This window comes from Apus apus, chromosome 20, assembly GCF_020740795.1.
Source record: "Apus apus isolate bApuApu2 chromosome 20, bApuApu2.pri.cur, whole genome shotgun sequence".
Lineage (NCBI taxonomy): Eukaryota > Metazoa > Chordata > Aves > Apodiformes > Apodidae > Apus > Apus apus.
Genome location: NC_067301.1, coordinates 2,247,662 through 2,300,516, shown reverse-complemented (window position 1 = coordinate 2,300,516; position 52,855 = coordinate 2,247,662). Strand labels below are relative to the sequence as shown.

The following is a 52,855-nucleotide window of genomic DNA, read 5'->3' as shown; positions in this document are numbered from 1 at the left end:
TTTTGTATTGGAGAGCAAATCCAAGAGCAGATGGATTAGCCAGCAAATCCATCACTGCCTGTCCCTGTCCCTGCCAGCTCCCAGGCCTGCTCTGTGCTCCAGCAGTGCAGCTGGGAGATGGATTTACAACCTGGTCATCTCCCTCTTCCCACTTGCCATCCCTTGAAGTTTTGGCTCTTGATTGTGCTGCACGTGGAGGGAGGTTCTGCTGTGCAAGCCCCTGGGGGTGGGCACCTCAGCCTTGCTCCCCAGTGAGTGTCCCACACTGGGGGATTCACAGAAGAGTCCCCAGGAAGGATTTCTCTGCCAACCTGTGTTTGTGCTTTGAATGGAGAAGAAGCACTCAGGCTCTCTTAGGAACAGAAACAGCCTGTGGCTGTTTCCATTTTATTGCAACATTATTCTTCTCTATATATGTTGTGGGGTTTGTGGTGGTGTGTTGGTTTTTATAAAAAGTGGCAAATCTGATGAATTTGTCCAGCTGGCCTGGGAAGCCTTGAGGCTCCAGGAGGGTCTTTGGTTATGGAAGGCAGCCTGTCTGCTGCAGGCAGTGCCTGGGTGCTGGTGGGTGTAGGTGATGGGGATCTGGTGCAGGGAGCCTGACAAAAACACACCAGAGTTTCCTGCTTCTGTGGGTGGTTTGTCCCTGTGTCCTGGAGTGCAACCTGCCAGCTCTGTGTGGGTTTCCCTGCCCAGGGAGGGCTCCTCTCTTGGCTCTGACAGTCACACACAGCCCAGTGCAGCTCCAAGGCCTGGACACACCTTGCTAGGGTCCAGTTTGAGAGCCTACAAGAACAGAAGAGCCTCTCTGCCATGGTCACCTCTCCACCCTGCTTCTCCCCAGGCTGTTCAGGATGTGCACCCCTGAGCTGGTGCTTTCACAGGCTCCTGGTGCTCTGCTGGACCCTGGGACTCAGCCAGCAGCTCTCCCACAGACATCAGCCCCTCAGGCACTGGGATAAGGCCCAGTTTGCCCATCTGAGCTGCAGAGGAAGAGGACCCAAAGGATTGCAACCAACTGGATGCTCAGTAAGTGCCACCAGGCTGCTTCACTTGTCATCTCTTCCTACCAAGCACTGACAGCAACTGGGTGCCCAGTGAAGGGCAGGTCAGCTCTTGCTTTGAGTGGCCTGGGACAAGTGTCTCTTTGCTGGCTGCTTTTTCCCTTCTCTTTCCCCTGCTTCCTTGAGGTAGCAGAGCTTTGCCAAACCTTGGTGACACCTTCTGATCTGTGGCATCTCCTGGGCTGAAGCTCCAGCAGCACCATCAGGCTACATGACACTATTATTTTCTAGGATGTGCCACAAGGAGCAGGTGGGAAGCTCAGAGAGGTCCCCAGCCAGTCCTCCACCTCTTGCCTTACCTTTCATTGCTCTCACCTCAGCAGAAGCCAGAGCCTTTGTCTCTGGGGTTGCCCATCTTTCACCCCCAGCCTTAATTAGAGCTGCCAGTGCCTCCAGCTCTCAGTCAGTTCCATGACAACAGCTCCCTGCCTTGCTGCCTGGGTGGATTTTTCTTCTCTCTCCTGCTGCTGAGGGTTTTATTCTTGTCATGGGGGTTTTTTTGCTTGGGTGGTGGGGGTTTTTAGCCACTGCTGCTTTCATGTAGCAGCTCCATTCACCCTGAGGAAGATGTGCCTGGATTTGCCCAGAACACCTCGTGCAGCAGCATCTTGGTGCTCAGGGACACTCAAGGTCAGCCTGGCCCTGCTCGTGCACTTGTGGGCCTGTTCCAGGAGAGGGAAGAGCAGAAGGGAAATGCTAAAAGCTTCAGGGTGGCAGATTTTTGGTCCTGCTGGAGTAGGAAGTGAGGTCACCTCTGCCTGGTTGAGGCAGGAGGTTCTTGCCCCTCTCTGGAGGGAGCTTGTACCCACAGCTTGAGCAGCAAAATATTTACCTTCTTTTTAAATCAGTTTTTGGACCTTAGAGCTTCCCTGTGTTCCCAGGGAGCAGGAGAGAGGCAGGCTTCAAATCTGGGACAGTGGCCCATGATGTCACCCGACCTGGGGGAGGTTTCACAGCCCTTCCCCAGCAGGGAGGTCGGGCACAGCTTTTTCCCACCCTGGTCCAGCCCTGTTTGTGCCTCCCACACCCCAATCCAGCCTCTGCCCCAGGATTATCCTTCACTTCCAAGGGTTGGAAAAAAAACCCAAACCAACAAATACAGAAAAAAAAACCCCACTCAGAAGCAAAAGGTGCAAAAAAAACCTATTTTACTGACAAACAGCAAAGGACGGGCTGAGGTTCAGGAGCTGAACTGGTTGTCTATGATACAAACATGGTCTGGAAAGGGAAGGAATGGCTGAAATACACTCACTCGTTGACCCAAAGATAATCACAGTGTGCTTTTTCTATTGCCTCTCCCACCCCCAGGCCCTCTGCTGCCTTCAGCTGCTCCCCGGAGCCTCAGCACAGCCTTGTCACCACTTCCCAGCACAGCCTGTAGGTGACATTAGCTCGTGCAAGTGTATTTAAGAAAGAAGGAAATAAAAGTAGCCATTATTGCTTTTCAACCACAGTAGAGGTGATGCCATTGTTAGAGCAGAGTGTCCTCCCTCCCTCTCTGTCAGTACCAACCTGTGTTGTACCTCGTCCTGCCTGGTGCATGCAAAACTGGTTTGAGTGCAGGGGGGGGGAAAGAAAGAAAAGGAGGAGTAAGAAGCAGGGAAAGCAGCAGTGCAGGGTGGGGTGGTGGGTTCCCACTGCAGAGCCCTGCTGGGAACAAAACATCTCCATGGAAATCCCAGGGCTCAGCTTGGGGAGGGGAGTAAAAGTAGAGACCCCCCTGGGAAAGACATGAGTGCAAATGAAGAGGAGGAGAGAGGCTTAGAGAGTGCACTGGGGACAGAAACACAGGCACAGGGACAGACAGACACACACACACACAACTGGCCCTGTGTCCCCAGAGCCTCCCCAGGCCACAGAGCAGCCCAGCCCCCTGCAGCTCCTCACACCTGCCCACCTCTTCCCACCCCACTGCTGCCTTCTCTTCTGCCCCAGCAGCCCCCGTGCCTGGAGGGGTGCAGCCTGGCTTGGCTGCTGGGTTTCGGTGGTTGGTTGGTTTGGTTGTTTGTTTTTAATTCATTTCTCTCTTCTTCAGTAATTTCACCTGCTGCCTCGTGCTCCCCTGAGCAGGGCAGGGAGCTGGGCTGGGAGGACATCTCAGCTTCCCTCCATCCCCAGGTAGACCCAGCAGCCCTGTGTCCTGTCTGTCCCTTACTAACTACCTGTCTGTCCCCTACTAACTACCCCTCTGTCCCCTACTCCCCACCCTGTCCCTGAACCAGGCATCTGCCCCCCCAGCATCTCCAGGTTGCAAAGCACTTCATCCAAACAACCTCTCCCTGCCTGTGCTGTTTGCTCTACTCATAGAAGTGCTTCTACTCTTTTACACCAGAGGTGCCCTGGGAAGTTCCTGTGGGATATTCCTACCTCCAGCCCCCCCTGATGCTGCAGACAGCTCCCTCAAAGCAGCAGGTGGAGGATTGCTAAGCCATGGGACACATTTCCCACTCTTGGTCCCCCTGGAGCTGCTGCCAGTTGGGATGGTTTGCAGCCCCGTGTTTCCTCTCCCACAGGCTCTTCACAGCATCTTGCCCAGCCCTGACCTGGTTGTGCCAATTCCCTGATGCCAAAGTTCTCCCAGCTGAACCCTTTTTTGGCCCGGGGTTGTTGCTGGGTTTTGGTTTTGTTGACGTTTCCATCCGTGGTTTGGTTTTGTCGGGTGGTTTTTGTGTGCAGATCAGAGGCAAGAGAACAGCAGGGAAGTCAACACCAGCACATCTCAGACAATGAAACGAGGAGCAAACACCCCCCCACAACCAGACAAAAGCAACACAAACACATGCACAGGAGAAGAAGACAGTGCAAGGGCAGCCTGCAGAGCTGCCAGCCCCAGAGGGACAGAGGAACAAGACACCACGAAGCCAGAGCTGGTGGTGGGACCTCCAGCTGAGGGGACAGGGGTGCAGGTGTCACACAGAGGGCAGGGGGGCACAGGCTGCTCTCCTGGGGCTCTGCAGTCCTCAGGCACAGCCAGCCCCTCTGCTGCTCTGGGGGGGCTCCTCAGTGTCCCCAGAGAGGAGCCACAGCAGCCCTGGCTGCTGGGAACAACTTCTGCACAACAGCCTGGGCAGGTGGGGCTGCTCCTGCCGAGGGGGGGTGATCCAGCCCTGAGCTCTGTCCCAGAGGATCAAACCCCCAGGAGCTCCTGGGTGGGAGGAGAAGGCAGCTCACAGCAGGACTCAGACCCCATGTCCCAGGTTTAAACCTGATGATGGAACCTCCCACCAGCCTCCTGGGGCTGGGAGCAGGACCCGGGTGGCTGCAGGGAAGAACTTTGCCCCTTATTCATTCAGGATGAGAAACAAAAGTCTGGTTGGCTCCCCAGGATCAAGCCTGTTGGGTCAGTGTCTGCTGGGACAAGCCCTGCTCTGTGAGGCTGCTTCTTGTTGGATCTAAGACCAATTAATGACTCCCAGTAAATTGAATTGCCCAGAGAGTATTTTCTGGTTCATTTTCTTGACTAAGTGCAAACAAGAGAGGGGCTGAGGGGGAACAGCTGCAGCCTCAGGAGGTTTAAAAAATAATGGATCTGTTCTTAAAGAATGGGCACATGCACCATGTTGGGGGTTAATTTTTGTCCCTCATCCAGAGCCTCATGTTCTTCTGCAGTTCTGCTGAGGATCAGCCTCAATCCCTGTGAGCCACCACATCACCCTTCCAGCTCTGAGTCTGGTGTCTACTGGTATTTCAGCTCAGGTGCTGGAAGGGGGGGTAGGACCAGTGGTTCAGGCTGAGCTGAGGGCACAGCCTTGAGTCTCTCTTGTGAGAGGCACCAAGAGGACAGAATAGATAAAGTGCTTTTCCCCACCACACTCCATAACTAAGTCCCAAGACTCAGTATTTTGTCCTTGTGGTGGAATTTCCTCCCTTGCAAAACACTGTCCCACCTGAAGCCACAGCTGTGACAGGTCCCTGGTTCATGACACCTGCACTGTGGGTCCATGTGCCATGGCCCCAGGGCCTGGAGAAGAGCTGCTTGGGCAGGTCCCAAGGAACCTTCTCCTGGAAGGAGCAGCTGGAGCCCCCTGAGGAGGAGCCCACCTGGCCAAGGGTCCCCAGCTGCTCCAGCCAAGGAGGGGACAAGCCCGGGGGCTTGGGCAGGGGCTGCTGAAGGAAAAGTTGTTCTGTAGCTACTGGCAGGGGGGGTTGCAGAAGTGACACCAGAGGGACACCCTGACAGACAGACAGACAGACAGACAGACAGACAGACACGTGCAGACCAGGCCAGGATTTAAGTCCAGACAGAACCTGGGGCTCCAAGGCAAGAGGCACTAGGGAACAGCAAAGGGAGGGATGGCAGAGAACAGGAATGTTGGGCTCAGCCCCCCCAGCCTGGGGGCTTTGCAAGGAACTGAACTGACCCCGGGCAGAGGAAGGAATGAAAAAACCAAACAAGACAGAGGAGCTGGAGCAGGGAGGGAAGAGCAGGGAGTCCTGGTGTCCTCCCCTCACTGCCAGTGGGATCAGACATTGGGAGAGCACAGGGATCCACAGAAAAACTCAGCAGAGCCTGATAATATTCATCAGCCTTTTGTTCTGGATGTTTCCCCCCCTTGTAAGCACAAGCCCCGTCAATACCAAATGAGGAATGAAGGAGAAATGTCTGGGATTCAGGGCTAGCACCTTCAGTTCTTGGGGGTCAGCATCTCCCAGCCTTGTTCCTCTCCATGGCAATCCCTCTGCTCCTGCTGCCAGCAGGGCTGCTGGAGAAACCAGCACCAGGCTCTCAAGGTGCCTACAGACCTTGGCAATCAATTCTCCTCCAGGCAGCTCTCCTGGAAGGGAAGGATGTTCCCTGGATGTGGGGGTTGGTTTCAGCTACATCCAAAACCCTTCCCACAGGGGGAGGCAAAGGCAAAAACCCACCTTACAACATCCATGTACCTTCTTTCAGCCCATGGCTGGGACATCCAGTGCTGCAGATGGGTTTGGTTTCAGGGCCACATCTTCCTGTGTCCCTCAAGCCAAGCCCAACCTGCTGCTGAGGGGCAATTCCAGCTCGGAGCAGTTCCCAGAGAAGTGAGGGTGCAGGTAGAGTGAGACCATTGACAGGACCCTCTCAGGGCATTGTTGGTGTTTCCAGGGGGTATGAACCAGGCTCTGAGGAGAGGGGGGAGCAGCTCCTCTCCCCCAGGCAGGGGCTGGGGGGGCTGTTGTGCAGCAGAGGGGCCTCTCAGGGTGCAAACCAGATCCAACACCTTCCAACCCACCACACCCGGATCTCAGGAGCAGCTCCTCTCCAGCCTTGGGGAGAAACACCAGCACTGACCTCAGCAAGGTCCCACCAGCAGAAAGGTGGTAACAAACCAGGCAGCACCAGCCCCCCCCCCCCCTTCACCAGGCTGACACCTCCTGGTTCCTCAGGTTCTTGGATTGCTTAAGGCAGGTTTCAGAGAACAGCAACGACAGGAACAACTCGGGCATCCATGCCCAGGGCTTCCTCCCCCCCCACAGCAGCTCCCAAAACCAGGAAGAAAAGGGACACTGTGCCTTCCCACCCTGCTGGCAGCAGTGCCCCTCCAACCCTGCCACCAGCCAAGCCATTCTAGCAACAGAAGGGACAGAGCAGAGCAGAAACAAGCCAAAGGACCAAAGAAAAGGGGGACTGGAGCTCCTGGATGAGAAACTGCAACTTCTTCATGTTGTCCCACCTCCATACCCTTAGTCCATCGTTCCCTGGAGGGCAGCTGGGTGAGGAGGACAGCCGTGAGTGCCAGGAGAAGGGGGCTGAAAGGATAATGCAAATCTCTTCTCTGTGTTCTTTGCTTTTTACATATTTACAGCAGTCTGACACCAGAAGGTGGAACACAGTGCAACGTCCGGGCTGCGCAGCGCCCGGGACTGGCTTAGTTGTGCATCAGGCTGTGCCACGGGGACACACGGGATGGAGCAGTCAAATTGTGTCCTGGTCTGGCTTCCATAGAGGAGCAAACTGGCAGCTGTTCCCCTGGAGGAAGAGCGAGGTCCTTGCTTAAAAGCTCCCTGCAGTCCCTGGGGGGGGGTGTCCCTCAGAGGTGCCGGGGGCTGGGGTGCCCGTTGTGGTACAGCTTCTGCTTGATGTGCACCATGTTCCCAGTGGCCTCCTCGTACTGCCTGTGGTGACGTTTCCTGAACTCCTTCAAGTTACAAAATTTTGGAATCCAAGACCAGGAATTGTCTGGAAGGCAGAAAGGAGAAGGGAGGTATGAAGCATTACTGGAATGAGGAGACCCACGTTCTCCAGCCCTGCCCCTGCTGCTCCTGGCCCGTCCCCCAGGATCCAGGCACTAGTTATGGCCTTGGCAAGGCCACCCTGAGGCTTCAGACCACACTTGTTTCCCAGCCAGCCTCCATGCCCTAGAGAGCTCTGAGCCATTCCACCCACAAACACACACAACCCAACCCCAGGAGGGTGAATCTCAAGTCCCAGAGAACAAAAGTTTGTACCAAGGTGAATTATTTCAACAGGCAGGAGGTGGAACGTGACTGCCCCCCCCCCCCCCCAGCACTTGGAGCACAACCTGATGACTGAGTTTCTGGAGAGTATTTTCTATTTGAAGCCATCTCCTCCATCAGGAAGGAGCTAAAGGTTACTGCAAGTGACCAAAGTTTAAGCTGATCAGGCCACAATGTGACGTTGAGTCCTTGCTCAGTGGTGTTTGTGTGGCTCACTGAGAGCTCTGCATCCTGCACCAGCACAGGCTTTGGGTGCCCTGACCCCATCCCTCGTAGTCACAGGCATCATTTTTTCCTTCAGAAGGAAATTTTAGCTTAGGCACCCGTTGAACACAGGAAGGGGTACCCACCCTTCCTCCTCCCTGCCTTTCAACTGACTAGATTTGCATTTGAAAGCACAGGGAATACCTAACAGCTCAACATGCCTTATTTTGCCCCAAATTCCCCAGTGATTTTTCAGCCTGTCTTTAAGTGAGGTGTCCCCAGCACAGCCCACAGCTCTCCCTTGGGGCAGAAACAGCTCAAGGCATCTAAAAACCTTCAGAGGAAAGAGAAGTGGTGTCCCAGTGCAGAGCAGAGACTGGAAACCTCACCCGTGGGTGAGATGAGGAGGTCCCAGGGTCTCCTCTACCACTTGTTTGTGTGGGCAAGGGCTGGTTCATGGAGCTGGGAATGGTGCAAGCACCCAACTGGGGAACCAGACCTGGCTGGTCCTCTGTGAGGGGGCAAGACCACTGAGATGGCTCTGAGGGACCGTGTCTGGGGCCAGAGAGGGTGTCAGCCTTTTGTGGCATGGACAGCAGGGCTGGTAAGGGGGGGAGAGGGGGGGAAGAAAAAAAAGCTGGGTGCAAAATGAGCATTAATTTCCTGAGAAGGTGGATCTGCAGGGGTTATTGCAGCCTTGGCCCAGCCCTTCTGAAAGTCTCAGAGTGTGTGTGCACAGGGAGACACAAAAAAAAGAAAAAAAAGAGATTGTTCAGCTTAAGCACCAAATTAATTACCAGCATTATCCTTAGTTACTAAAAATAAAACCTGCTAAAAATGGAAGATACTCAACATACAAAATCCAGGCAGGAGAGGTGAGGTGAGGGGAGGGCGGGTGAGATGGTGCTGCTGGTTGTGGCTCCCCAGAAAGAAGGCAAGAAGCCCTGAGGAGCAGCATTGCTGTGCTGCCTGCAGCACCTCACCCGAGGAGGGCTCTGGGCAGCCCCCTGAGCTCCGGGCCAGGGGGGCTGAGCAGAACCAGGGGTCACAGCCCCAGCCTTGGCTCCAACATCCCCTCCAGCTGCCTGGAAACTCGGACACTTCTCCTGCTGCTGGGGAGGTGGCAGCAAGGCAGGCTCAGGAGAGCCCTGGTTCAGAAGCTGCTCCAGCAGGCTGCTGGGGATTTGGGAAGACTAATGAGAAATTAATATCATTTTGATCAGAGTTTTTAGAAAGAGATCATCCACTTCCCTAATGAGGTGGCACGTCCTGCGGGTGTGCAGGCAGAGCTGGCTCTTGCTCACTCTCTCTTTCCCTCGGAGTTGTAATTTAACAGACACCATCAGTCAGAGTCACAGGCTGAGATTCACAGGGACACTGTGATGGAACTTCAAGTCATTCGCTATTTTAATAGTTTTTCTGTCATTTTTGCCCTCTAACAATAAAAGTCCACTAGATGTCCATGCTGAGAGAGCACAGAGGGGGCCCTGAAGGAGCATCTGTTGGTCATTCTCAGGCTGGTAGCTCAGGATGCTAAGCTAACTAGTCCAAAGACTAACTAGCATGGCTAGCACTTTGCCCTGCAGGGCTGGCAAAAACAATAGAATTGACCCACCTGGAGGAGCAGTGAGGATGGAGAAACCTCAGCTCCCCATCCCTGGCACAGCACAGACACGTCCCTGCCAGCAGGGTCACACGTGTGTCCCAACCACAATGGGCTGCACACCAGGAGCACCTGCCCAGCTGCAAAGGAGAGGCAAGGAAAAATCCAGACTCCTGGGAAGTTTTGTCTGGCCTGAAAATATTCTGGCCACCTGGGGAGGCAACAGGCACCATCTGCCAGCCTGGCCACACGTGCTGCTTTCCATCAGCCACCCCTGGGCTCCAGCACGGGCTTCACCCTTTCCAGAGCTGAGCCCTCAAGGCTGGGATCCTCAGCTGGCTCATTCCATGGAAACATTCCTGCTTGGCTAGGGAGAGCTGGGATCTTTCTTGGAAATATTTCTCTGGGATATGTGTCTGCAAGCTTTGTCAGGCACTGGAACGGGCTGCCCAGAGAGGCGGTGGAGCCATCATCCCTGGAGGCATTTAAAAATCATCCAGATGTGGGATATGGTTTAGGGGGGAACATGGTAGAGGAGGGTTAGAGGTTGGGCTTGATGAACTTAAAGATATTTTCCAACCTAAGGGACCCCATGATTCTATTCCAAGACTCTTTGGCCTGTGCCAAAGCCACGTGGCAGGAACGTCGTGGGAACGTCTCCCTCACCACCAGCCCGGGAGGAGGGGACAGGGATTTGAGGAAGGAGAAGAGGGGGCTGGGTTATGGCCTGTGCTAAAGCCATGTGGAAGAAAAAGCTGTTGACCTCCTCCCTCTCCTGGCAGCAGGCTGGGAAGAGAGGCCAGGGCAGTGAGGAGGGAGCAGGGAGCACTTACCATACCGTCGGCTGGTTCTCCAGGCTCGCACGGCGTAGTGGAGAACCCCGTCCATCCAGACCAGAAACCAGCTTATACAAAAGCCCAGCAAAAGTCCCAGCATCAGATCAATCTCTTGCTTGGTTACATTGTCAGTCACAAAGTAATTCTCTGAGGAGTCCACCACTGACTGATCCCCGTCGTATGGAATGACATAGTGGACATGATGCCTGTTGCAGGGAACAGAAAGAGGGAAAAGGGTCAGGGGAGAAGATCAGAGAAGGTTTTCTCTTCCATGCAGGACCTGCTCCTGTGGCCAGGGGCTGGTTTTACACCATTTCTCCAAGTTCCTACCACCGTCCCCAGGAGCAGAAGTGCTGTCTTGGCTTTTTGTGCTTGTGTCAGCAGAGGAATTGGCAGCCAGCGAGGCAGAGCCCTGCAGCCCTGCCCGGAGCTCCTGTCGCAGTCCTGGCTCCCGGGGCCTGGGGCTGGCAGCTGGAGAAGGGAGGAGAGTAGTAAGGACAATGAGAGGTCCGAGTGGCCACCCCTCAGGGGAGGTGAAGGGCACAGTGGCCTCCGTGTTGTTGGGCAGAGGTTAATAACACGTTGCTCCTGGGAGCAGACCCGGGGGGTGTCCCTGCGAGTGCCAGCCAGAGCCTGGGCTCCCGGGAGTCAGGAAAAGCCTCTGCTCGTGGTGCCTCTCCCAGGGAGAGCTGCTTGGGTCCACGTCCTGTCTCCTGGGGCCCAGGGCATCTCTCCTGTGTGAGAGCAGAGCGCGTTCCCAGCTGGGGAGCAGGGAGGGGAAAGCCCTGAGCTCCCCCCAGAAAGCACCTGATGGCAGAGCCCCTGCAGCCTGTCACTCCTGGGGAAAGCAGACAAGCCCTAAAACTGTTCTCCTCCTGCACAGCCAGGGTGGTTGGGATGCAGGTCTCCCTCACCCTCCACAAGGAACAGGGCATTACTGCCCAGAGCAGCCAGTAAGAAACCCCTCAGCACTGGAGCAGCCAGCACATCCCCCTGAACGTCCCCAGTGCCCCCGGGGTGTGGCAGCTGCAGCTGAACCCCACAGCTCCCTCCCGCAGCTCTCGGGCTCAGGAAGGTCTCCCAGCCCATCCCAGGATCTGCCAGCTTTGCCACCCATCTCATCCCACCTTCAGCACTCACTGGGGACATGGCCAGAGGCCTGGCTTGACCTTGCTTTGTGGCCAGTCTCCAAGAAGAAGCCACCAGCTTAGTGCTGTCCCCAGAGAGCACGCACAGGGCAGCAGGTGCCCTGCCTGGCAGCAGGCACAGCAGCAGGCACAGCAGCAGGCAGGGAAAAGCTCTGGAGCTTCCAGAGCCTCATGTCTCTGGGGAGAGCTGGCCCCACACCAGAAGGGCACTGGGGATCACTTGTGTGAGGAGATGGTAGAGGCCAAGCTTGGGATGGTGCTGAACGGCTTGAGAGCTCTCCAGTCACTTGGGAAAAGAAGGAAGTGGGCAGGGATGGAGGGAGGGAGTCATAGAGTAGGAAAAAGAAGGCAGGTCTGTGGGGGCTGAATGGGATGGGACAGCTGGGGGTGGGCACGTGGAGGATCCCAGATGGTCGGGATGCAGGAGGTGAAGCAAAACTGGAATCAAGCTGCTCTGGAGCTTCTGCATCTGCTTCACCTGGCTCTAAACCTTCCCCAGGAAGAGCCCAGAGCCACGGGGCTGCCCAGGCTCTGTGCTCAGCACTGAGGCATCACCACTGGTCCCTGCTCCAGGCCAGGGCACAGCTGGGTGGGCTCTCCCCAGCTTGTCCCCCAGCACAGCACCCACACCCAGGGCCAGCCCTGCTCCCACCTGCAGGAGAGGAGGCAACCACTGGAGGCCTCTGAATATGCATGAGGTGCAGGTTGCTCAACAATCACGTCTGAGAAACGTCCAAATATTTACACAAACAAACCTCCACTCGAAGGAACCTCCTGAAAACAGCCCTAATCTCAGCAGGGAGGCAAGGGAGGGCACCTGCACCTGAGGCAGCAGCTCCTGGCAGGGCAAGGCAGGCAGGGCTGGAGCAGCAGCTGGAGCCATGGCCCGGGGAGGGGTGGGTGGGCTGGGAGGGTGGGCAGCCCATCCAGCCCTGCTCCTGCTCTCCCTGCTGATCCCTCTTTGCATCCTGTGCCAGGGAGCAGACTGGGGCAGCAGCAAGAAGGAGATGCATCCAGGCCAGCTCTGATGGCAGCTCAAAGTGACCTCAGAGGTGAAGGACAGGTCCTGCTTATGCCTCCTCTTCCCTGGGCACTGGCAGGGATACCTGGCAGGTCCCTTTTGCTGCTTGCAGTACAGAAACAGCCTAAGGGCTGTGTCTACAAGCACCTCCAGAAACCACAGCTCCTCTCAGGAACTTGAGAGCCTCAGCAGGAGCTGGTGCAGATCTCCCCAGCGTCATGTCACAGCCCACAGGGCTGTCTCCAGCCTCCCCATGCAGAGCATCACCAGCAGCAGCCACCTCTGGGGCCCAGAGCAGCAAAACTTCCCAGACAGACCCATCCCCAGGAAGGGACTGCAGAAGTCTCTCCATACATGAGGTGGTTTTCATGTAGGGTCTCAGCCCTGTACCAGAAGAGGGTCCTGGAGTACATTCCTGCCTCTGTCAGGAGCAGGGATGTGCCCACATCACTCACATCTGTGCACATATGTGTCTCACACACATACACACACGTGTGCAGCACACCCAACCCTGCAGCAACATGGGACACAGCCCTCTCCTCCCAAGAGGTTTCTCCTTCCACACAGTCAGTTTTCTGCACAGCTCTTGTCCTCTGCTTGCAGGGCACCCAGGGAAGGGACAAAGTCACCTCTCCCCTGCCTTGTCCCTCTCCTCAGCTCGGCTGACTCTGCAGGATGCAGTGGGATCTCCTCCAGCCCTCCTGGCTTCCCTTGGTCAAGGCTGGGCTGAGCAGCACCTCGGGGGGCAGCACGTAGGGCCTGACGCTTCTCTTGCAGCTCCCTTGCCACGTGCAGGGGACTGGCCCCAAAGCCCAGGGGCTCCAGAGTCCAGACTCAGAGGTGAAGCCCCCATTTCTGCCCTGTAGCTTCCACGAAATCACAGCCCCACAGAAGAGCAGGAAAGGCCTGTGGGGCTGGGCTCTGCCTCCTTCAGACCCTCCCTTCAGGTACTTTTGTACGTTGATGAGCTCCCCCTGAGCCTTCTCTTCTCCAAGCTCCACAGCACAGCGAGTCCAGGTCTGTAGGTCATTTGGATCTAGAGGCTGCAGATCTAGAGAAGAGGGACAGACCCCCTCAGAAGTTTTCTGTAGCAGCTGAAGCCCTTGGGGCTGTCAGAGCAGTGGCTCAGAGGCTGCCAGGCGAGCACAGCACGTTATTAATAGTGCGCAGGGGTGCAGGGTCCCCCGCTGCATATCAAGGGAACTGGAAACTGGAACGTGGCCTGGATGGCTCTGGGGGCTGGATCCAGGGAAGGGGATGGATCACCTCTAAGCTGAGAGTAACGTGGGCACAGCAAAACCAGCAGCAGCTCCCCAGCAGTGCCCTCCAACGCTGGAGCCACAGCCCCGGCAGGGCAGCCCCTCAGAGCAAATGCTTCAGCCCAAACCTTTTGGGTTTTATCTTCCAGAAAACGTGGCCACCGGGGCTGCCACAGCCCTCCTGCCACAGCCTGTGTCACCAACCAAAGACCTCAGAAAAGAGGCAAAAATCTCCTGCAGCCTTGCACCTCCTCTGGGGCTCCCACCACCCTCAGCTGTGAGAGCTGTCACGGAGCACCCGTGGTCCTCAAGAGGCAAACCCATGTCCTGCCCAGCTTTCTTTTTCTTTTTTAATTTATCTTTCCCACCCCCCCAAGAAAAGCCTGGACCAAATAACCTGAGGGCCAGTTCAAGCTGGTATCAGTTGTCACAAGAGATTCAGGCCAAGCTGTCCCTGCTTGGTCACCCGTGCACTTGCAGCCCCGTGGGCTGGTGGAGCTTCCCCAGGCAGCAGATGGGGTTGTAGGAAAAGCATCAACGCCTGAGGGGCCCCAGCAGTGCCTTGGGAAGCAGGAGGGCCTGGTGCTGCTGGCAGCAGCTCTCCTGAAGCCAGGGCTGGCTTTGCTGGGCCGTCCCCAGCCCCACAGCACCTGGCGCAGGTGAGGAGCCGGAGCTGCCGGATGCAGGGAGCACCGTGCGTGGCTGTGCACGTCTCCCTGAGCTCCAGCACCCGCGGCCCCTTCCAGCCCCAGGCCGAGGGGGTCCCCTCCCCTCCCGCCAGCCGGGGCGGCAGCTGCGGGCAGCGCGGAGCTCCAGTGTCCCTGCCCGTGACCTTGGCTGCCGCAGCCCCGGCACAGCCCGGGCCGGCCGAGCAGGAGCCTTCCCCAGCCCCCGCGAGCCCCGCTTCCCGGCGCTGCGGGCTCGGCGGCTGCTCCGGCTCCGAACCCGCTCCCTCTCCCCCCCCCGGGGCAGGCGCGGGTCCCCTCGGCAGCAAAACATGTCACATCCCCCGGGCTGAGGTGGCAGCTGCCACAGCCCGGCGGGACTGGCCCTTTCCCCGGCTCCAGAGCAGCAGGATCGGGGGGAGCAGGGCACAGCCCCCTGCTCTGCAGCCCCCCTGCTCTGCAGCCCCTCTGCTCTGCAGCCCCCTGCTCTGCAGCCCCCCTGCTCTGCAGCCCCTCTGCTCTGCAGCCCCTCTGCTCTGCAGCCCCCCTGCTCTGCAGCCCCTTGCTCTGCAGCCCCCCTGCTCTGCAGCCCCCTGCTCTGCAGCCCCCCAGCTCTGCAGCCCCTTGCTCTGCAGCCCCTTGCTCTGCAGCCCCCCTGCTCTGCAGCCCCCCTGCTCTGCAGCCCCCCAGCTCTGCAGCCCCCCAGCTCTGCAGCCCCCCTGCTCTGCAGCCCCTTGCTCTGCAGCCCCCCTGCTCTGCAGCCCCCTGCTCTGCAGCCCCCCCCGGAGCTTGCAGCCCCTCCCAGACCTGCCGAGCAGCCCAGCTCCCTGCCAGCAAAGCCAGGCTGGGGGGTCCTGGCACCATGGCAGGGCTGAGGAGATCTCCCTGGGACCCTGGGTAGGCATCAGGAGGCCGAGAAAGCCCAGGTGGTCTCCAGCAATGAGCACTCCCAGCTCATCCATGGAGGATCTGGGGACAAAGAGATTTAATGACTTGTCCAGAATTGCTGGGAAAGAAGGAAACAAAGCACAGAGGTACCTTCCATGTGCCTCCTGCCAACAGTGCCAGCCTGTGCCAAGCACCAGCCTGTGCCTCCTCTGCGTGGGGAGAGCAGTGTTTGGTGTCTCAGGGACACAGCCCCGTGAGCAACACGCCTGGAACCCACTGCCACAGCACAGCTCCAGCCCCACTGCCCATCCTGCCTGCCCACCCCAGCACCAGGCACAGCTGCCACCTCACATATCTCCATCCCAAGCCCAGCCTCTCTCCTGGGAAGCAGCCCATGGCAGGGTCTCCATGCACACCAGTCTCCCAGGAGAGGTCCAGCACAGCCTTGTCCAGACACTTTCCTCCTGGATCAGGGGCCAGTGAAGTACCTGAAGTCTTCCTCAGCCAGGAAGAGCTGACTTGAGGGTTGGCCAGGCCCCCAGCTCTGCTGCAGGGTACTGGCACCCAGGTAAGGCTGATGTTCCTCTGGGTCCTTTCTAAGGCCACTCAGAGGGAGAGACTTTGCCTGGGAGGGAAAGACTCACCCAAGGTCACTCAGAAGGTCAGTGGCAAGGAGAGTGCATGTTAGAGCTCCTGAAGTCCCTGTCCTTTCCCAGGCAGGGAACTTCCCAGCCCCTCAGGCTGTTCTGAAGGGTCCTTGCTCCATGCAGGTGTCATCTGTTCTCTCCAGCTCGCCCTGCCTCCATGGATGCCCTTTGGTGTTTTTCCTTTGCATGACATCACCCATCTCCTGATCTGCTGCCAGCTCCCTGCTTCCAGACAGGACCCTTTCCTGGCTGGGACAGAGACACCGGGACTGGGGCAGTGCTGCACCTCTGCAGTCCTCTGTGTTCTCCCCCAGGAACAGGTACGTCCCAAGGAGGCAGGAGCAGAGAGCCCGGGCTGCCTGCGTGCAGGCAGGGCCCAGCACAGTGATTTGGACAATATCTCCACATGCTGAGGACAGAGAGGGCCACACTGCCCCCGGGATCTGCTCCAGCAGGCACATTCCTGCACAGCATCAACAGGAGCCAGCAGGAGCCTAAAGGTGGCTGTCACCCCTTCTTCCTCCAGCAAGAAGGCTGGGAGAGGCACCGTCCCCGTCACACCAGACGTGCCTGTGCAGGCTCAGAGGCACCAGGTGCCAGGAGCAGCCCTGTCTCTCTGCTGATTCTCTCTCCCTCCACACACCACAGCTCCACCAGCTTCCCTTCCTGAGCAGCTGCCAGGGCTCCTTCCCCTCCCAACAGCCCTGGGTGCCCTTGGATGGGCAGCTCTGCCCTCCTTGGCTGAGCGGAGCAGCCCCAGCCCAGCAGCACCCCTGGGGACATCTGCTCCCACTCCCATCCCACAGGACCCCCCAGCCCAGCTCTGGGGGCAGGACTGCTCCTGTGGCAAAGGCCCTGCCCACCCCAGGCTCACTCAGAGTCTCTCAGTGGACGTTGCCATTTAACAAACCCCAAATACCCACCAGCCTGGACCACCTGTTTCCCTGCAGACAGGCCCCCCCAGCTAGGCATGGTGCCCAGGCCCTGTGGCCACAGCACAATCCTCACCAGCTCCCCTGTCCCCAGCAAGAAGCCACCACCCCTTTCTGACATCAAACACCCAAGAAGCACCAGCCAGGGCCTCTCTTGCCTCAACAAATCCCTGCTGGGCTTCTGGCAGAAAGTGCCAAGACATGGCTTCAGCCTCCAGCTGCCCCAGTGACCCTCATGCCACAGGGATGTGCAGAGCAAAGTGGAGACCAGCCCCCCAGTGCCACGTGTCCCACCCTCAGCAGCCCCTGGAGATGGGGCTGGTTCTCTTCCCCAAATGCCTTGACCCCAGTGACACTCCCCACTCACTGCTAACTCACCAAGTACTGGGCAACATGGGGGAAAAAAAAAATAACAAAAAACACCCAAACCCAAAGTGTGGTCCCAAACGGAGGGAAATCAGGCCCCCTTCGTGAGGCAGGGGTTGGCAGAGGGCGTTTTAGGAAGGAGTGGGCAGGGTGCCATGAGCTAGCACTGCCTTTCACTTGTCCTGGGCCAGGCAGAGTGCAGAGGAGGACACATTCCTGCCCACCAGGTGAGGGCCCTGCCACAGTTCCCACACAAGAGCCCTTTGAGGAGACAGCCAAAAGAGCCTGTCCTGCTGGCCACGCACCCAGGTGGCTCCGATGAGCCCAGAGCCACCAAAATGTTTGGGCTTTGTCCCTGGGGCCTTGTAGGGATGAGATGGGACTGAGAGGCTGGGGGAAGAACACAGAGCCCCAGATCCCCTGGGGTGATCCCCTGGCTTCAGCTGGCACCTGAGACACATCAAGGTGGCCCTCACTGTCCACAGCCACCACCAGCAAAGCAGCAGCTCCCAACCCTCACACCAACAGGAGCTCTGAGCAGCTTCTGATGCCTTCTGAAGAGCTCATCCTGCTGTGCAATGGATGCCCAAAGGTAATCACAGTCCAACCCCGGGTGTTTGGGCACGGTAGATGATTCCTAGGGAAGGGAATCTGCTCTGATACCCTGAGGAAGGAAACAACCAGGATAGGATGGGAAACCATTTCTAAATGACTGACACTGCAGCCTTGGCTGGGGCAGGAGGGCAAAGCAGTAATCGTGGCAGCTCAGCCCATTGCACATCAATCTTCATTTATCCCAGTTCCTCCTTCCCTTCCATTTCTGCAACATTTACTAATTTTCCCCAGTCTGCAGCCCCCTGAACTGCAGCCAGCTCCCTCCTCCCAGGACACCCTTGGTTATTGGCAAATTAAAGAGGCTTTTATCAATCCCTGGTACCACAGCTGACAACCTGCTCCAGGACACATCCTTGCCTAGTGCAAGAACCACTCACAGCTCATGAGATGTGCACTCAGAGCCCCGGGACCAGCATCAAGTCCCAGGATCCTGAGCACTGGGGCGGCAGGTCCCAGCTCACAGGGAGCAGGTGAGGGGCACACACGAGGCCACGCAAAGTCCCACAGGACAGGGATGATTCGTGCAAGTGTTTCCTACACCAGAGCTTGGACACCTTGAAACCAACACTGGTGCACAAGAGCCCACCCTCAGGAGGGCAGGCTGGCATGCTGTTTCTGTTGCCAAGGGCCATTGCTTCTCCATCATACCCAAGGCACCTGCTAAGCTGCTGCTTTTTGCCTCCTCTCGGATCCACGCGCAACAATTTGGAAGCTGCTTTGTGCACTTTCTAAGAAATGACCTAACTAAGGCTGGGGAGAGTGCCACGGGTAATTTATCTGCCTTCACAGCATCTCTGCAGACATGTAGTTAGAGGAGAGAGGATTACCCCTGCCACCTCCTCAGACTTGGGCACGCGGGACACTCTGCCAACACCACCACTGCCTCCTGACACTCCTCAGTCACTCCAGATGATGTTCAAGTCTATCACCAGCAGCCAGTTTTCACCACAACTGAGCACAGCTGTGACAAGTAAAAAGAGTAAGTTGAGAAGGCAGAGGAAAGCTCTTAAACTAGTGAAAAAAAACAACAAGAAGACTGGAAAAAATTACTTAAGAAAAAGCCAAACCCTATCATAAAAAAGTCAAAGCCACCACAGACATTTCTTGTCTTCCCAACATGGAGGTGCTGGAGGTGCCCAAGGAGCCAGGAACGTGGGGTCTGCTTGCTGGGTCCCTCAGGGCCTGGCTCTAGAGGTGCTGCTTGTGCCTTCTTTGCTGTTCTGCCACAGGAGCCTGAGGAGGAACCATGGGCAGAAAGGCAATGATCACCTGGGGTGACTGGAGGCTGTGGAAGGGCAAAGCTGTTTCCCACCATTAAGCTCCATCCCAGGCTCCACACCAGGGACATCCCAGAGGGATGTGAGCCCTGGGAGAAAGGGTGCAGCTGGTTCCAGAGGCAGCTCAGAGAGGAGCCAAGCTCAAACTAAATGCTGGATGTGGCAGGGGAGGCCTCCCCCCAGCACGTCCTTTAGCTGGCACAGCCTGATGCTGCTTGACTCCCCCACAGACAAGAAACTCTCCAGCAGGCAGCGAGTGACCAGGCACAGGAGGGACATGAGGCCTCCAGGAGTGCAGGGTGGCTGACAGCAGTCCCATGGAGAGGAGAGAAACCCACCTCCCCAGAGCTCAGGCCCCCAGGCTGTGGCACAGAGAGCACCCAAAGAGCAGGTACCCCTCAGCCATCGCACGCGGCACGGGAACTGCCCCATGGTTTGGGAGAAGGAAGCTCTGCCAAACAGCCATGGAGAGGAGGAGGTACCTGTCCAGCCATCAACTTGTCCACAGCAAAGGCATCACTCCTGGCATAAAACCCTCCCTGATGCTCTCAGCTCACTACAGACTCCACCAAACGCACAGAGCAGCACTTCAGTTTGCCCCATCCAGCATCTTTACCACTCTCGGGAGAAAAAACCACAGAGAACTAAAAGCTGGTCAAAGATTTCAAAGCCTCAAAGTGCCACTGTCCTAGGCAGCCACACTCCTTCCTGCACGCAGATCCTCTCCAAACCCCATCCCATGGAAGCCACACAAACCACCAACTGCAACACCCAGACCACAAACACGCTGAGAAACAACACAGCCCGGTGACAGCCAAGGCAGCGACCACAAGCATCGCCACGGAAGTCACTCACTTTCCCAGGGCTCACAGGTGCAGGTGCCCAGACATGCACACAAAGGAAAATGGACTTCCAGGCCCACGGCAAACTCCTCACCCAGAAAAACAACCAACCACAGAACAACCAGCCCCTGTGCTCATGCAGGAGCTGCTGGGGAAGGTGAGACACAGCCAGAATGCAGAGATGGTAACCAGCACCTCCCCGTGCCTTCCCGGCGAGGTGAGGTAGGAAGGGGCTTGGGGAGGGAGGGGGGGGCAGGTGAGAGGGCTCAGGTCACTCACCTTCCACAGTTGCAGTGACAAACTCGGTCTTCCCCCCTCAGGTGTGGTAGGATGTAATTGTGAAATCTGTCCAGCAAGGCATTCATGTCCATCAAGCAAGCTATTGCCTGTAAGAGCCCACAACCAAGGCATCTGGTCAACTCTGGATGATGGAATAAAACATTGACTCTAGTTTGGTTGCCGAAGGCTGGAGCGGTCATCAAGAGCAGCACCCGCGGAGCCCGGGGGGGCAGCCGGAGCCGCGCCCGCGGGCGGGCCCGGGGAGGGACAGCGCGGGGGGGATGGAGAGGAGCACGGAAAAAATCTCTTACCATCACGAGAGAGGCGCCCAGGATCATGAAGATCATGGTGTTTGCATTCATGGACATCAAGAGGCAGCGGCCAGCGGTGGGGGCGCGGGCGGCGAGCGGCGGCCGCGCTGAATCCGCGCTAACCCCGCGCTGCTGCTCCGCGCTGCTCCGCGCTGCTCCGCGCTATTCCGCAGCGCCGAGCGCGGGGCGCATCGCGCGGGGCGCCCGCAGGGCTGCGGGGCGGGGGGCGGCCCGGAACCCCCCCCCCTACCCCCCCCGGCTCACGCACCCGCGCTCCCTCGCCCTGCCCGGCGGAACGCTTTTATTTTTCCAGGATAAACGTGACGGGGAGGGGGGGGAATAAATAAAAAATTCTAAAAAAAATATAAAATTCTTCTCCCCCCCACCCCCCTCTTTTTTTTTTTTTTTTCCTCCTTTTTTCAAATTAATTTTTTCAGCCTCCCCCCCCCAAAAAAAAAAAAGCCTCTCTGGCCTTTCCCCCCCCCCCCCAAATAAACAAATAGGAGGCAGCGCGGGCTGAGCCGAGCGCAGGGCAGCGCAGCCCTCCCTGCAGCAGCTGGAAAGCGAGCCAGGCAGGGGGGAGACAGAGATAGAGAATCATAAAAGCGGGGGGGGGGGGGGGGAGGCTTGGGGAGAAGGGGAAAGGGAGAGGAAGGGGGTGGGGGGGGGAGGGGGGAAAGGCTGGGGAGGTTTGGGGGGTGGGGGGGGAGGAAGAGGAGGAGGCTGCAGGAAAAAAAATATATATCACCCAGTCCGGGGGAACCTCATCGCATCCTCCTTCCCCGACCCCTCCCCACCCCCCCCGAAAAAATTAAATAAATATTTTTTTTAAATCACCCTCCTCCCGATAGGTGCAAAAAAAAAAATATTTAAAAAATCGATGTGGGCTAAAACACCCCCCCAAAAAAAAATTAAAATGTTCAGAATGAACGCTGAGGATAAGAACCAGGAGCTGCCGGCCGGGGCTGCGTGTCCCCGCTGCTGGAAGCCCCCCCGGTCCAGCCCCTCCCCGGGCCCGGGTGGCTCCGCGCAGCCGGGAATGGGGGTGGGATGCGGGATGCGGGATGCGGGATGCAGCGGGAAGATGCGCCCAGGCGGATCCCGCCGCCCCCTCCCCAGCCCCGGGCATTACCTAGGAGGGCAGGCGCTGCTCCGGGAGCGGGTTCATTGCGGCGGCTCCTGCGGCCCTGCCCTGCTCCGGGGTGGGTTTTTTCCCTTTTTTTTTTTTTTTTGGGGTGTGGGGGGGTTCCTCCCTCCCCGTTGCTTGGGTTTTTTTTTTCTCCCCCCCCCAAAAAAAAAAAAAAAACAAACACAAAAGCTGAGCCCCGACCCCGCGTTCCGAGTCCCACACGCCGTCCTCATCCTGCCCTTCATCACTGGGTCGGACTCATCTCTCCTGGCATCCCAGGAGGGGACATAGGGACCATCCCCCCCCTCATTCCAGGGGGTGGGGAAGCCCCGGGGGTCCGGTCCGGACTATTCAGTCCGGACCGGACCCCCGGGGCTTCCCCACCCCCCAGGGGAATAGGGACAAGTCCCCAGAAGTGTCTGTCCTCAGCCATCCCAACATCAGAGCCAGGAGTAATTCCCACCCCTGCCAAGGTGGGACTTTGCTCCCAAAGAAAAGCTTGGGGATGGAAACTTAAGGGGGGGGTGGGGGGTGGGGGTAGTCACTTTTGTTCCAGAAATGTAATTATCCCCCCCCAAAAAACCAACAACTCCATCCCAGCTCTCCAACCTGAGATGGAAGGTCCCAGCAGGAAGCTTCTCCCCATGGAGCATCAACCCAAGCCCAGGCCACGTCTGGGGAGGAAAAAAAAAAAAAAAAAGCAATAAAATAAAAAATGATAACAAATAAATAAACAAGTGATCAGGCAAGAACTTTTCAGCTTGTATTTTTGTTTGCTGTTCTTCTTGAAGGCAAACCAGGCAGCCCGGGGTGGATGGAGAGGATCCCAGCCACCACGTGGCAGCACAAAAGCTTGATGGTTCCTTCACCTCCAAGCCCTCAGCTTCTCTCAAGGTGAGTGTCACCTTGCTGCAACCCGAGGAGCATTTATTTCTTAGGCTTCCTGGGGCCATCAGAGCAGACTTTGCCTGCTCTGGGCTTTGCTTTCTTCCATATTTGTTTTCCCTTCTGTTCCTCAGGCCACCACCAGCCTCCTTATGCAATGGCTGGTGTTACATAAACTCCATTCTTCAAGGAACAGTCATTAACCTACTACTGGGTATTGAAAATACCAAAATACTGCCACACAATTAAAATCACTAAATGGTGCCCTCAAATTAGAGCACAGATTGCATTGCAGATTTTTTTTTTTAATATCTTTTTGTAAAACTAAAAAAAAAATAAATTAAAAAAAATGAAACCACACCCATTAAACATTTGCTCAAAAAGAGCATCCAGGCTGGGAAGGGGCTTGTCACCCAACCCTGCCCAGCTCCTGCTCCCTCCTCCCCTGCCCTGAGCTGCCCTCACTGAGCCAGGAGCTGGTTTCTACCCCCTCTCCACAGAAGCAATGCAGGGATAACACAGGGAGTTACTCTGCTACTTGGAGAAAACAGTCCTTTCATTATTTATTTTTTTTTAGAGAGCATTTTTAAAGTAACAGTCAAATCCAACCACAGAACAGACAATTTGAAGACAAGTCTCCAGAAGTTTGTGTGCCTGAAGTTGTGGGATTCCAGCCAACCTTCCTGCTCCCCCCACAAGAGCTGGGTCAGCTCTCCACGGGGCTTGGGGCACCCAGGGGATTTTGTCACTGTCTCATCCAGGTTCCTCAGCAGAGCTCTGGAGGAACCATCTTACCTTGTGGTCCTCCTGGAGCTGAAGTCCTGGCTGATGGGATCCCAGGCATCGCTGTCATGAGTTGTGTACGGCCACGGCTGGGATCAGCCTGGAGACCAGCCTGGGCAAACCAGCAGCAGGAACAAACCAACAGCAGCACTTCTGACCCCTCAGTGCAGCACACACTGAACCTTGGCTGCTGCCAGTTTCCCACACAGCCCCACCAGCTCCAGCCCCAAGAACAAGCCCAGGCTGTGCACCGTGCTCAGCCACCCCGGCCACTCATCTGCCTGTCCAGGGGAAATCAGGCCGAGAAGAGTTTCTCCAGGGCCTTCCATCTGATGGAAGGAGGAAGCAGGAACTGCCTGTGCCTGGTGCCACCCGGGTGCAGGCTGCCTTGGCTCTGCAGGTGCCAACAGGTGTGTTTGGGGACGTCACCACACGAGTTGACAGCAGGTTTGTTAAACTTGCTCCTCAGCACTTGAAGCTTGCTAGAAGCTGCTCCTTCGTGACAACCAGCACCCACGCTCCCCGTGGCTCCTGTGCAGCTCCAGGCCTCACGTTGCACTGTCACCATCACCCTCACACAGGGAAGTGACCATTCTCTGCCTTTCCCTCTCTTCTCCCCCAGCCCTGCTGCCTGAGCTGCCACAGCTCCTTTAGCCCTCAGCACTTGAGGGCACACAGGGAACGTGTCCCTCCCTCTGTGTTAAGTACCTGTTAACTCCCAGCAATACTGGTGGAGGTGATGGAAAGGACCAGAGATCTGTATGGGAACCACCTCAGGTTTTTCCCCCCTGAGTGTGCAGCCCCAGGTTGGGATATTATCCCAAGCCATCAAGAACTGCCTCCCTCTGGAAGGGAGCACAGACCTCAGCTGGAGTTCTGCGGTGCTGGCACAGCTCAGAATTGGCAGCAGAGTCAAACAACAACCAGAGGTAGCATTTCTCTCCTTTTCCCATTTTTTTTTTTCTCCTCCATGGAACCCCCCCAGCTGCCTTATACCCTCCCCACCCTCCACAGGCTGGATTTTATTCCCCTGCTCTTCGCACAGTTCCCGTGCTGGTACAAGCACTTGTGTTTGCCTTCACTGATGCCTTCTCCTGAGCTCCTACACGTAGGAGAAATAAAAGTTAAAGCTGGATAATCTGCCTAGCAACAAATTCCTCGGGCTGCCACATTGGGAAAAAATTAACTAGGATCATTGCTCTTTGCACAGTCAGATCCAGCAACGTGGAAACCTGAGGAAAAAAGCTCTTTTCCACCATCATCACTCTGATTGCATGATCTGCACTCCTGTGTGCACTGAGCAGGCAGGAGAAGGAGGCCAAGAAGGAAAGAACTTCAGGGAGAAGACACAGGCAGGGCAGAGGGGAGAAAAGGCAGGACTCTTGATTTCCATGAACCTGTTTGGAAGATGTGCTGAGGTCTCAGACAGAGAGAAGAACGTTTGTTAATGTTAGGAAGGCCTGAAGCTTGGTTAGAGACACAGAAACCAGACACAAGATCAAAAGTGACTTGTGGGGAAGAACAGGCTGCAATGTAGAAGCAAAGAGGGCTCTGCTGCTCTGTGCCTTACGGGCAGGACCTGCAGAGGGCTGAGATGAGAGATGGAAACCTCAGGAAGTGCTCGGCAAAGATCTGCCCACACAGGAGGTACCATCAACTTCAAGAGCAAAATCTTATAAAGCCACCTCAATAGATGTTATTCCTTCATCAAAATTAAATAATCAATAGAAAGTCAAAAAAGTGAGAGAAATGCTGACAAAACAGGGCAGGGGGGACCTCTGGGGGGAACCTGCATTTTAAAGCCACCTCTGCTGGCCCTATGGAAACTGGGAGAACCTCGAGAGCAGAAAACTCTCCTTGACAGCAGAAAATGCCCCTTGGCAGCCCCTTCTGAAGAGTCTGTGTTCCCCAGGTGTTACCCCTCCAGCACACAGCAGGAATGCCAACTGCAGGACTTCAAAGGCAGGGGACCATCTCTCAGCACCCACACTTAGAGCAGGAACATCAATGTGCCCACAAGGCAGGGAACACCAGCACCACACATGCATGCCACCCCACCCTCAAATAATACATTCTTTTCCCATTTCCCTTAAGCCAAAATTTCTCTTGAAATCTCTTTTTGACAGAGAACAGCCTTGACCTCAGCTTTAGCCAGAATTCGATACCTACATATATATTTGTGTGCACGTATAAATACACATCTCTCCAACCAGACCCCAGAAAGTTCCTGTATGAACTGAGCTCCACTATGGATTTCGATGCAAATGGAGCATATTGAGACACAGTAAGTACATCAAGCCATACATTTTTCACTAACCTGTCAGTGAAATGGGAAGTGATGTCAGTCAGAACAGGTTGAGCTGAAGAACAAGTTTTGCTCACAGAAATTTGAAATACTTTGCACTGCGGATCACAGAATCATTGAGGCTGGAAAAGACCTCTGAGGTCACCAAGTCCAGTCTCTGACCTAACACCACCACATGGGCTAGACCATTGCACTAAGTGCTACATCCAGTCTTTCCATAAACATCTCCAGGGATGATGACTCCAGCACTTCCCTGGGCAGTCCATCCCAATGTCTGATCACCCTTTCCATGGGGAAGTGCTTCCTGGTATCCAACCCAAACCTCCCCTGGAGCAGCTTCAGGCCAGGCCCTCTTGTCCTGTCATTGGTTGTCTGGGAGAAGAGCCCAGACCCTCACCTGACTTCAACCTCCCTTCAGGTGGTTGTAGAGAGTGAGAAGGTCCCCCCTGAGTCTTCTCCAGGCTAAACAAGCCCAGGTCCCTCAGCCTATCCCTATAAGACTTTCCCTCTAGTCCCTTTACCAGCCTTGTTGCTGCTCCAGCACCTCAGTATCATGCAGTATCATGCATCTTGGCACTGCAGGTGCCAAGAATACTTGTCTGTCCATCCAGGTCATCCACCCAACCAGGTCATCCATCTGCACACTGGTCAATAAAGAAATGACAAGTGACCTGCTCCCCGTGTTGCTTTTCCTTACAAATAGAGTGTTTAGGAAAGAACAATCCTGTCAATTCCTGTTTATTCCATCATGGTTTTAGACCAAGGTTTCTCCTCTCAGCTGAGGAGATGGAGCAAGCTGAGGTTCTACCAGTTAACCCACACTTGGCACCTCAGCAACCAGAATTCTCTGCCCATTATGCACATGAAAAGTACAATTTTTATGTAATAAAAAGGACACTTGTGTAGATCTCTACGTACACACAAAACACAGATGAAAAGATGCCATTTGTTTTTTTACTGCCGTTCTGTAAAACACCAACAAAGAGCTCTGTTCAGGATTAATGAAGTTGAAAGTAGAAAACATTCTCAAACAGTCCCCAAGTTTCACCTTGCCACAGAGCAGACTTTAGCACAGACACTGGATAGGGAAGGAAAACTGCTCAAAATAACTCAGTACTGTGCTTGCTTGACATGCCTTTTTAAAGAGACCAACTAAAGCAGTTCAGTCCTTACAGAACCATCTTCTTCCTTTGGCTGTGAATGTCCCCATGGTAACCAGCCCTGGTACCAGCCAGATGAGCAGAAGCAGAGGAGGCTGAATGAAATCCTTCCAACACGGAGTCTCCAGCAACAAAACAGGACAGGACAAGGCAGTCAGAACACAACCCCCTGCCAGCCTCACCACAGCTGCTGCTGGGACTCCCCATCCCCTGATTGTTCCCATCCATTCATTCCTTCCCCACAAAACCCTTGTTTTAGGGATTTTTACCAGAGAAGGAAAACAGCACCAGGTAATTCAGGGCTATGAAACATCCCTGCGACCCGAGCACGATGCAATGACCCCGTTGGACACAGCCCAGGACACAGAGTGAGCTGGCAGGGCCCTGCTTCTCCCACAGGGCAGCTGAAACCACAGCCAGCCCCAGATCCCAGCAGGGGCTGAAGATTCCCTCGTGGGCCTGGCTGAGAGTTGCACACTTTGTGACTGCAAAGGAGGATTCTCAGATGTGGACCTGCAGCTTTCAGGTGTGGAGCAGGTGCCTTTTCCTGCACCCAAGTCTGCTCCCTGCAGAGGTCAAGCAGCATTGCAACAGGACTTACTACCTACACAGCTGGAGCTGTCTGCAGAGATGGGTAATGCTGCCCTACGTTCAGACCAAGCACTCAGCACTAGCTTCCTGCCCCTGCAAAATGATTAAAGTTCAGCCAATTTAGGTGAGTGAGAGGAGAGAGAGGGAAGCCAGGAGCTCTGCCCCCGTTTTCTGCTGCTTCACTTTTAACACGATGTTTAAAGAGTTGTCCTCACATACCCAAGTCTTAAAGAGCACCCAGACCTCATTTGCTGCAAATCATTTACAGGTTCCTTTAACAAAACAAGCAGCAGCACTTCACCATTTACACTTTGAATGCCTAATAATTTGGTTTAACTTTTACCAGTTTCAGCAAAGATGAGTCTGAGCTTCTGCTCTGTTTCTGGGTTTGGAGCTGTGACAAGCACTGCAGGGGAAGAGAATGCTTCTATTCAAAAGATATTTCAGATTTTAAAAAAAGCTTTAAACTCTTTCCACTGATAGTGAAATTTGCAGTTTCTCCCTATCCTCTTTACAGAAGACATACACACAACTGGCCCTGGTGGCTACAGGTACAGTCTTATTAATCTCACACACAATAATACAAAAGCAATTTGAGACCCCAAAAGATTTCCTGTCAGTGCCCTAGTTCATGCAGAGCAAGCACTTCATTTTAGTTCAACACAGCATCAAAAAATCATTATGAGCTGCCCAGATGCACAGGCTCCCTGAGCAAGGGCCACAGCTGGGGCTCCTGATTCCTGTCAGGGTCCTCTCACTGTCACCACCCTCCCCAGATAAACAACAACTCCTCTGCTGCTTCAGACACTCTGTTTCACCTCACACTCACCTGGCTTCTATGTTGAAAACAGACAAACTTACAGGTTTTTCATTTTTATTGGATGCTTCCAACTTTATATCTAATAATATACAGATACTTGTTTTTCATTATTCCATTCACATCCTCACGTGGTTCAGCCATTCTGTCACATCAACATAAAAAAAAAAGCACAACTGAAATAAAATAAATTTGTAAGTTGGAAAAATACATTATAAACTTATACTCAAGAAACATTCTCTTTATAATTAAAAGCCTACTTGTAATAATTAAAGTAGGATTTAAAGAAAATCTTGATTTTCATTTTTAAATAGGTGGCCTTTGTGTATACTTTTAATCATCTCATATGTACAAACCCAACCAGTATCTCTGCCTACCTGTGACAGAATACCTGCAACAAAACAAAAAGACACTGAAAAGGAGTTTTTTAAACAAACAAACAGAAAAAAAAAAAGATCAATATTAATTTTCCAGGAAAATACAGTATAATCAGAACTTTAAACACATGCTTCCCTCATCTGTATTAAGGCCTAGGAGACAGATGTGCTTTAATAAAAGCAGACAGTATGAAGAAAAGTCCTTCCACTTTTCTCTTCAAATTCCTGTAACAGCTCATCTATTTCGTTTTCCATGTCCTCTGTGTGCTGTATCTAGAAGAGAAAAGATACTAAGCAACCAGACTCCAAGGATACCATGCAGTTAATACAACTACTAATTTTCCATGCTTTGGGCTCACTGTGCAACCTAAAGCTGTACCAACCAGTGCAGCACTGGGTGCTCTGCTGAGCTCCCCAGCATTCCCAAGGGTCCATCTATCCCACACCATGTTTATCTGCTTACCCTTCCTTCTCCAACCCACTGAACCAGCACTTTAGCTGCTACTTTGTTGAGGAGGCAACATCCATCCTCACAGGGGAACAAACAGGAGCTCCAGAAAAGCTACAACCACACTGAACAGATGGCTAGAATTTCAACTCCTTGAACCCTCTCAGGCTTTTTGAATCTAGAAAGGATTTAAGACCAGAATAGATCACACAGGCTGGAGTTTAAAAAAAAATTGCCTGTTCCCACACTGGAATAGGTGAACTCCATAAAAGGACAAGGATCCTTCTCTGGTCTCTTGACAGTTCCATTGACTGTTACCAGTGCAGCTTCCTTCAGTCCTATTTCCAGGGCTGAGCCCCTGACTGTGGATGACAAAAGGCATCAGCTTTATCTTCCACACCATCCACACACCAGGGTGGCACTATGAAATACACCTACACAGGATGTTTTTCAAGTACATCATGATCCAGAAGGCAACTCTGATGTTTCAATCCCACATACTGCAACTGCCTTTGAAACGAATTCTGCCATGAACACTGTTTCCTGAGCATGGGCTCCCCAGGTGCAAGGGTTGTGTGCTGGGCTCAGGAACTACCCATGCACTGGTTTTGAACACACAGAGTCCAGTTGGGAAGCCATGAACTCAAGTTACAATTCATCCATGTGCACAACAGCTCCAAACACAAGAATTTAGAAGCTTTCACATCTTGACACAGACTAAACAACTTCTGCAGGATGAAGCACCTTGAAGGAGCACTAAGGGACCCTGTGCAGTCAGGTGGGTCCAAGGCACCTCCAGGCAAGGACCTATCTCTACTTACACACTGGCAGAGCTCACAGATGAGGAAAGCCCCCAGGGTGGCCTCCTCGTGGTTATCCTGAATGTCCACGTTGATCACATGTACTGGCTGACACGTCTCCTGCTCCCTGGAATTTAAATCTAGTTGAAAACAGAACACACATAAGAGTAAAAATTTGGGTGGAATGGGAGCAGATTTTGACTCAGTATTCGTAAGATTTTTAGAAACACACAGACACTGTCCACCTCTGCCTTCTCCAAACTTGTCTTTAGAAAATGCTTTATTTAATAAACCACAGTCCCTCTTATTTTAAAAACAAGGGATGGATTTTGGAAACAAAAAGAATTCAGAGTCTAGACTGTTTATTTGCCCCAGTCAAGAAAAGTTCCTGCTCACCTTACTCTGACAGTATTTAAATATCCACATCCTCAAAGTCAAGAATGATTTTGGGCTCCCTCACCTGGAGCTTTACTTGCCCATTCTTAAAAAAAGCCCTGTACATCCATCCCTCTGAAAGTTCAGCTGCAGGTTGAGCTCAAGTCACATTAGACAACCCCAGGGTTAATGTGTTACTCCCATTACCAAGGGGTGAGGAGGGCAGAACAAAGGATCCTCCTCCTACTACATGTTATTGTTATGCCTCTCTAATACAACCTTCCTGTTACAGGTTTTAACCTACAAGTTGCTCTCTCCTAGTCCCCTTCTGCAGCTTCATTCTGGCAAACCTGTTGAGGCCATTTTAGAACTTCAGCTTTCACACCCAGAGTCCTGTGTTGGCATTCAAACCTTCTTCCTTTCACTGGTCAAGTATGAGGGGCACTACCATGAAGACAGAGAGATGCTCAAATTAGCAAGAGGTTGCTCCTCCTCTCCCTTCCTCAGGATCCTCTCCTAAAACATCTACCTGAAAGCTTCTTTCCACGAGACATGCTGAACTGGCTGAAGATCCATTCGAGGACCAGAGCAGCTGCTCTCAGAACTTCCCAACACAATTCAAACACTTCAACACTCAGAACACTAGCTGCTCAGCTTGCAGAAGCCCAAACGTGTCGTGACACAAATGCCTGTGCCACAACCACTGCAGACTGAGAAGGCCTTTTAAATTCTGTGTATGACTCTCATTCAGTTGGCTGGTCTTTCAATGTAAAAGAAACCCTTAAACCTCCCACAAGCTCATGTCCAGCAGACACAGGGTCTCTGCCAGGAGCTCACTGAGTCCCTGCTGAAGCCCCAGGACTTTCACACCAAGCTTGCTGCACTGTGTTCACACAGCCCAAGCCCCAGCTGAGATCCCTCTGGCTCATCTCACTTTGACTCATTTAAGGGCAAACTCCCAGCATGCCTGCAGTGGTAACCAGGCTCCAGAACAGTCTCTCCACCTGCACAGGAGACATTTATGGTGGATAAACTGCTTGGGAGGTCACAAGAAGTCATCTGCAGAGAGGGAAAGGGAAGTGAAGACAGCTTAGACTTTTGCTTCTCCACCAACCCAGGGTGCAAAAATGCTCAGCACGTACAAACTGCTAGTCTTCCAGATCCGTGAGCATTATGAAACCAACCATGCACTGGAGTTCCTCTAAATGCTTGCTAATTCCTTATGCCAGCCCTTACAATGACTATACATACACATTCTGTGTAGCTGCCAACAGCAGCATCTTTCAGAAATAACTACCGACCCATCACTCCTTTGGTACATCAAGGCTACATCAATGGCTTGTGAGCTCTTGTCCCTGCTGGTGTCCCAGCAGCAGCAGGCAGAGGAGACAGAGATGGGTCTAGATTTATGAAGGACTTCAGGGGGAAGGGGAAGAAAAAGCACTCAAAGTTAACTTGGTTTATCAGTTCAAGGTCCTTACCTTCTACTACTTGATCATAGACTCTTTCTTCACACGTTAGGATCAAATCAAAAACATCTTTGCAGTTCTGGAACCTTTCTGGTCGTGGCTTGATTCTCTTATTTCTGTCCAACATGTGTAAAATCCCATTCTGTGTGTATCTGAAGTCACTTGAGTTAAGTACCTTTACTTTAATGAAAGTCATGGTTTTGAGGAAATGATCAGCATAAGTTATTACTGTATCTTTAAAAAAGGTTTTTTCTGTTTGCAAATACAGGGATCAGTGACCACTGAATAGACTCCTAAGGTGGCAGCATGGCCCCCTACCAGGGTAATTCGTGCAGCTTCTAGTTTTTGGAGTCCTGTCACTGTCACCACAATGGCAGAGACAGCTTTAAAGAGCCTTCATGAAAGCAGAGTTCCTCAGAAGGACAACTTCTCTTGGGCAACTATTTTTATACCCATCATGTTTAGAACACACAGGCTGAGCTGTTAGTGGGAGCAGAGTGTCCCACATTTACTCAAGTCCCTGTCCCTCACTCTGTCTTGAAAGTCACTGACATGGGGGGTCTCTGGTGTCACCTGCACATCTGCAGGTGTCCTCTCAGGCCTCAGGTTTACACCACCCAACTCCCAAAGAAAATTAAACACAGAAGCATCATTATTTAAAAATACCCAAGATATATAAAAGGGAATGAAGCAAAACACTGATCTGATGCCTGTCAGAACTTTAGTCACTGTGTGAAAGGAATCTGTTATGCTGCTGGGTAGCTATATTTATGCGGCTGTGTTACCTTCAGGCTCAAATTTATACACCCTGTATCCCCTTCAAGGCAGGATTCACCCATCCCACTGTCTTCTCAGCCTTCTGGGACATGCAGTTTGATGAGGAGCACACCAGGGTTGACTATCACATCTCTCTGCTCACTTGCCTCAAACCAAACTCCCTCTTGAAGGCAAAGTTTCATGGGTAAATTAGGATTTAAAAGGTCTGGATATGGATGCATCCCTTCCTTCCTTGGAAGCAGCAGTATTTTTAACCATCCAAACAGGTATTTTTCCATTAGCACTGCAGCAAGGATAACAATCTATAATTTCTTGACAATGGGATTCTGAGCAAAAAAAAACCAAAACCATTTCCATCATGAATAGCAAATATGTAAGAGGTCATCTTGGTTTATTTCTGTGTTGAAAAACTCATATGCACACCTAGCAGGTACTTTAATTCTTCCCTCAGAACAGTTTTAGTCCTTTGTAACAAAAGGGCAGCACCTTTCTGCCTACCTTTCTGCAGCTGCTCTCTGGTATCCCCAGTTCTCCTGCCCTCAGCAGCAAGACCTACACCTGCTCATCTATGGGCTTCAAAGTGTTCCTCAACAGTTTCCAAGCAAACAGCCTCCAGAGCTTTTAAGTCTTTCAAGTGTTTAAGCTATGTTAAAAATTAAACCCATCTTTCTATCTCCAAGACTCTACTTTATATGGGAGATTTGTTCAGTTCTTACGTGTCTGTATCATCACACTTTAACCACTTGACTAAAGGGAATTTCAATTTGGAATCACAAACAGAACAAGCTGTTTATCACAAATGCATCTTTGCCCATTCTCCCTCAGCCAACTGACTTCTAATTCATTTTTCTTCAGGCCACCCCCAAGCCTTTCACCACTCTTCCTCCCCAGAAGATTTCTCCCCCCGTATAATTAAAGAATAATCCTTAACAGCCCAGAGCTACCTCCCAAGCAGCTCCTGTGCTCTAGCAACCCACTGCTTCCCCACAGCACCCCTGGCTTTGTCAGCCTTGGAAAAAATCCACTTTCCTGAAGCCACTTCAGACCTCTGGTTATTTGCAGAGCGTGACAGTGACTGCAAGATTTGCAAAATCCTCATCAACACCTGCCTGCCCTGCTGGGTGCAGCTGGGAGCCCTTGCTGGGCTGCACAGCCCTCATCTCTACATCATGCGGCTCCAGGAAAAAAAATAAATAATAAAATGTACATCCCACACACTTTTTTGGGTTCTTTTTTCCCTTTCTAGGATAAAACGTTGCTGGCATCTGTCCCCTAGCTCTGCTGCCTGAGCCTGGAGACAGAATTACGCACATCCCAAATCCCACACACTCAGGCTTTCTGCCTCACACATGCAAACCTGCTGCTGCCAACTTCCAGCTAGTTTGGGGGTTTTTGTTGGTTGTGGTTTTTTTTTTTCCCCAACGGTCCATCTGCCTATAAAAGGAGACTGAAATAAGCAGCTGGGATTGAGGACACTTTCCTATTTGGCTGTCTGAAATCATTCACCTGGAAAAGACAGCATCCTTTGGGCAAGCAGGGGGTGTGATCTGCATGACTGTTCCCAATGCACACTCACAACTCAGCTTCTCTCCATGTATCTGAGAGCCCTTCACCTACTTGCAAACTGCTGGGACAGTAAATCCATCACATTTTTACAGTGAGTCCAACTCAGATATCACTTTTATTGGAATAACTATGCTAAGCAGATCCAAAATGTGATGAAATTTATGCGCGACAACTCAGTAATGGAAAGGCTTGACATAAAAAAAGGAGATGCGGGAGTACAAGTTGAGTTCCTCCAAAAGACACAGCCTTGTTGCTTGTAGGAATTGCCATCACTCATAGGGGGATTTATTTTTTAATGACTCAAGTGTTAGTGCTTTCTCCCTATCTATGCCTGTGAACAATACACTCACTCCTCTGTTTAGACATACTTGAGAAGATCAGTTATTCCAAGTGCTATTTCAGAAGACAACTTTTCAGGAAACTAAAGATGGTCTTTACAACTCGTAAATTTGTCTATGAAGAATTAAAGGGAGTCTAAGCATTCCCCTCTTCACACCACACAGCAGAAGTTAGCAGGAAACTGACATGGAGACATGGAATTTCTCTACAGGGATAGTGCCTTTTTTTTGGTGACTAGTTCCTGGATAAAATGTCATATTCCCTAAAGAAGTACCTTGAGATAATTTCCTCAATACATCAATATTAAAGTAGACTGCCAGCACCTGAAAGAGTACTAAATAATTCACATTAGAAGAGTTAAATGCATCAGATTTAAATTTCCATTAAGAACAATCCTGCCCCCCTCCCCTCCAGCACCAAGTGCTATCTGTGCATCACACCTGACCCGGCCTCAGACCTTCCAAGCACTTCCAGACATCAACATTTGATGTTGAAGACATTTCTCAGGCAGAAGCTCAAGAGGACAGCAAGAAGAAAGCTCAGAAAACTGGCTGCAACTTGAGCATTTCTATCACCAAACAAGCTTGCAGAAAATCACAGAAGAAAATCAAGTTTTATTTGCATGAAAGAAAACCAGATACTCTTGGGAGGGCACAAAGCATATGGCAAGATCCAGGGTACAGCATGTAATAGTCTGCACAGAAAATGCTGTGGGTTATATTTAGAGAACCTGCACTTGAGGTTGACAAAAAGCAACAGATTAGCAAAGAAAAAAACAGGAGGCTTTGGGAAATCCCAGGATCAGACAGTTAAAGGTTGAAAGAGGCAACTGCACAGCAGCAGCCACATTCAATCTGTCAGAGCACAGGTCACTGCTGCTTCCCCCAGAGCAGCAGGAATCAAGACCAGCTATTAACTTCATTGGGAAGATATCTAGCTAATGGCAGGGGTTTTTTTTCCAGTAAAAAACTGGATGATGGGGCCTCCACCTCCCATCTCAGTTCTGAGACACAAGATAACAGAAATCTGAGTAAGAACTTCAGGAAAATGGAATGGACTGAAACCAGAGTTGGACACAGCCAGATGAGTCCTGGCTCCCACTACATTATTGTCCTGCTGGTCCCAGTGTCCAACTGCAATCAGAATGCTCTTTTAATTCAGCAGGGAGGTTTCAGCAGTGGTTCAGTCGTGGTCCTGAAGATGCTACATCTCCAAATAAACCTGACAGGCTGATCATTGACTTTGGTGCAGCCTCCATCAGCCTCAAATGCTGCAACTCTTCTGCATGACAAACCAGCAGCAGAGCAGGCTACTTCCCACACCAGTATGAATGGCCTCTGCAGGTCTCTTTTCCACACCAATTTATTCACTAGTATCTGTATCATAAACAGCAGCTTTCTTGTGTCAAACCTTGCTGGGAAAAATGCCTGGTAACTAGACACTTCCTTAAAGGCATGTGGGATGGTGAGACTATCCAACCTTCTTCCCCTTCAGAATGACTTCCTTTGACAGGGAATTAAAGGACTAAAAATGGGCACCAGCACCAGGAGTTCTACTTTCCAAGGAACTGTGATGATGCCTGCAAGAGGAACTGCCTGCATTCCATACCCAGAGGCCAAACGGGCTGTCATTGGGAACTGAAATGGGGTGGGTTTAGTACAAACCAGAGCTTGTTCTTAAGTAATTTGTGGCACTGGGTAACTTATAGTCTTAACACTGAGAAGGTGACATCCAAATTATCACAAAAATACTAATTTGGGTTAAATAGCATTTCTGGTAACATTTGTGCCTGCATGAACAACTTGCAAAGAGCTGAAGTGCTACTTGGTTTTCATTGCTAAGGACAACTGCACAGCACTTCCAAGCTGCACAGATAAACCCAGCTGAAAACACTCCCAGAGGCTGGTCCAACATGTTGGCCATGCTCATTTCCTCACATCTAGTTGAGCCCAAAAGCTGAGGGCTACAGGCCCACACATCACTGGAAGATGGAAGATCTTCAGTTTAGCTCAAGTTCTAGACAATGACTTGTCAGTGCTGAACAGCTGAAACTGTATCTGAGGATCAACCTGGGTAGATACAAGCTGTCAAGGGGGAAAGAAAGGGAGCAAAGACCACTGCCAAAGAGCTGGAGAAAGGATATGACAGACATGCTGAAGGGACTACCTGGAAGACAAGGATTCCAAAGACAGAACACAACAAGAAGACTTCAGGCACATCTGACTACGATGACTTCACCCAAGCACGTGCTTCAAGAGGAGTCTGTGACTGCTGGAATCTACAGCCTTGGTCACTGGACAAGAGAGCTCCAATTACTGGTAAGTCCAGTATGTGACATGGACACATAACAGAGGAATATAGAAACCATTCTCAGGATCAGCAGGCAAGAGGCAGGGAATCATAACAGGATTCAGAAGTATTTCACATTACTTTTGGATGCTCTTCCCAGGTTTGAGACAAGTGCCAGATTTCAAATGATGAGCAGCGAGTGTGGTAGGATCGGGTGGAGGGAAGAACTGGGAGGTGGCTGTGAGGAGAGGCCTGTGAGCCAGGGATTAGTCATCCCACCTCACGTCCTGGAGAAACTGGGTCTGCAACAACTATTTTCAAATTGGTTTCCGTTGTTGTCATTGCTTTGTACTGCAGAACTCCCAAGGTAATTTTCAACTGAATAGAGTTCTGCCTGGATGGGGTAACTCAGATAAAGCAAAGCACACGCATTACCAAACTGAAATCAATTAAGCTGTTTCATTCAACTCTTTTGGGAAACCCGAGAACACATTCACCAAGACAGCAGGGCCACCTCTTCATCAAGACAGCAGGGCCACTTCTAATCAGCAGCAGAGGAAGGAGGCTGGGTGAGGTCTGCAGCAGCCCCTCCTCAGCACACCCCTAAGGCAGGAACTGAGGAACAGAGGGATGTGGTTACTCCACAGCCTGACTAACCAACAATTCCACACAAGCACGTAACTTGGGTGCCTTAGGTTAACACTTCTCACAATAAGCTCTTCTCACACTGGTCCTTAAATGTGTGTCTATTCTTGTAATAAATTCCAAGGATCCTGGTGTTGCCAGTTCTGTCACTGGGCAGCAATAAAGCCAGAACACCTTCCCCTCCTTACCCCACCCCAACTTTCTTTTGAAAATCCAGCACCTTAATCACTTTGGGTTTTGTCCTGAAATGGCACCTGTGCTCAGCCAATGAGCCACGTGGCAGCAGGACAGGCTGAATTTCCTTCACACATCCTGAAAACTGGGACTTCAGTCATTAATACGACTTCCAAGTTTAACACTTCTTTCACTATCTTGTATCAAAAGCAGTCAAAAATAAGTATCCTACAAAGGAACAGCATCACATTTAGGAAAGGTGAGCATTTAAATGTGTATTTCTATCTCTATCAGATTCCCTCTTTTGCTGACTTTCTCTCGGAAGTTTGTTGCAGATGACCTTTTAGCAGAGCTCTCATGTCTATGAATTTCTTGGGGCTGATGGAGCTGTCATGGGTATGAAGCCCTCCAGACATTCTCACATGGACACCAGCAGCACATGAATAAGATCTTCCAACTACAACAGTCACTATTCTCTATAATGAGGGGGAGTTTATAAATACAGCTGTGTCAGCCAACTTGTTTCTACAGAGATGGAAAGTAAGAACCAGGCACACACCAGGACCCCAAGTGCCAGAACAATTATATTTGGAATACACAGAAGGATATAGACCATCCTGCACAAAACACTGTGATCCAAAGAATTCTGCCAGTGCTTGCAGCACATCCCTGCACAACCCTGGGTGCTCAAAGAGCACAAGGATTATGACCAGCATAAAATGGTAACAATGACCATGTTACTCAGGTCTCTCTTACCTGCCACATTTTTCTGATCTTCCCTCCTTCAAGATGGGGGTTATTGTTCATGCTTCCAAATGCATCCAGAGTTTCCCACACATCCTGCATTTTTGTTAGAAGTTTTCAAAATGTTCCCCTGTAAGTAGCTGAAAGATCTTTCATGCCATATTATGTGGACATGGGACAAGCTGCACAGCAGTGAGGTTTAAAAATGCTTCACAGAAGCAGGTGACACATAAACCATCTCAGATGTAGATCATCAGAAAAAAACTTGGCCCAGTTCACTCAGTTTCTATGATCTGCACCTTTGGCAGCATTGAGAAAATTTTAAGATCAGAGTCATTAAGCAAAAACTATGAAGAATCAACTTTCCCTTGCTCTTCCATACCTGAAAGCACTGAGACTTGTCTGACATGAATATAACTTGATCACTCTAGAATTAAAAGCATCAAAATTCATTGCCAAAACTAGGAAGATTTATTTCTTCTCAGTAAATGAAATAGTAGGTTTTTTTCAAAACTATATTCTGTAACCTAAGCTGTTGGGTTTGCTACAAGGTTCTAGATGCTTTGTTAAAGGTAGAAACTATCAATTGCCTGGAGAGCTGCTGGAGCTTTGGCAGGAAGCAATGCTGGCAGCAAGAGAATGCTAAGCTGGCCTGAAGAGAAGCAAGTGTGATTTATACCTAAAAACTCTACCAATTGAAAAGGTGGCAGACATAACACTAACAGTCCACACACAAAGCTCAAGCAGAAAACCCTGTAAGAGAAATTGCTCTGGCAAAAAATTCAGTATCTTCAGTTACAAATACAAGAGCAAAGAAGGGCTAACATATATTTGCCGAGTTTGTGTGAAAAGCTGCCTTCAGACCACCTGGTAAATGTCTTCACTGGCCTCCTGCACACCCAAGAAAAGTGGCATTAAAACCCCAGAAGTCAGACACAGAGGTTTCACTGTCCCAGCACTAAGGCCAGCTGAAGGTATCACAGTCACTGCCCTAGGATGGAAATTGCTCTGGAATCAATCTAAGGGGAAAAAAAAGTATGGACAAGCATCCCTTACGTGGATGGCCAGAATTTAGTGACTCACCTTGGGTAAGGAAAGAAACTTTCCACAGACTACCTAGAAGACAGACAGGATGGCAGACGATGTTTTATATGCTGAAAAACACTTAATATCAGACTGGAGTCTGTAGTTCCTACCATGTCCTTGAAGTTCTAATACAGAGAAAATAACATCCACATAAGATGTTTTACGTACGTTTAAATAATTTTAAGTATTTCCTTTTTAATGTGCTTTATAGCAGTCTGATCAGAAGCCAAACTGAAAAGTACTGAAAACTGCTGCCTTTGAAAGGCTTGAGGTTTTGTGGTTTGATCTCTGATCCTTAATGGAGCAAAAAAGTGATTAGATTCAGCTCATGGCTGGAAATGTGCAGCTTCACAGAAATGTCCCTTAGAAGACTGCTCAAATCCAGTTTAATCACTGCTTTCCATCCTCCTTCCTTCACTCTATTTCTAGGAGTATTAAAGCACTTGGAAAGACACGTTAAGAAAGAAAATGAGACTTGTGCTGCACCTGCATTCAAAAGAAGTTTTCCCCAACATGCAGCAGGCCACGATTTCCACCAGTTTTAGCTTTTGCAAAGCACCAAAAAAAATAAAACAAAAAACCCCAAACACACCTAAAATAAAACATTCCAAAGTGGTTTACAGAGATGCAGAAACTATCCCACCAACCACTGGAATGACAGCTCAGAACAGAAGCTGGCAACTGTTTATCACTTCAAAATCTATGAAGAAAAGCAAATGAAAAGATAAATACATGCGCGAAGAGCTTACCTGAGGTGGAATTAAATTAAGTTACTCCTCAAGATTGAGCTACATGGCCCCAATAAGATGGAGATGCTAAAGCTCTGCAGCTCTCACTAGTCTTCCTGTGCACCCCTGCAGTGGTAACTTTCCCCATGTGGCACCTCAAGGCTGCTTTGTACAGACTCAAGTCCAATAGAAATGTTCCAACTATTAGGGTTGTTCACTGACCCAGAAATTACAGGAATTATTAAAGTATTATGGATCCTAGAGCTTTGTTACAGGTGGCAGAAGGTTCTGCAACAAGCAGTATTTAGAAGAAACTGGGGAAGTGGGTTAGAGCAAGATATTCCCATCACTTTTCTTCCAACAGCCTTTCCCCACCAGTGCCTCCAGTCACCACCCCAGGCCAGGAATCATCAGGGTACCAGCATCATGTAACACTTTCTGGGAGTGGGGAAACACAACCAAGCAACAAGACCCAAGATACTATTTGATACTACACTCCTCTCAAGGAAATGGAAGTCTAAGCCCAATGGAAGCAAGACCTTACATAACCAAACCATTTAAGACATCTGAAGGGCAGAAAAAACTTTCTGGTTTCTGCTCTGGATTAACTCTATCAAGAAATTGAAATGCTTGTATTTACCAGGCTACGAAAGTGGATTAAAGCTACTATTTATTAACTGGCTTCTCCACATCAGCTTACTCCACTGTTAAGAAGATATACTGGAGAAACTGATCAGTTCAAGGGCAAGAACACTCAAGAACCCAACTACCTGAACCCAGGAATTCTAAGCAACTAAGACCAAGGCTCCAACAGATTACTGCTACTTCAGATGATATGCTACACCCAACCAGGAAAACATGGTAGGTGTCATCCTGGACCAGCTGCACTTACAGAAGTGCATTTATTAGGAGGTGTGGTATGACAATTCCTCTTCAGTTTTAGTCCCTGACTTTAGAACAGTCATCTCATTGACCCCACCCTTCAGTTTGAGCAGGACAGACTTTGTGGTGAGCTGTGACACTGTCTGACCTTGGTCCAACAGGCAGTTTTATTTCCTGCCTGGAGCAGAACCCAGAAGCACACCCAGCACCAGGGACAGGCAGGATTCCAGCTGGTAGATTATCAATTCTGTGGCTGATGTCAAGCAACTTTCTACTGCAGGTGAGAGACACTGCACAAGGAACCAATTCCTTTCTTCCATCACTGGTGTGAAGGGAGAGCAGAGGAAATCCTCTGGAAGAGATGACTTATCAATACTCAAACTGTACTGTCCCATGAAGTCAAGCCTGACTCCAAGACCAGAAATGGTCTAACTGCAGTGATGCCTAAGACTTGAGCACTAAAGGATTCTCTCCCTTCATCACCACCCTACCAAGCCAGAAAAACTACCCCCACGTACAACCTCACTGCTTCTGGATGACCCCTCTTCTCAGCTAGTCCCAATCCCCTTTACATTTATTCCTCTTCATGGCCACAGGAGATGATGTTCCAAGAGGGACTGATAAGTTTTGGGAAAGGCACTGAATCTTTCCTACCCAGTTCTACAGTGAAGCCAGTTTGGTCCAATGACATATTTCCGTTGGCCTCCCTCATCTTCTGAAGGGAAATTAGGAGATTTCAGATTTTTTCCATCGACACCCCATGGATGTTCTATGTGCCAGAATCTGCCTCAGGTTTGGTTTCCCCCCTCCCTCATTTCTGGAACTGCTATACATAGTCTCTCTTGCCTGCCCTTGCTCCAAAGCCACCACATTTTCCTCTACAGATGTTCTATCACAATGCATCTTACCAGTTAATAACAGTGCACATCTTCTTAGGCAGATGGAAGATGGGGGATAAACCAGGGACAAGTGTCAGCTATGGGGAGACATAACACTATGAACAGTTACTGGCAAAGTTGTCTGAAGATGGCAGAAGAAACTGCTTCCACTTGTTCTGAATGTGAAGAGCACTATATAAAAAAAAATCAAGAACCCACCCAGCACACAACAGTCATGACACAAAAAGTACCATATGGCCTTTCAACTGTGGAGTTCACAGAGAAAAAAAACCTAGATCCCAATCCCCTACATCATCACCAAATCACCCTGTTTTCCCACCCCATCTACACCCAGAGCCCAGCAGAAGAGCAGCACCCCCCCCCCCCCCTCAACTCCAGCAGGTAACATTTCCACACCCATCACTTCTATGGAGTGATGCTCACCCAAAAAACCCCAGAGCCCCCATGCCCCTGATTCACAAAAAAACCACTCCACAATTCTCTGAGGAGCGTAGTCTAGTTTTGGTTACTGTAAAAGTCTTTACCCTCAAAACCCATTTCTGGAAATGGGAGTTGCTTTCTGCACTGAGTCTTCCCTCTGAAAATGTCAACTTCTATTATCTTAGAGTAAAAAATGCCAAGATGTAGAGACAACTGTTCTTGCCCTATTTCCTTTGCAACAGCTACTGCTTAAACTCGCTTTATCTTGAGAAAACGTTTAACTGTAACACTGCAAATATGCTTGGGGAACATAACAAGCACCTCCAGCATAGAGCAGAAGCAAAATGGTCACTCCAAATTATGCTGAGGGGGAACTAGGTAGGACTTCTGTTGGTTGTATCTTAAAGTGGTGCCACATTCAGTACAGCGGCAGTGAAGAAGGCAATAAAGGAACCACAAGTCATCAGTGCTTGTTAAAATTACTTCTGAATCCCATTCCTTTTCTTTGGAAGCAACTCTTTTTTAATCAAGACATTGCACGCTTCCTTAGGGTGAGTTTGCAAGATTTTCCTTTCTCTATAGGCAAGGGGATTAAAAAACCAATCCAGGACATCACACGTGAGATCCACTAGGACTATACATTTTCAATTTCTTTCTTAAAAAGACCTCTAATGAGGTGTTAGGAAAATAACACCCCTGTAAGGGATGCCATTTGTGTGGAACACCATGCAGACAGGTATTCTCAGGTTGAATCAGTTCTCCCTGTGCTAAGTTTTAATCAAACAACCCAGCCCTTCTTTACCCACTGCAAAAGCAGCTGCCACGCCTGAGGTCTCAGGGTGCTCAAATTTCCTATTTCTGGTCAGCAAATACAACAAAGAATTTGCTGATAACATGAAGCCACAGCATAATCTGTGCTACCAAACAACTGTGGAGCTCTTTTTCTAAAAGTCCCTAATTTTGCTGACTCCCTGGGTAACAGCCTGAACTAGTTTCTACCCTGTTGCATGTTTTCTAGCTCTTGACAGCCTGTTTCATCTTATTCCAATTTACCAAAAAAAGATGCAGGAAAACTGGGCTGTTTGAGTACAATTAAGACATTTAAACCATGTTAACATCCCTGTTGGATCCTGAAATGGTCATATCCAAGGATTTTAAGGAAAAGTCTTACACCACTGTGCCAAGACTGCTCTACTGAGCAACCAGGACTCATTTCTGGGGTACTTCACCCTGAAGGATCCTCTGTCTTTTAAGCAGAAACTCAGCACTAACTGAAATCCCCTACTTAGGGTTTTTTCTTTCACATGTAACATTAGAAACATTTAAAAATCAGATTCCACGTTGAGAAAAGAATACCTAGAATGAGTGCCCCAGATTTGCAGGCTTCCTTAAAAACAAATGAAAAGTCAACTTTAAATATGGATGTTCTAAACCCCTGCAGTTTGACATTAGCCATGGTACTAAGTAGTGTGCAGACCTTGACTGTCTCTGCTCTCCAGGATTAAATATCTTACTGGACTCTCCCATGTCCATTCTTTTACAGTTGGACTTGATCTTAAAGGTCTTTCCCAACCTAAATTATTTATAATATGCTATAGGATTTTCTTTTTTTTTTCCAGATTAAAATCACCTATCAAGAAATCCTCAGTGAGAAGGGGGGGGCTCTTTAATGCAAGGAATCCTCTCTCCCAGAGAAAGTATACTGGAAACCTTACCTGGCAGTTTGTCTGAGCTAAATACAACATTAATGTCGAGGTGGTGGCTCTTCACACATCCATTACCAGGACAGTCTTTGCACTGAGAAAACACCATCCACAGTGCAGTGGAGATAAGGAACCATCTGTGATCCTATTAACTGTACTTTCATTCCAGAGCTAAACATGTCATACTACAGAAGAGCATTTGGCACACATGCATTGGAACTTGGTAGTCATCTGCAAGGGAGGATCAGAGGCCCCTGTCAAAAAACCCTCCTATAAACCTATAACATTTTAAGATTGCCAGTCAAGCAACTACATATTTCTACTGCATCATGCCAAAGAATGAATTACACCTTTCAAGGATGAACCATATTGGATTTTTTAAAAAGGCCACGCCCCAGGGATACAGTTCTTTGTCTTTCCTAAGCAGATCATTGTACATCTGATCATATGTTGTTTTGAAATCATAAACATTCGGCTTGTCCGGGGCTGGTCCTGGCAGCTTCACGTGAGTCCCTGTCCCAAAGGATCGGACACTGAATCCTCGTTTGCTGAAAGACAAGAGGGGAAAAGGGGAGGGAAAAGGCCATTAGATTGGATGGACTTTGAATACCAAAGTGTTGAAGAACACATAGGGAATTTTAAAAATACCCTTTAGCCATCAGCCAAAAAACAATTCTAACCAGCCAAGTGTAGCCGCGGTGCCCGTTTCCTCAGTCACAGCCAGAACCCACCCCCACTTCAAAAGGAGAAGCTCTGTTTTATAGGACATTTTCCTGCAATTATGGTACCCAGCATTTTGTGCTTTCAGGCATCATGGGTGTGTTCTACACTCACAGTATAGGCAGAGATGTATTATCTTGACATAAATAAGTACCAATACCACCGGATCAATATTTCTGTATTTTACTAAAGTTTCTGGGCTAACCACATTATTCCCCTGATTATGTTGCCAGAACTACCTCTAGAGTGATTTCTTTAGCATTGCTGTGCCTGGCACTTGAGTGGACTGAGAAACACAGGGCGTAACTAATTACCTTTGCAGCAGAGGGACACACAGTCTGCTGGCTGGCACCTGAACACTGCTGGGTGAGGCAGGGGCAGCTTCGTGCCATTCTCATGAACAACTACTGATTTCATAATGACAGTTGTAAAATATATCAATAAATAGGAGGCAGGAACCTGCTTGTCTTCAGGGTAATGCCAAACTGTTCTTCGTGATTAACCTGAACCTCATTACAAATCTTTCAGTAGCACTAAGGAACACCACAAGACAGATGTTTAATAAAAGGACAGAAAAAACCCGTTTTCTAGGGGTCTAATGGCCCAAGTTACATGGTAAAATACTGTTGGTTTTGTTGTCTAGAACGCTGAAACATCTGGCTTTGCAAAGACAAGCTACCTTCTGGAACTGGTCAAAACCACAGCTTAGTATCTTTTTTAAGGACTCACACGTTAGCTCCCATGATTTATCAGAAACTGAATAGAGAGAACTGTGTTAAACCAAAATGAAGAAGCAAACAGTCCAGAGCCCCTCCTCTGCCACCAGAAATAACAGAAGCTGTAGGGCCTTCTGCTGCAAGGAGAGCAGACTGGGAACCAGAGCAAGAGCCCCCGAGCAACAGACAAGTCTTATCTTGACTCCGTGGTCTTCATACACCAGACAGCAAAGGGAATTCAGAAGACACACCAGTTCAAATGGCATCTCCAAAGTGATCACAATCACTCCTACACAGAGACTACCTGTGGTCAAACTTTGTCTCAAGCTCAACCCCTTCTGTGTTATTTCCTTTAATTTGTCTTGTTGGAAATCAGCCCCTCCTTTCTCTTCCTTGCTTCATTACACTTTTTCTTTCAGCAACTATTTATAGGTTCCCATTTCTATAAACACAGGAGACATGATGATTTTTCTCTTCTTTCTGCAGGACTGATGACTGAAGAGGGACACAAGTGGAAAGAAGTGCAATTCTTGGCCACTCCCACCCCTCCCTGAACAGTGACTCATAACTGCATCAGTTACACTGACTTTATTTTCCCTGCAGTACTTCCAGACCCAAGTTTAATTCTCGTGGACATGAAGTGAGCCCTACACGTATAGAAGAAACTGCAGTGTTAAAATACAAATGTTTCAAATTGATTCTTTTTCCAGGTGTCTCATAATTCTTTCCTTTCTGTATCTACCACTCAAAGCTGTTTTTGCTAAGAATTTTAATGCCAACTAACTGAGAAATGAGTGGACTTGGGCACCTTGCACTTTCTGCTCTCTTTCCTTCCTCCCACATCACTGCAAAGCAGCAGCATAATGATGCAAAAAGTGTCTTTTTTCTATGCTTTCCTCCTAACTTTTAATTTTTCCTTTAAGATTACTCTTTGAAATAGGTGGAAGTTTGTGGAAATCTGAAGTTTCACACATTAAAAAAAAACAAACGTGTCTCCAACTGAAAAATTACTTCCTTGAATAGCTGGAATATACACTTCTCCCATGGAATTTCAGGCTCTGACATCAGCAGCTTCCAGGGTTTTGCACTGTTTATGTACCACGTGTGCTATTAGGAAATAGTCTGGAAATGTTTCAACATATTTCTTGCAACAGTTGTTCCAAGTATTTGTTCTTGGCATAGTAAAACTACCAAGAAGATGGAAAATCATGAGCTTCACCCCTGATTTCTGAAGATGTGGAGCTTCAAAACTGACAGATCTGTCTGTGTGCATGTGACACTTCAGGAAGTTGTTTCTATTAAGACCAAAGTATGTAAACTATCAATATACTAAGTACACAAATGAGCCAGTACATAAGTCTCCTGAGCCAGTATGTAAGTCTCAATTCCAGCAAGTATGCTCACCTCAGTTTAATTTCAGAGCTTATTACAAGCAGATCACATGGACTAACCACGTGCCCAGGAGTTCACAGACTTTTAACTAAGAACCCAAAACCAGTCATTGAATTTCCCTGCAAAGACTCTCAGAGCAACGTGTCCCATCTGGGACACAACTGCTGCTGAAAGCTGGGATCAACAGGGGCCTGCAGGAACAAAGCACCAACACAGGGCAGAGCTGTTACCCTCAGCTTCAGGCAACACGAGGGGTAATAATAATCATAATCCAGGCAGCCTGGGACATGGGCTTTTACCCACAACTTTCTTCTATTTCATTGTCATTGTGGGATCTCACACATGCTTAGTGCAGGTAAGTATTTTCAGCTCCTCTTCTCACAGTGGCCAGCAATCAATCAGTATTCCTCAGCATTAAAGCACATGCCATAAATCCTGCAGTACCACTGCAGATGGTGGCAATAAAGATTTTCAGGGGACAAATCACTCATTTTAATAATCTCCTTCCACGATGTGCAGGTGGAAAATAATTAGCACAGTCCCCTCCTTGCAGGCCACTTTGGAAATATCTTATGCCACAGAATCAATATAAATTAAAAAAAAAACAAACATCACCCCCCCAAAACCCCCTGCTACACAACAGGAACACAACAAACATTGTTAATTGATCTTGATGATGAAATCTTTGGAATATTAACAACTTGCAATCTGCAGTGTCAGTTATATGCTATTAAATGAAAGTGCTTGGATATAAAAATATTAAAACATTTCCTCCTTAAGGGTTTATTAATACAATGTAAGGTTTTTTTTAATTAAGCAATACTGATGTTAACACCTCGCTGCATTTAGCTGCTGACAGATAATGAGAAGCTGTGACTAGTGTCTTGACTTGCACCCTTGTAGGTCACAGAAGTTCTCTCACATAGTCAAGGCTGAATATAAATCCCAACATCCATATGGAATTTCAGTTTCAGCTCCTAAGGCTTTAATATTGCAGTGTGCTCACACATGTCCTCCCATACTCACACTCCCAATTTCTTAACTCACCAAATTTCCCAACACAAAGGGACACACATGGTAAGTGCACAGCAGATCCTGCAAGTCTCCACTATCAGCAGTAACAGAGACCTGAAGCCAGGAGATTTGAGGTGGGGTATCTGTACTTGGCAAGCCTGGAAACACAGCTATCACAGCTCCTCCTGTGCAGTGGGAGAGCTTGAAATGGCAGCTGCTCTGTAAAGGCCACCAGTGTGCTACCCAGTAAGTACAAAAAAGGAAACACTGGAGTTGCTGTGTAATAAATTTGGGCAATAAGAGAAGTCTTACCCTTCCACCTTCCCCTACTATGAAGGGGAACCATGGCCCAAGTCTGCACACCCCAAAGCCAAGGCCCATACACAGATTATGTTTGTGAAAGCAAGAAATGAAGGATGAGTAAGATTTGACACAGGGACTGGTTACATCCAGCCAGCCAGTTTGACAGGTCTGCAGGAAGTATTACATCCTTCCACACAGTCCATACTGCTTTTCCTTGTGCTTTAGTGTCCCAACACGCCCCTGCAGTGATGGGCACTGTGCTATTAAACTTCAAAAGACCTTCAGTCTGACTTCTGTTGGAAGATTAGAGCAAAATGTCTAAAACCTGGTTACTTAGAAAACATGGAAGCACATTACAAAGGGAACTGAAACTGTACTGAACCAAGATCACACCAGAAGCTGATTATGCAGCTACAAAAAAGATCTAATATTTAAATTTGTTTTCCAGAGGCAGCACAGAGATATCAGGAACACCAAGGAAGAATCAGAAATCCAGGCTGGCAGGTCCTGTAGCCTTAACAAAACACTTGAAAAGTTTCTTATTAGCTCAATTACTTTCTAACTCTACTTCCTCTTCTAATCCTGTGTGCTTTCAAACTGTGGTGCAACAGACATCAAGACATTATTGCCCTGGAATTTTAAGCCAACAACAAAGCATTTTCCTTAAGTTTACTGGCAAATGTCATTGCATGGGCTGTTTATCTCCTTAGAGCAGCATCAGGAATTCATCTCTCTTTTGCCATTTATGCTGTTCTTGCTATAATCACATAGGATGCTGCTGGAAAAAAACATTTCCCAAATACATACATTTTTTTGCCAATTTTTAATTAAAACATTAAGGGAGACTTCCAAAAAAACATTTCCCTGCCACATTTGCCAGCAGAACATCAGTCACACCAGGATTTCTTCTTCAAAAACAGGAAGGCAGAAAAAGGCTAGACGTTCAAAGTGAATTTAACTTTGCTCTAACCACCTAGATTTCAATTAAAACTCAGTTCCAGTATTACCAGCAGAAAAAAAAACCCACAGAAGAACTGCATCCTTCCTCCCCAAGCAGGTACTGGCAAGACAGTGGTTTGCACAGAGCTGCCACAGGTAAGATTTGATGCCAAGTTTAAGCATTTACAGCATCATCTGCCTCTCACAGGAAGATGGCTGCCAGACCAGATGTTATTTATTCCTTCCAAGGCTGTTGTTTTTATTTAAATGCACAATTCATACCTAGGTGTTTGGCTCACTGCACTAGTAATATCTTATAACGTCAATGTTACTCTGCACAACAAAAAAAAGCCTTTCTCATGTTCCTGCGGTGCAGAGGGAAGATGTAGGGCCACGATTTCAGGCAGATCAGGTCTCCCCAGGCTCCTTCTGAATGTTTCAAGCTGAAAGTACTTGTAGTGCTAAAGAGATGGACCCTCAAAATCTCAAAAGGCATTTAAGACTCTGAGCCCAACACTCGGTGCAGCTTTCCTGCAACAGGAAAAGGCTCCCGTGCAGGTCCCAGTCGTCAGATGCATTACAGGAAAAAAAAAAAAAGAGAGAGAGAAAAGGAACGTTTAAGTTTTGCGATGCCGAGACACGGGAGCTGTTGTGCGCCGGTGGAACTGCTGTTTTGCAGCGCCGGTCCCAGAGGCGCGGCAGCCGGAGCAGGCCGCGGGCAGCGCGGCGAGCCCCGCCCGGGCCGGGCCCGGAGGAGGCGGGATGTAAACAAGATGAAGTCCCCAGGCCCGCGGGCCGGCAGGAGCAGGCCTGGCAGCCCCAGCGAGCCCGGCCGCCGGGCAGGGCGGGCGCAGGGCCCGGAGCGGCCTGCACGGGCCGCCAAGGCCTGGGACGCGCTGGCGAGGCGCGGGGCCGGGCCAGGCCGCGCCGCCGGAGGGAGGCGGGGGAATCGGGCAGGCCCCGGTTACCTGAGGATGTTGTGCGCCTCCATGCTGCGGTTCTGGTTGCTGGAGCACACCACGGCCACGCGGAGCGGCGAGGAAGGCATGGCGGGACGGGCAGAGCCCTGCGGCCTGCGCGGCGCCCGCACCTCCCGCCCGCACCGCGCCGCGCCGCGACAAAATGGCGGCGGGAGAGAGGCGGGGGGCGGGGCCGGGGGGGCGGGGCCGGGGGGGCCGGGGTGGGCGGGCCCGGGGACCTGGTGGGCGGTACCAGGGCCGGTGGGCGTGGTCGATGCCCGGCTGGGCGGGGGCCGGGCGGTTGAGTGTGGGCGGGGCCTGGGCCTGTGTGGGAGGGCCCGGGCTGGCCGGTGTGGGCGGGGCCAGGCCCGGATGGGCGGGGCCAGGGCGGGAGGGCGGGGTCGATGCCCGGCTGGGCGGGGCCGGGCTGGCCGATGTGGGCGGGGCCTGGGCCTATGTGGGAGGGACCGGGCTGGCCGATGTGGGCGGGGCCATGGCCTGGGTGGGCGGGGCCAGGCCCGGGTGGGCGGGGCCATGGCCTGGGTGGGCGGGGCCATGGCCTGGGTGGGCGGGGCCATGGCCTGGGTGGGCGGGGCCAGGCAGAGGCAGAGCCGGGGCTGCTCAGCCTGGGAGAAGGGAAGGCCCAGAGGGGGTCTCGGTATCGGCAGGGTGGGTGTGAGGAGGGCCGGGCCAGTCTCTTTTCGGCAGCGTCCTGTGATAGAACCAGGGGCAAACGGACAAAAACTGGAAGACGGGAAGTTCCGCCTCAACGTGAGGAGAAACTTCATCCCTGCTCCTTCTCTGGAGACTTCCAGGCTCCGTCTGGGCACGTTCCTGGGTGACCTGCCCTGGGTGATCCTGCTCTGGAGGGGGCTGGATGATCCCCGGAGCTCCCTTCCAGCCCCCACCATTCTGTGGTTCTGTGAAAACAGAGCTGTTAAAACTAAAAGCATGGCCTAACTTGCCAGCTGCTGACTAAAAGCCACCCTAAGTTGCTGTTAATCACCATTAACTACTGTGAAATTGTAACAACGAGGGGTATATAATATTGTGCTGGATGAACTTTTACACCCCTCATGTAAATTAAACACAGGGAGGTAGGAGGATGACATCCCCAGACCCTGTGATGTTATTTCTAGCACTTATATACTTACACGTATCAGCAAGCAGCTCTTCCAGAGTCGACTGCAACAGCTCAAAGATCCAGCAGAGACAAGAGCAGCTCCTCTGGTACTTCTGTAGTTCTGACAAGCCTCAGGCACACTCACCTCTCATGTGCTGTTTGGTTTCGCCTGCCCGTGCCAGAGAGACAGAAATGTGATATTTTGCTGTGACAACATCAGCTGATACATTCTCATCACCCCCAAGTCCCCTCACTTCCCTGCCAGACACCCCCGTCTCATTTAACACACAATTTTCCATCATCCAGAAACAAACGACTCCAAACTGACAACATAAGGTTTTGGGTCTCCCCGTCTCCTTCCCCAACGTGCTCCATTTCCATACTTCACACCCATCGAATTCCCATTTGGCTGCCAATGGGGGCCGCACAGTCCTTTTTTTTATTATTATTTTTATATTTTTTTTCAGAAGAATTGGAGTTTTTCCTGAAAAGCAGGATCTTCTGGCTGGGTTTCTCTCTCGGCACTAGGTGGCAGCCAAATGTTGGCGTGGATCCACAGGGCTGGGCCATGGATGAAGATCCGGAGAAGCAGCATTTGGATGGAGAGCTAGAAAAGACAGAATTGAGCTGGGTCAGTCCCATCTCTGCCTGCACCCAGAACGCTGTGCTGAGGACTCTGTAGCGAAGGGGGGGCAGACACGTGTTTTCTGTGATGTGTAACCATGCAATTCTGCATTTGAGGAGTAAACCCTCATGTCTCTTGGAGGACACCAGGACATCTTTGTAGTCAGTGCAGAATTAGAAAGGAAACCAACTCCAACGTGAATGTGTACAGGCTGTAAGGACAAAAACTGTCTGTTGAAATGTGACACCATGACAATGGCCACATGCTCTAAGCACAGGTCTAGTCCATCTGATCACAGGTCCCACCTGAGCAGTTCCAGAGCTGAGTGAAGCTGAGAAGCTGTTTGGTGCCACCACGATTAACAGAATTGGAGGGAAGTGAATAGTGGGAACAGGAGAGGTCGGATTAAGCCACCACCTGACAATTCTAAAATGTTTCCCCACTATTGCAAAAAAGGAATGGCTGTACTTGTGATGGAGGAAATTTCCATACTCCTGATTCAGGGAGAAAAAAAAAACAAAACCGTTATCAATGGGTCAGTGAGTTTTTTGCTTGATGTCACATAAAACAGGGAATACTCTGATTTTGTTGGACATGCAGGTCATGAGCTCCTTTTAGTAGGTGCTCTGACCTCCTGCTTGATACAAATATTTTGGGGCTGTACCAGATGATCTGTCTAGCCCCAGCCTTTTTTCACAGTCATGGATGGTCCCATGGTAAAAGTTCAGGCAGAAGAGAGGTTCTGCAGACTCTGTCCCTGGAGGACTTCAAGGCAACACTGGACACAGCCCTGAGTAACCTGGAGTGATCTCACACCTGGTCCTGCTTTGAACAGCAGGCTGAACTAGATCACCCCCCCCCAGGTCCCCTCCAACCTCAATTACCCTGTGATCCTATAGTCTAAGCCTCTAGTCAACAAACACCCACTTTTCAGAGAATAAACCTCTTTTCATTTTCCCACTCATGTTGTAATAATTTGACAGCAGGTGATGAAATGCCCTGACGAGCAGTCCCTGGGCAGATTTTCTCACTTTGAGCCAAACAAGATCTCAAGCCATCAAATATTTGTGACGTTTTCTTGTCATTATTCTCTTAATTTATTAAGGTCAGTGCCAAGGTGATACAAGGTTCATCATTTACACATTTAATTTTCACATCTGGCAATTCACGACAAGATGAAGAACAAAACAGGAACAGTGGCAGACAGAGCTGACAGAGATTTACAGAACTGGTGCCACCCTCACAGTCCTGAGCTGGCTACAGGATAAGGCTGACTGGAAA

General features: G+C 50.6%; 3 protein-coding genes across 5 annotated transcripts in view; all 3 read right to left on the bottom strand.

Annotated features, from left to right (window-relative positions):
* Window positions 1-3,144: 3,144 nt before the first annotated feature.
* Window positions 3,145-21,616, bottom strand: TMEM240 (transmembrane protein 240). Of its 3 annotated transcripts, none has more exons than XM_051637621.1 (4): window positions 21,525-21,616; window positions 20,082-20,188; window positions 10,140-10,348; window positions 3,145-7,221 (listed from the first exon to the last, which is right to left on the bottom strand). In XM_051637621.1, exons 2-4 carry the CDS (start codon window positions 20,171-20,173, stop codon window positions 7,073-7,075), a joined length of 450 nt encoding a protein of 149 aa, XP_051493581.1. In that variant the 5' UTR covers window positions 20,174-20,188; window positions 21,525-21,616; the 3' UTR covers window positions 3,145-7,072. The 3 variants fall into 3 exon arrangements, with proteins under 3 accessions (XP_051493581.1, XP_051493580.1, XP_051493579.1); XM_051637620.1 differs by lacking the exon at window positions 21,525-21,616 and adding an exon at window positions 20,393-20,486; XM_051637619.1 differs by lacking the exon at window positions 21,525-21,616 and having other exon boundaries at window positions 20,082-20,295.
* A 6,486-nt stretch (window positions 21,617-28,102) lies between these two features.
* SSU72 (SSU72 homolog, RNA polymerase II CTD phosphatase) lies at window positions 28,103-49,997 on the bottom strand. The gene is made up of 5 exons (XM_051637440.1): window positions 49,836-49,997; window positions 44,188-44,331; window positions 31,544-31,683; window positions 29,709-29,827; window positions 28,103-28,712 (listed from the first exon to the last, which is right to left on the bottom strand). The coding sequence occupies exons 1-5, from the start codon at window positions 49,913-49,915 to the stop codon at window positions 28,611-28,613; spliced, it is 585 nt and encodes a 194-aa protein (XP_051493400.1). The 5' UTR covers window positions 49,916-49,997; the 3' UTR covers window positions 28,103-28,610.
* Window positions 49,998-52,638: 2,641 nt separating this feature from the next.
* FNDC10 (fibronectin type III domain containing 10) overlaps window positions 52,639-52,855 on the bottom strand; it is a 2,612-nt gene continuing 2,395 nt past the window's right edge. Inside the window, exon 1 of the mRNA XM_051637438.1 lies at window positions 52,639-52,855. This exon is cut by the window's right edge and continues 2,395 nt beyond it. The gene's annotated coding sequence lies outside the window, so the exon portion shown is untranslated.

Excerpts from the sequence above, each read along its gene's own strand:
- TMEM240 (XM_051637619.1), bottom strand. The coding sequence starts at position 20,281 with ATGACCGCTCCAGCCTTCGGCAACCAAACTAGAGTCAATGTTTTATTC. Across the intron at positions 10,349-20,081 it reads TGTCACTGCAACTGTGGAAG|GCATCATGTCCACTATGTCA; the intron begins GTGAGTGACCTG and ends TCCCTGCAACAG. Across the intron at positions 7,222-10,139 it reads GAGAACCAGCCGACGGTATG|ACAATTCCTGGTCTTGGATT; the intron begins GTAAGTGCTCCC and ends TCTGCCTTCCAG.
- SSU72 (XM_051637440.1), bottom strand. The coding sequence starts at position 49,915 with ATGCCTTCCTCGCCGCTCCGCGTGGCCGTGGTGTGCTCCAGCAACCAG. Across the intron at positions 31,684-44,187 it reads CTTAGGAAAGACAAAGAACT|ATACACACAGAATGGGATTT; the intron begins GTATCCCTGGGG and ends AAGTGACTTCAG. Across the intron at positions 28,713-29,708 it reads TCTGTGAGCTCTGCCAGTGT|ATACAGCACACAGAGGACAT; the intron begins GTAAGTAGAGAT and ends TTTCTCTTCTAG.